General features: G+C 27.9%; 2 protein-coding genes and 3 pseudogenes across 2 annotated transcripts; 4 read left to right on the top strand and 1 right to left on the bottom strand.

Annotated features, from left to right (window-relative positions):
* The first annotated feature begins 22,317 nt into the window (after window positions 1-22,317).
* LOC132933293 (uncharacterized) lies at window positions 22,318-23,448 on the top strand (annotated as a pseudogene).
* A 3,018-nt stretch (window positions 23,449-26,466) lies between these two features.
* On the top strand, window positions 26,467-27,258 carry LOC132934425 (uncharacterized; annotated as a pseudogene).
* A 2,817-nt stretch (window positions 27,259-30,075) lies between these two features.
* LOC132933292 (uncharacterized) lies at window positions 30,076-35,953 on the bottom strand (annotated as a pseudogene).
* Window positions 35,954-38,998: 3,045 nt separating this feature from the next.
* Window positions 38,999-39,592, top strand: LOC132933291 (uncharacterized). Its single transcript, XM_060999600.1, has one exon. The coding sequence runs from the start codon at window positions 38,999-39,001 to the stop codon at window positions 39,590-39,592; it is 594 nt and encodes a 197-aa protein (XP_060855583.1).
* Window positions 39,593-41,305: 1,713 nt separating this feature from the next.
* On the top strand, window positions 41,306-42,781 carry LOC132933290 (uncharacterized). The gene is made up of 2 exons (XM_060999599.1): window positions 41,306-41,362; window positions 41,456-42,781. The coding sequence occupies exons 1-2, from the start codon at window positions 41,306-41,308 to the stop codon at window positions 42,779-42,781; spliced, it is 1,383 nt and encodes a 460-aa protein (XP_060855582.1).
* Window positions 42,782-64,628: the final 21,847 nt, after the last annotated feature.

Genomic DNA, 64,628 nt, shown 5'->3' with positions numbered 1-64,628 from the left:
TCTTTGATTTCCAATAAAATGGCATACCTGCAGGAGTATGATACATTTATTGATGAAAATAGTACAGCCAAAGAACTTTCCGAAGATCATGATCTTGAAGACTTACGTGAAGATTTTTTTGGTTCATTTGAGATTTGGGCATCATCAATAGCTGAGCAATGTAAAATGGAAGTTCAAACAAATGAAGGTGATATTGACAATGCACAATATACTCCAGAAATTGTGCCTCTTATAATTAAGGCCATGAAGTTATATCCTTGTTGGTCAGGTATCATGAGAAAAACATTTGGTTTTGGAGAAGCTTCAGCGTCCAGTGCCCGGATAGAAAGTAATTTCAATCAACTTAAAAATAGAGTTTTTAAAAGTGATAATTTACCATTAAGAATTGATACATTTTTAGACAAGATTATTTCTTATTATAAAGGCGATCACTTACTGATACAAAATAATATTCCGCTTAAAAAAATATATGACACTAACACAATTCCATCAAATCAATCAAGCGATTCTGATAGTAAAAATCAGAATGAAAATTTTGAGTATAAAAAAGTTGATAAAAGTAGTATACATTTGTATGTTCACAGTCTACTTTTTGTGTCACCGGTAATTTGGTAATTTCACACCGTTCAAGGGAGGATGTCCCGCTTGGACACAATAATTTTACCGTGTAAAAATTATGAAGAATTTGTACACTTTTTACACGGTAATTTCACACTGTTCAAGGGGGAATGTCCCCCTTGGAGCACTCAGATTTACCGTGTAACACAAACAGAGATTTTCTACCAAATTTTGTCTTCGTGTAGCAAATTTTTTAGCAAATCTTAAAACTAAAATAATTATTTCAAGTAAAGAACACAAATTATTAAATAATAGTTTTTATTGTTAAAAATTAATTCTTAATTATATTTACAAAAGTTTCCTTACTTCTCTAGTAAAAGGTACATATTCTACAATACGATCATGAATTAATAAACAGTAAGCAGTTACACCTGCAAGCGATTCTGAAGCTTCAATTTCCAATAGAACATCCACTGCCGAGGCAGTAGCTGAATCGTTCTGTTTCGAAGTATCGATGACTATAATTGGAGCGTTTGTCAGAAAAGTAGAAGGACTCAATATCGGGTTACGAATACTTTTTTCATAGTATGATTCTTGAAACGATGTATACATATTATATAATAAAGTGAAATTATTTTTAGTAAAATCTAAATTCAAATTATTGTATGGATAAGCTATCGAGTTCAGAAATACTTTAACGTTTGTTAAATTACAATGGTCAAATATACTACAATCTTTCGATAACATATTTTTGCGTCCTTTTTGCAATCCAATTATGATAAATCGTGGTTTTTCTAATTTTGAAGCAGTTTTCAAATTCCATACAACTTTTTTAGCGGTTCCGAGTTCAGGATATTCAAAAGTCTCAAAAGATCTAAAAGGAATAAACAAACTTTTTTCTTTTTCTATAAGTTTCAATAATTTTAACCTTTCTTCATCGTCAACAGTTATATGTGGAACCATCCAGGCTATTTTATTTAAAACGACTTTACCTTCAGAAGCAGTTACACCAGTTTTTAAACTTAAAGCATTTAAATCGCTATGACTTCGAGTTAATATTAATTCCAATCTAGAATTCACTAATATTCTTTTATAATCTTCAAACAAACCTAACCAATATTTCAATGGAATGCAAGCACTAAATTCACCTTTATCATTTTCTGATTGCGTTGCGTTTTTGAAATTCCAGCCAGCATTTTCATAGCAATTGTAGTTGTCTGGCGTACCGGATAAGTAACCTTTCAACGAGCTAGTGATTCCAAGAACACGCGTGCTATCTACTTCTATCCCATTGATTTCCAACCGTATTTGCTCAAAAAGGTAAGAGTAACCGTTATTAGTTAGTTTCACTTTGGTAGCATCAGTAATTATTCCTTCCAAAAAAATAAATCTTTCGTGTAGATATGGATAGACATCCGTTTGCTGGATCGATATACGTATTTCATCATTATTATTAAATGATGTTGTATACGGTGCGTATGAATGATATTCAATTTTTGTAATTTTAGAATCCGTTTCGTACTGTGAAGTTATATCCAAAATATCACTTTCAGGCATTCTGCTTTAATTGATAACCCAAAGCTTGTAAAATTTTTTTATTCTTCACCGTCAATTTTTTTATTTGATTTGATGTTGCTGGTAGCACTTTAGTCTTATGACTAGTTGTACTGATCCGAAGTAGTGGGTTTATATTGAATTTTAAACCCATCTCAAGATCCGTAACGTTTAATATGTAACACAATTGTCAATGCCTCAGCAAAATTATCAATCGGATTATGATCTTGATCAACTAACTGAACGGTTATCGAATCAATATTTGTTTTATTCAATTTGTAATATATTAAATTTGGTGGTGACTGAATTACTTTCAACCCTGTCCTTTCACTTGGGAAAAACTCATAAATCGAATGACTCTGAAGATGGTTGTTGAATGATCCTTGAGCTATATTACACATTACTTTTATAGAATTAATTGTGTTTAAATTTACAGCTTTTTCCGATCGAAGAATTTCATTGTGTGGCTTATATACTCGTTTTTCAAAACCGAATACAGGTGCTATACTATACGGATGCTCAAAGTGTAGTATCCCATTACATTTTATATACGATCTGAAATCGTTAGGATCAACTGTAATGTCGAATGTTAAATTGGTTAAGTTTTTACTATTATAGTCATCTATTTGCTTCTTAACTCGTTGCTTAATATCTTCAATTTCATAACAACCCTCTTCCAATGTAATAAAACATATCATAGGATCATTATTGTTTTCATTCTCAGCTACTTGTATAGAAAATTTATTATTATTATCATTAATATTTGGAAACGAATTAAATGACTGTAAACATAACAAAGCTATTTGTGAGTCCTCGTAAAGGTTTATAGGTGGAAAATAATTTACAGATAATATGGTAGCATTCCCAGTTAAACTTAAAGTAACTGACTCATACATTACAAAATCTAAGATATAAATTTAATGATGAGATCCGTGACGTTTAATATGCAGAACAACTGTTAACGTTTCGTTAAAATTGTCAATTGGATTATTGTTTTGGTCAACTAACTGAACAGTAATTGAATTAATATCTGTTTTGTTTAATCTGTAATATATAAGGTTTACAGGAGATTGAACAACCTTTGTTCCTCTTCTCCCACTTGGGAAAAACTCATATATCGAATGGCTTTGAAGTTGGTTGTTGAATGACCCATGTGCTATATTACACATTACTTTTATAGAATTAATTGTGTTTAAATTTGCAGCTTTATCCGATCGATGTTCTTCATGAAACGGTCCACAAACTTTCTTTCTATACCCAAAAACAGGTGCTATACTATACGGATGCTCAAAGTTTAGTATTCCATTACATTTTATATACGTTCTAAAATCGACAGGATCAATACGTACACTGAATGTCAGCTTTGTTCCGTAGACTTTATTAACTTGAGATAACTCTTCTACCATATATTTGTTAATATCTTCTATGTCACGGCATTCGACTGGTATAAAAAATTGAATTTTTGCTATTCTATCTGGAGGAATTGATTTTATTCTCAGCCGGTTATTAGTTGGATTTATAATATTTGGAAATGAATTGCACGTTTGCAAAGATAACAAAGCTATTTCTGAATCCTCGTAAACATTTAGGGACGGAAAATAATTCGTTGATAATATAGTTGTATTTCCAGTCAAACTTAATGTAACAGATTCATACATTGTAAAAATTCAAGACATAAATGACCGCAGTTAAATGTATTGAAATCTTGATAGTTAGAATAGTTGTATACTATTTTAAACTCATGAAAATAATGTTGTAATTCAATTGGTGGTGGTAAATCACCAAAGCTATCGAAATAAACAACTTTGTCCTTATTTTTATAAAACGCTACCCAATGACTTCCGTCGCCTGAAGATATATCCAAGTTTAATACACCACATTCAATCGTATGCGGTTTTTTAGGTAAGTTATCACGTGAAAAGACTCCACGGAAATGATTGATTTTCAACTTTCCGACATATTTTATAATATCTTGAGACGAAAGCGGTCTGTTAGGTAGCGTGATCATCAGTTTTTTTTTCTTAACCTATTTTTGTTTGATTTCAAACCACTGCCTTTTTTTCTTTTTGAATTTTGAACAGCATTATACACACTAGCACCTCCAGACATCAAACTACCAAGTGCCGACAATCCTGCAAATATAGGTATTAAGGGAATTACACCTCCTGACTGCCTCGGTGCTAAAATCAGCCTTTTACCACCATTCTTTTTCTTTGAGATTCTTTTTTTTTTCGCTGCTAGTATACAATTTGTTTTTATAGCAAGTTTCCGTTTGCAACCCATACCTATTTTTCTTTTAGCTTTCATTGCGTTTGTTACTGCGTACGCAACTAATTTCTCTTTTCTAGGTGTATCTTTTGCTTTAAATCTCTCCCAAGCACGATTTTCTAGCACTTTATCAGCTTTATGTCTATCGTCTAAATTTTTACTCGTTGCATACACAATATCGTGATCACGACAAGCAGCATCCAATGGGTTTATTCCTTTATCACCACGATCTAGTCTCTTTTTTAATTTTGTACCAGGGCCGCAATACTGATAGCCTGAAACATGGGCTTCGAACGGGAGACTATTTATAAGAGAGTTTACTAATCCTTTTCCAGTCTTGTCTGACTTACACTTGCGAGTTGAACACGCCATCTATAACTGGCTATAAATTTAAAAAATCTAGAGTATTTATATGAAAATAATATGAATTTGATTGAGCAGAAAGATAAATTAGATGTTATAAAGTAGAAGTTCAGGTAGTAAAAAAACCATCAAGACATGGTTCGTTATTACCCGATACTATACGTGCTATAGTAGTTGGCCCCAGTGGTTCAGGAAAAACAAATATAATGTATAATCTGATCACACATGCAAACGGGTTAAGATTTGAAAATATTTATTTATACTCAAAAACCTCTAATCAGGAAAAATATGTTTTATTGAAAAAAATAATAGATGATATAAAGGGTGCCAATTTTTTCATATTTACAAGCGCTGATAAGGTTTTAAAACCAAACTTAACCAAGAAAAATTCCATCATCATTTTTGACGATGTGATATGTGGTCCACAGTCCGTAATTAGAGAATACTTTAGTATGGGTAGACATTCGGGTGCTAGCTCTGTATTTTATTTAGCACAGACATATTCTAAAATAACCAAACAGCTAGTAAGAGATAACGCAAACTTCTTAATAATACTGAAACAAGATGATACAAATTTACGACATATATTCAACGATCATTCATCTACAGATATGGATTTCTCAGAATTTCGCAAAATTTCTCATTTATGTTGGAATCATAGTGATTATGGGTTTATGGTCATCGATAAAACTCGGGAAATGAATGAAGGAAGGTATAGATGTGGTTTTCATACGTTCATTAAAATAAGATAATTTTATATGCTTATACTCATATATAAATATACCGTCACAAAGTAATTATCTGCATAGTGTTATCGGTAGTCACACGATACAGGTATATTACATTTATTATTTACAATGAACAAAGAAAAAGTCTTGTTGGAAAATTTAATAACATCAAAAAAAAATATTAAACGAAAAATAATGGAAATGAAACGCGGTGTTATAGATTCTGAAAACTATTTCCGTGAAGCATTTAAGCCAATAATTGAACCATTGAGTACACATACAAAACAAAATGAAATATGGAACACACAGTCAGGTTCATAAGGAACCAAAAAAAACAACTATAGAAGATATAGAATCTTATTACAATATTTTTAAAACTTCTGGAGTCCATTTAAAAGCAGATGGAAAACCTAGAACCTCGAGGTACCATAAATGGATGACTGTTGTAAAACCGTTGTATGATCGAATGAAAATGGAGGAAAAACAGTTTAACGAAGAAATAGCTAAAATTAATGAGAATACAACTCCTCGAATTAGCTTAAAATCATTTAACAATACTTTACCTTCTACTCCTTTTGGGTTATTTAACGCTAAACGTAGAAAAATAACACAAGAAATTGAACCATTTGATTTTAATCAATCAGCAAGCAGTTTTTCACCTGCAGATCACATGTCTACAGATATGATTAATTTTACTTCATCACCTGATCCTAAGACAGGCAGAGGTTTATATAAAGATGTATTACCTCAAACACAATTAGTTTATTATGACGATCCGAATGAGCTAGTAACTAGATTAAATCTTCTGACATCATCACAAAGTGTTGGTAATACTGGTGTCAATAATGAAATTATATCTATTTTAGAAGAACTGCGTGAGAGAAATATTATAGTATAATGACAACCTTAGAGAGTATAGCTAACGAGCTACATCGACCAGCGAGAAAAATATTTCCTAGACGTAGTGTGGTAACACGGTTTATTGACGACCTCTGGCAAGCTGATTTAATGGATATGCAATCTCATTCTAAAAAAAATTATGGTTTTAAATTCATATTAATTGTTATAGACACATATAGCAAATATGTATTTGTGGAACCGCTGAAAAATAAATCAGGTAAAGAATGTACAAAAGGAATGTTTAATATATTGAAAAAAGCTAAACCAAAATTTTTACAGACAGATAATGGTACAGAATTTTACAATGTCCAATTCCAAGATTTAATGAAAAAAAATAAAATTAAACATTACAGTTCATACAGTGTTATCAAATGTTCAATCGCGGAACGTGTGATTCGAACTCTTAAAAATAATATATATAGACATTTTACTGCAACAGGCACATGGAATTGGTACAATACAATATCAAAAATTACACATAACTATAATAACACAAAACACAGAACAATCAAATGTACACCTAGTGAAGCTCGAATGGATACAAACAGAATTAAATTTAACACATATATAATTTCTGAAACATTGTATAAACCAAAATTTAAAGTTAACGATAAAGTACGAATATCTAAGTATAAACATATATTTACTAAAGGATATACACCAAATTGGACAACGGAAATATTTACAGTTTCAAAAGTTTTACAGACAAATCCAGTTACTTATCAACTAAAGGATGAATCAGGCAGTGTAATTTTAGGTGGTTTTTATGAACAGGAAATTAAATTAACTGATTTTCCAAACACCTTTCTCATTGAACGTATTGTAAAAAAAGTTGGGAATAAAATGTTTGTTAAATGGTTAGGTTTTGATTCAAGTCAAAATTCGTGGATAACATCATCAGATATTTTAAAATAATGTTTTTTTTATGTATAATATTTATTTATTTATTTATTTATTTTTTAATAAAATAAAATATCAGTTTTTTTATTAAGTCGAATTAATTATTTCACATGATCTCCTGATCCTAATTAGTCTGTTTTGAAAACTATATATATATCTACAATCGATAAAAACAAAAAGCGTCATCTAGTGGTAAATAAATCAATGAAAATAATAATACTGCTGTATTTTGTTCCGCTAGATAACGCTTTTAAACTGAGTCATTAAGTCATTAATTTTTAGTTTTCTGACTTCTAACGAATCTTGAAAAATTTTTTATATAACAGTAATGTGATGTTTCATCATTATTGAACAGAAAAAGATCGAAATGTTTTTTTCTTTCAGTATTACAAATATACAAAGGAAAAATATGTTTTTTATCATTTAAACTATAAATATTAATTGATACATCGTTTGTACATTCAAATTTTTTCATCTGACTGATTGGTGTTGGAAAATCAATACATTTAAAATCTAAACCACTTTTTGTTTCTAACATTTTAAAATATTTCTTATTCAAATAAGTTTTATTCGATCGATTATCAAACTTAGATAGTATTGAATATTTAAAACATTTAGCATCGTTATTTTTTACATTTATAATTGCTCTTTTATCTTTTATATATTCAGGTAGATCTAGATACGTTCCTCCTCTGAGAGGATTCACTGTATTAATTCTCAATTGTAATACATCTATAATTTTAAGGGACCACCCAGATCCTTTCGCTAAAAACTGGTCTTGTTCAGATAATAATTTATTGAACATTCCATTTAGTAATTTATTGAAATCGGATGAATTACATGCAAGTGTATTAGAAGTTTTGAAAGCTATGTCCCGAACTTCTTGAGTGAGTATTCTTTCGTATACGCTATCCACATGTAAATTAAATTTTATAGATGATTGTAAACATGATTCTTTTAACTTTAAAATTAATTTATCTCTAACATAGTTAAAAAAAAGCGTGTAGTCTATAAAATTTAAAGTATTCTTAATCAAAAATGTTTTTGAACATTTCTTAAATCTCTCGATTTCAAATAAACCTTCATCAGAATATGACATTCGCTCGTGTTTTGTAACCGTTTTTCTTTTCATTATGAAACTGAAAAAATAGATTAAATAAAAAAAAACATAGGTAAAAGCAATCATAATATTGTAAATTTATTATAACATCAACTTCTTTTTTTTAAATCTTATGCAAGCAATTCAGAATATTGTTTTCAAAATATAATAAAAGTATTAATTCTAAATTATTACAAAGAAAAAAAGAATTGGTTAATATAATAAGAAATTACTCAGATTCTAATTTTCTTAACCGATTGTTTAGTTCTGTTAACCGACACTGAATATCTGCTTTACATTCACTTGAATAGTTTTCGAATCTATTATGTTCATTTATCAATTTATTTTTAAAAAATGAATTTTTCTTCATACTATCATTAATTTTTACAAATACTTTTCGAAATGCTTTCCGTTTCTCGATATAATAGCGTTTATTGTCACGCACCTGCTGTTCTGCTGCTAGAATTCTGCTTTTAATTACGTTTATTTCTGGGTTCATGATTCTGAAAATTACATAGAATTTCAAAAACTAACTAATTGATACGTTTTTTAAATCTAAACCACTTTTCCTAACATTTTTATTAAATTAGTTTTATTTGAAAACATTTATCATACCAGCAGATCTTATATACACAATAATAATTATATGATAAAATAATAAATAATAACAAAAAAAAAAATAATATTTTAATTATTTATTGAAAAACAGAATATTATTCGACATTATCTAATTTACTATATAAATTATTTAGACCTTTTTGAATATTTTTCTCGCATAAATAATTTATATATGTTAAATGTTTAAATTCGTTTATTAAATTCTGTTTTTCTTCAATAAGTCTTTTTCTGGTTTCTTTCAGCACCGCTTTTTGAATTTTTATTTTAATATTTTTAATATTGGAATAGAACATTTTTTCGTCAACATCTTGAGCATGATCATTTTCTTTTTGCTGTTCCAATATTTGAATGATTTGCTCGTGAATTAACGATTTGGCTTCCATGTTTTTTCTTTTTTTTTAAAAAAAAAATCTGGAAAAATTATATAGAATTTGTAAACTATCTGCCAGATAAAAAAAAATAATGCATATTAATGACAATAATTTATTTCCAACATATTTCTATTTTTTATGTTTTTTAACTTTTATATTAAAAATTTGTATGTATTAATCAAAAAAAGAAAATTACATTGAATACCTATATACATAAATATAAACTTATAATATTATTACTAATTATTCATAACAAATTTTTAAAAAAAAATTTTAACCTGATCTAAATCTTTTGCGCTTAGATTCTGCTGTTGTAATAAAATCTAACCTTTTACCGAAACAGTGTTCTCGCTTACGAAAATTCGTAACATATAAATCACTATATTTTTTACATATATCCATTTTTTCTTCTCTTAATAAAACTAATTTTGCGTTTAAATCTTTTATATAAGAAAAATTTGGGTTAGAGTTTGTTCTACTTAAATAAATAATGAATTTCAGGTTTTTAATTTTTTTTTTGAGATCTTTATATTCATATCTTTCTTTAATCTTATTTTCATCAATCATCTTCGTTAAGGTTACAATTTGTTCTCCATAATATTGAATTTGTTCATTACAAAAATCATATGAATGCCAAAAATTCATTATCTGTAATTTTTGACTAAATACATTAGTATAAAATATAAAATATTATATAAATCTAATTATTAAAGCGATTATTTATAAAACAACGAATGTACGTATATACGTATATATAATAATAACTAATTATATTATTCAAAGCTAAATAAAAAAACTTTAAAAATTAGACAATATAGCATTTATATCATAAAAAATAAAATTTTAGTTGCTAGTGAAGCTACGTCACACGATAATAGAAAAAAACGTGATAATTTATATGTTAGTTAATAGTAGATAGGGCGATTGTAACTATCGTAGAGTTCGTACGGTAACATTACGTTGTCACGAAAGCAACTACGTGTTTACTATCAACGTGCGACAGCAGCTTTCGAATAATCTTAACGTAAAAGCAATAAAAAAAAACATTATAGAAAAAATAATTTAAATTTATATATGTGTATAATATACGTTTTAGGATATATTTTATACAGTCATTAAACATTATTGAATATTTTAATATAATAAAAAAAATTTTTTATATTAAAACATTTTACGTAAGATAATATTACACGTGTAATACAACAATCACGTTATCTATAACAAATATTTACAATCAGCTATAGTATTTTAACATTGATAAAAACAAGGTATCGTGCAACAACTACTAGATAACGGTATCTATAGTAATTATCATGAAAGAGATTGACTATTAAAGATTTTTGAGGTTAGGTAATAATTATCAATATTATTGATGCATGATAAGCCCGATGTTCTATCTTATCTATGTAAATCTATGATAGTATGGTACATCAGTTATCTTCTATACTGTAGACGTGGTGTAATTCATTTTAGTATTATTACTCTATGGTGTAATTATAACGTATTATTGTTACTTGATCATAACTTAACAAAAAAAAGAAAACAGCTTATATTATAGTAGTGACTAAAAGTGAGAGTTGAGAAACCGTCTTTCAACTACTTCTATTTTAATGTTTTTATTTTAAATAATCTATGAAAAAAAATCTTTAAGTCTAAACACTCAATACCCATAGTAATATTATAAAACTGTATTATCATTACAACAATAAATTGTTATTATACAGGTGCTATACTATACGGATGCTCAAAGTGTAGTATCCCATTACATTTTATATACGATCTGAAATCGTTAGGATCAACTTTAATGTCGAATGTTAAATTGGTTAAGTTTTTACTATTATAGTCATCTATTTGCTTCTTAACTCGTTGCTTAATATCTTCAATTTCATAACAACCCTCTTCCAATGTAATAAAACATATCATAGGATCATTATTGTTTTCATTCTCAGCTACTTGTATAGAAAATTTATTATTATTATCATTAATATTTGGAAACGAATTAAATGACTGTAAACATAACAAAGCTATTTCTGAGTCCTCGTAAAGGTTTATAGGCGGAAAATAATTTACAGATAATATGGTAGCATTCCCAGTTAAACTTAAAGTAACTGACTCATACATTACAAAATCTAAGATATAAATTTAATGATGAGATCCGTGACGTTTAATATGCAGAACAACTGTTAACGTTTCGTTAAAATTGTCAATTGGATTATTGTTTTGGTCAACTAACTGAACAGTAATTGAATTAATATCTGTTTTGTTTAATCTGTAATATATAAGGTTTACCGGAGATTGAACAACCTTTGTTCCTCTTCTCCCACTTGGGAAAAACTCATATATCGAATGGTTTTGAAGTTGGTTGTTGAATGACCCATGTGCTATATTACACATTACTTTTATAGAATTAATTGTGTTTAAATTTGCAGCTTTATCCGATCGATGTTCTTCATGAAACGGTCCACAAACTTTCTTTCTATACCCAAAAACAGGTGCTATACTATACGGATGCTCAAAGTTTAGTATTCCATTACATTTTATATACGTTCTAAAATCGACAGGATCAATACGTACACTGAATGTCAGCTTTGTTCCGTAGACTTTATTAACTTGAGATAACTCTTCTACCATATATTTGTTAATATCTTTTATGTCACGGCATTCGACTGGTACAAAAAATTGAATTTTTGCTATTCTATCTGGAGGAATTGATTTTATTCTCAGCCGGTTATTAGTTGGATTTATAATATTTGGAAATGAATTGCACGTTTGCAAAGATAACAAAGCTATTTCTGAATCCTCGTAAACGTTTAGAGATGGAAAATAATTTACCGACAATACAGTTGAATTTCCAGTTAGATTTAATGTAATAGATTCATGCATTGCAAGAATTCAAGACATAAATGACCACAGTTAAATGTATTGAAGTCTTGATAGTTGGAATAGTTGTATACTATTTTGAACTGTCTGAAATAATGTTGTAATTCAATTGGTGGTGGTAAATCACTAAAGCTATCAAAATATACAACTTTGTCCTTATTTTTATAAAACGCTACCCAATGGCTTCCGTCGCCTGAAGATGTATCCAAGTTTAATATACCACATTCAATCGTATGTGGTTTTTTAGGTAAGTTATCACGTGAAAAGACACCACGGAAATGATTGATTTTCAACTTTCCGATATATTTTATAATATCTTGAGACGAAAGCGGTCTATCAGGTAGCGTGATCATCAGTTTTTTTTCCTTAACCTATTCTTGTTTGATTTCAAACCACTGCCTTTTTTTCTTTTTGAATTTTGAACCGCATTATACACACTAGCACCTCCAGACATCAAACTACCAAGTGCTGACAATCCTGCAAATATAGGTATTAAGGGAATTGCACCTCCTGATTGTCTCGGTACTAAAATCAACCTTTTACCACCATTCTTTTTTTTTGAGATTCTTTTTTTTTTCGCTGCTAGTATACAATTTGTTTTTATAGCACGTTTCCGTTTGCAACACATACCTATTTTTCTTTTAGCTTTCATTGCGTTTGTTACTGCGTACGCAACTAATTTCTCTTTTCTAGGTGTATCTTTTGCTTTAAATCTTTCCCAAGCTCGATTTTCTAACACTTTATCAGCTTTATGTCTATCGTCTAAATTTTTACTTGTTGCATACACAATATCGTGGTCACGACAAGCAGCATCCAATGGGTTTATTCCTTTATCACCACGATCTAGTCTCTTTTTTAATTTCGTACCAGGACCACAATACTGATATCCTGAAATATGAGCTTCGAACGGGAGACTATTTATATAGGGAGTTTACAAATCCTTTACCAGTCTTGTTTGAATTGTACTTACGAGTTGAACACGCCATCTATAACTGGTTATAAATTTAAAAAATCTAGAGTATTTATACGAAAATAATATGAATTTGATTGAACAGAAAGATAAATTAGATGTAATAAATGTAGATGTTCAGGTAGTAAAAAAACCATCAAGACATGGTTCGTTATTACCTGATACTATACGTGCTATACTAGTTAGTCCCAGTGGCTCAGGAAAAACAAATATAATGTATAATCTGATCACACATGCAAACGGGTTAAGATTTGAAAATATTTATTTATACTCAAAAACCTCTAATCAGGAAAAATATGTTTTATTGAAAAAAATAATAGATGATATAAAGGGTGCTAATTTTTTCATATTTACAAGCGCTGATAAGGTTATAAAACCAAACTTAACCCAAGAAAAATTCCATCATCATTTTTGACGATGTGATATGTGGTCCACAGTCCGTAATTAGAGAATACTTTAGTATGGGTAGACATTCGGGTGCTAGCTCTGTATTTTATTTAGCACAGACATATTCTAAAATAACCAAACAGCTAGTAAGAGATAACGCAAACTTCTTAATAATACTGAAACAAGATGATACAAATTTACGACATATATTCAACGATCATTCATCTACAGATATGGATTTCTCAGAATTTCGTAAAATTTCTCATTTATGTTGGAATCATAGTGATTATGGGTTTATGGTCATCGATAAAACTCGGGAAATGAATGAAGGAAGGTATAGATGTGGGTTTCATACGTTCATTAAAATAAAATAATTTTATATATTTATACCTATATAAATATACCGTCACACAGTTATTATCTACATAGTGTTATCGACAGTCATACGATACAGGTATAGTACTTTTATTATTTACAATGAACAAACAAAAAGTTTTATTGGAAAATTTAATAACATCAAAAAAAAATATTAAACGAAAAATAATGGAAATGAAACGTGGTGTTATAGATTCTGAAAACTATTTCCGTGAGGCATTTAAACCAATAATTGAACCATTGAGTACACATGCAAAACAAAATGAAATATGTAACACACAGTCAACTGTACTAGAAAATAAATCAGAAACCTCATGCACTAGTGAAGATGATGATGATAACGAATTAAATTCACCATTTGAAAATTTTTTAAATAACCGTCCTAAATCAATACGTTATGATAAATCCTATGGTATGCATTATGATAAAAATAGTGATTCATATAAAATAGGAAAACATTCTGTAACTTTTAGTCACGGTAAATTACTGCTGCTTAATAAATATTATAAATTCACACCAGGTTTATGGTCTTTATTATGTGAGAAGGAACCAAAAAAAACAACTATAGAAGATATAGAATCTTATAACAATATTTTGAAAACTTCTGGAGTCCATTTAAAAGCAGATGGAAAACCTAGAACCTCAAGGTATCATAAATGGGTGACTGTTGTAAAACCGTTGTATGATCGAATGAAAATGGAGGAAAAACAGTTTAATGAAGAAATAGATAAAATTAATGAGAATACAACTCCACGAATTAACTTAAAATCATTTAACAATACTTTACCTTCTAGTCCTTTTGGCTTATTAAACCCTAAACGTAGAAAAATAACACAAGAAAATGATCCATTTGATTTTAATCAATCAGCAAGCAGTTTTTCACCTTCAGATCGTATGTCTACAGATATGATTAATTTTACTTCATCACCTGATCCTAAGACAGGTAGTGGTTTATATAAAGATGTCTTACCTTAAACCCAATTAGTTTATTATGACGATCCGAATGAGCTAGTAACTAGATTAAATCTTTTGACATCATCGCAAAGTGTTGGTAATACTGGTGTTAATAACGAAATCATATCTATTTTAGAAGAACTGCGTGAGAGAAATATTATAGCATAATGACGACCTTAGAGGGTATAGCTAATGAGCTACATCGACCAGCGAGAAAAATATTTCCTAGACGTAGTGTGGTTACACGGTTTATTGACGACCTATGGCAAGCTGATTTAATGGATATGCAATCTCATTCTAAAAAAAATTACGGTTTTAAATTTATATTAGTTGTTATAGATACATATAGCAAATATGTATTTGTGGAACCGCTGAAAAATAAATCAGCAAAAGAATGTACAAAAGGAATGGTTAATATATTGAAAAAAGCTAATCCGAAATTTTTACAGACAGATAATGGTACAGAATTTTACAATACTCAATTTCAAGATTTAATGAAAAAATATAAAATTAAACATTACAGTTCATACAGTGTTATTAAATGTTCAATCGCAGAACGTGTGATACAAACACTTAAAAATAATATATATAAACATTTCACTGCAACAGGTACATGGAATTGGTATAATACAATATCAAAAATTATACATAATTATAATAATACAAAACATAGAACAATCAAATGCACACCTAATGAAGCTCGAATGGATACAAACAGAATTAAATTTAGTACATATAAAAATGTACAAACATTGTATAAACAAAAATTTAAAGTTAGCGATAAAGTACGAATATCTAAGTATAAACATATATTTAGTAAAGGATATACCCCGAATTGGACAACGGAAATATTTACAGTTTCAAAAGTTTTACAGACAAATCCAGTAACTTATCAACTAAAGGATGAATCAAACAATATAATCTTAGGTGGTTTTTATGAACAGGAAATTAAATTAACTAATTTTCCAAACACCTTTCTTATTGAACGTATTGTGAAAAAAGTTGGGAATAAAATGTTTGTTAAATGGTTGGGTTTTGATTCAAGTCAAAATTCGTGGATAACATCATCAGATATTTTTAAATAATAATTTTTTATGTATAACATGTAATACTTTTATAATAAATGCCAGAAAAAAGTTGAAATAATTATTTGTTTTCAGTTTGTAATTTTTTTAAAAACAAAAAAAAAAAAAATTTACTTCACTACCGTTTGATAGCGCTTTCTGTTTATACCGATTGGAGATTTATCAAGTCTTTTTTTTCTTTAATTATATAATTTATCTAGTTTGTAGTGACCATAAGCCAAAGTATTTATCCCGTCGTCATTTATATAACGTTTATCGTCATTAGCGCTTAGAACAAGTTTGTTCATTGTTTTCGATTGAACAACATGTTTGTTTGATTGGATAAAATTCATGACCCTGTGAGTTAATTTATCCTTAACAGATAAATGGTTTATAAAAGCGTGTAGTATATCCTTATAATTTTCGAATTGCATATGTTTTTTAATAATATATTTCTTTACGCCTTTTGCTTTTTTTTCCTCAGTACCGTCTACAGTTTTGTACGCATATAATTTCGGTCTTAATGAAACGAATTCTTTAAGTATAATTCCTTTCAATTCATCCTTGAAAAAGCCTGGCTGACTTTTATGTAATTCGCTAAAACAATAATGGTCTTTGGGATAGTTAGATGTATCAAAATATGGTAATAAATCATTTTTTAAATCATTGAAAAAATTTGTAGTTTGAATAGCGTATATCAAGGAATCAGTATCCGAATATAAAGAACTAATTTTAGTACCATACCTTTTCTTCATGACATTATAGTGAAAATCGTACATAAATGTTTTCGAAACGTCTAAAATTGCAAATCCCACATAAATTGCCTTATCGAATTTAATAGTTTCCTTATGTTGGTGAATAGCCATGAGATTCTTAGAGTATATGGTTCTGTCTTTAAAACTAGTTTTTACCATTAGTTTGTTCGCTTTTTTTTCTGATGAAACCAGTTTTATAGAAGTTCTTGCTCGAACATTCTCCATACATTTACCAAAAACACTATTAATTAACAACTTCCAGAAATTTTTTTCAAACTCATTTTTTGCTTCTGCCCTCATTTTTGTACAAAACTCAATATACGATGCCATCCATTTTTTTTGTGAAAAGCGGATAGCTCGATGAATTTTTACTAATTTAAGGCCGTGAGAAATCGCTTGTTTTAAATTTTTGTAATGTACAATATAGTTTTTTTTTCGGTGATAGAGTAGTTAACAATTTCTCAACTTTCGAATTTGGTGGGCATTCGTTAAACGGTAAAAACGGAAAATCATTATGGGTTTTATGTAAATGTTTAGGGTACTCGATATCAACTTCTAATATATATCCTACTTCAGAATCTTCAGAAATTTTAGTTACATCTATGTCGAGATCATCAACCCATTCAAAATCTTTAAAAGGTAGTTCTGTCAACATAGACTTTCCATATAAATTTACACAGTCGAGATATGTAATCCAAGTAATCGGTTCATTCGAATTATAGTCCAATCCTTCAATATTTGGTATGTTTGCTTTAGCATATCTTTTAGTTGATTGACAAATACCTCCTCGGATTGATTTTTCGAAGTAGAGTAACATATTATAATCCTTTAACCTCTCTAATTTAACCTTTGTATACTTAAGCATACAATCAAAAGCAAATCCAGCGGCAGTCATATAATGAGCAGGATCTATTCTGAGAGTAGATAAACATATGTCTCTAAAATTTTCGAACACGTCAGCTAGTATGGTAACATCAGTTTTTAAATAAAGATCGCTATATTCACCCTAAGTCTTTACGTCAAATGTATTCCATACATTTTTTGCATGTCTATAATCTTCATCACTAATTTGTTCATCTGTTAACGAGTTATAAAATTCAAGCTTTGATGGTAAAAAAGCATTGTCTAATTTACTCCAACTATCGACATATTCGTAAGGGAAGACTCCTTTCCGTGTAACTAAATCTAATGATTTGATTGAAAATATTTTTAGGGTTTCTCTAAACCTCAACTTATCTTCAGATAAATTGGCTGCAAGTTTACTTAGCGACTCACTCATAAAACGGAATGTATCGACAAATTTAATACTAAATCTAGGTGCGATTTCCTTGCTAAAGGATATATACTTTTCCGATGAATTAGGAATAATATGAATATCTTTATCATCGCAACCTAGTTCCCGAATTATGAAGTGACTATCATAAGATAAATTATGAAAGAATATTGGAACGAACGATGGACTAGTTATTTCGAAATTACATTGAAGACAGAGACATTGCCTATATTTGCCAGTAAAATGACAGTGATCTCGAACTTTAACCAAATTATTGTTTTTAAAATGTTTTGAACATTTTTGACAGAACTTGGTTCTTTGAAAACGTTGTTCCTCTTTATCAGTTAATTTGTCCATCGGTGTATTAATTTGATAAATGTTATTAATTTCATTTCCAATATCGATCATATTTTTCATAAATTTTTTTGCAGCTTTCTCACCTCTATAAATAATTACTTTCGTCGGAATTTCAAACTGTTTTACCAGCTCTTTCGATATAATACTATAGTCAACTTTTACATAAAACCCATAACTCATAATTTCATGTAAATGTGTAACATGAGTTTTCTGATTTTTTTTGTTTTTTACGTCTATTAATGAATTTATTAGGTTGTTTAGGAGTTAATATACATTCGAAATCTGCATAAATGACAAATGGAATCCTCTGCGTTTTTTTATAACCTTTGAAATAGATGAAATCATCATCCCCCTCTTCAAACATTATAGGCCTCCCCAACGGATTCTTTCCACAATTGCGTCGATGTTCATTTAATCCTTCTACACCCCAAAGCTTACTTTTGCACGGTTGAGTACCAAAAGTTGTGAAACATCTCTTACAAATAATTAGCTTCGAACAATTTTTCGTTTTCTGACTTCTGATTAATCTTGAAAAATTATGAATATAACAATAATGTGATGTTTCATCATTATTATACAAAAATAGGTCAAAATGATCATTTCTTTCGGTATTACATACATACAAGGGAAAAATAGTTTTTTTGTCATTCAAACTATAAATATTTATTGAAATATTGTTTATACGTTCAAATTTAGGTATCTGACTGATTGGTGTTGGAAAATCAACACATTTAAAATTTAAACTACTTTTTAACTCTAACATCTTAAAATATTTTTCATGAAAATTAGTTTTATTAGAGCAATTATCAAACTTGGATAATAATGCATATTTAAAACATTTATTATCACTATTTTTCACATTAATAATCACTCTTTTATCTTTAATATGCTTAGGTAAATCAATATATGTTCCTCCTTTAAGAGGATTCACTATATTGATTCTCAACTGTAATGTTTCTATTACCTTAAGCGTCCATCCAGAACCTTTCTGTGTAAAATCTGTCTCTTCCCGCAACAATTTATTGAACATATCGTTTAGTATTTTTTTAAAATTAGATGAATTACATGCAAGAACATTAAAAGTTTTGAATGCAATATCCTGTACTTCTTGTGTAATAATTCTTTCGTAAACACTATCCACGACTAAATTAAATTTTATAGATGTATTTTTACACGATTCTTTTAACTTAAAAATTAATTTCTCTGAAATATAGTTAAAAAAAAGCGTGTAATCTATAAAATCCAATGTATTTTTAATGATAAAAGTTTTCGAGCATTTTTTAAATCGTTCAATTTCGAATAATTCTTTATCAGTAGAAATTGTCCGCTGGTATTTTCTCACCGTTTGTCTTTTCATGATGAAACTGTAATAGAATATATAAAAAAAAAAAAAAATATAATAATGTAGAAAGATCATTTTATTTAAAATATCATTCAAATAAATTAATACATTTAGAATATATTTACAAGACATAAAAAATAAAAAAAGCTGTTTTGAAGTGAAAAAATAATGAATGAAAACAAGAAAATTATGAATTACTATTAACCATTGTTCATATAATTGTACTGTTCATATAATATAGATAATTCTTTTCGAATATTTTTTTCACGTTTCTTATCTGTATGTAGCAAATGTAAATCATCATTTGCAATCTTTTTTTTTTCATTCATTATTTTTTTTTGTTTTAAACCCGCTTTTTTTATTTTTATATCAATAATTTTAATTTTTTTTTTAAATTCTACTGCTGCCTCATCCATTGCTTGATCAATTTGCTCGGCCTTTCGGATAACATCGTTAATTTCATCCATAATAAATGATTTTGATTCCATTTTTTATTTTTTATTTTTTTTTTTTTTATTCTGAAAATGTCATAGTTTTTTTTTATACACTAACTGATAGTAATAAAAAAAATAAAATAGTGTATATTAATTAGTGAATGATACTTATAATAATAGACTAGCTTATGTATTCACACATATGTATAAATATTATCAACAAATTAAAATAAATTATATTTATACATCATCTATAAACATTAGTTTGTGATTATTATGTCAAGTTTACTTCAATTAATAAATAAAACATTTTTTTGTATGGTTGGTATATTTAGCTTATTTACAATTAAATAATTGAACAAAAAACTTTTAGTTTAGAATGTTTATTTATTTACATGTGTCTATCATCAAATTATTTTTTAAACATAAACATAATAAATACAATACTTTATATTAAAAAAATATAATCTTATTTTGTTTTTAACAGATTGTACCCAATTCCTGTAACTGATAATTAAGATTTTGTATCTGCATATTAAAATTATTTATACATTGCCAATAGTCGGTACATCTAGAACGATAAAATATAAGGATCTTTTCTTTCTCTTCTTTAAAAAAAAGCAATTTTTCTTTTAATACACATGTATGTATATAATATTCGTTAATATAAGTTACATTGAGAGAAGGAGAAGGACTTATTCTAGTTAAAAACAATTGATATTTTATATTTTTAATATTTTTTTTATTCTGTTTAAGTCTCCATCTTCTCATGAAATGGTCTTTTTCATCCGTTTCTGTATAACTTTCAATCATTTGTTTATAATAGTCTATTTCGTTTAAAATATCATTGTGAGAATTCATTATCTAAAATGGTTAAAAAAATGTTAGAACTAATATATATAAAGAAATATGTTAAAAAAAAAATCTGATAATTAGAAACTGGTTCCTATATCAACTAGCATTGCGTATAATTTAAAGTTAGCTGATAATCAAGTTTTATATCATGTTATTCAATAAATATAATCATTTACATACTGTATACGGAATACAAACTTGTTTTTAAACGTATCCCTACTTTTTAGCATTTTTTAATCATTAAATATACATTATGGTAGTTAAAATGACTATAATATATCAGTCAGCATAGTGAATAATTTAATTTAAGCTAATATGTCTATATTTTATATATTATAATAATCAAGTTTTTATATTATGTTATTCATATAATTATAATCATATACATACTGTATACACTTGTTTTTTTTTCAACTTATTTCAACTTTCTAACATTTTTTTAACCATTTAATATACAACATGATAAACATAGATATTTTAATTAATCAACCTTTTAAATTTAAAAAAAAAAAATTAATTATAAAAACCTTGTACATTTAATATTAAAATTACTAATAAAACTATTGAATAACGGTTCATTATAACCACTTATAACCACTTCCCTAAACGCTTATGTTATGTTATGTTTTTTGCTATCGTGTATTATTTTTTCGTTTAAAAACTAGTAAAGATGTGGAGTTTTAGATTCGATAAGATGATTTTTTTTTTAAAAAAATATATAAATAATGAAATAAATAGGTACTTACATTAAATATAAATGCCGGTGTTGGACTGGTAAACTATGTAGGTTTGAAGTATTTTCCAATGTTGAGTGATGAATCCTTATTGATGATGTCGATGCTGGACTGGTAAACTTGGTAGGATTGAAGTATTTTCAATATTCGATGGTGAATGACTGCCGCTTGTTGTTGCTGGTAGAGAACACAAGCTGGACTGATATCGTTTGACTATCAAATGCTGCGTTATATAGTCGAGAATCATCTCCTACTTTCCTAGTTATCGTTTAAAACTTACATTCTATTCGAAGAAATCGTATGACCTGTTCATGTAATATTAATTTTAAAAACAACTAAGTTTAGTAATAGTAATTATAATATATAATGTATGTATTGGTGTTGACCGTAGTCCGGAATATTCATTTAAAAATAGCTAGGTCAAATTTTAGGGCGTTGTCCGAATAAAAACTAGTATCGATAGGAGGTCGTATAAGACCGTTGGCGGAATAAAACTGGGCGTTGTCCGAATAAAAACTAGTATCGATAGGAGGTCGTATAAGACCGTTGGCGGAATAAAACTGATATTTAATAAGAGGACAAATTAAGGGCGTTGGCTGGTTTAATGAACATTGCTATGAATATTCCACATTTCAAAGTATCTATGGTAGTGGAAACATTACAGTATATAAGGCTAGCGTATTAACAGCAATATTACAGTCAACATTCAGCAACTAGAACTTCTTCATCATCTATAACAATTCAGCTTCAAGATGTCTTACAGAACTTCGATCATCGATTCCGGATCAGAGGTTAGTAATTGAATCACTTTAATAACTAAAGCAAATTGGAGGTCAGTCGTAAAACTACTCAACGCTATGGTTATAATAAATTCGTGGTTGATTATAACTTTATTTTAAATATAATATTAAAATTAAATAATAATTAGAGTGTGACTGTAACGTTGCTCAATATTGTTTTAGAGATCGGCTGTAAGCCACTCATACATTTATAGTTATTCACCTTAGTTTATGTTTTATAGAACGAATTTGAGTCCCTGGACACAAAAATGAAGCCTTCTACTTCAAAGCAGGTCAAAACATCGTTAAAAAGAGGGGCTGAAAAAACAGTAGACAAAAAAAACAAAAAAAACAGATGAAAACAGTAAGATAAATAATAATTTATCATATTAATACTTTATCTAATATTCTAAGGTTATGAATTATGGCATGAATTTATTTATTTGTTTTTTTTTTTTAGAGTTCATCATACAGAGAAATTCTCGAAGAGAAATTGCGGGCGGAAGAATTTGATGAAGAGATTTTTAATTCTGTCACTTTTCGTCAGGGAGATGGTTTGGCTACCATCAAAAGCCAATTTAATCCAGACGAAAAGCCGACGGATTATTGGACGATAACACATTACAAGTGTGCGAATATACACAACGTCCCAACAAAGGAAAGGTAAAGACTAGACTTTGGTTTATTTTTTAATTAAAAAACTATTGCTAAATGAAAAAATCATTAGTTTTTATTCACTGCTAAACTGATTGAATAATTAATTTATGTTGCAGGTGGCGACACTCTGAGGTATCTGTCAAGGTGACGACATCGGACAAGTCAAAAGATCAGACTCTCAATACAAGTTTAAACGAGACCATGCAGGTTATATTTGATGTAATTTTGAAAGACCCTGAACGTCGTACAATAAGAAATAAATTAGCCGCATGAAAAAAAAAAAATGTAGTATAAAAATATTTTTATTTATTTAATAAAAAAAACAATACATAAATATAAATGAATTTGTATCATATCATACTATTAAGTCCTGTAAAATCATGTCAGACATTACATTAAAATGAAATTGTAAAATCTCATACAAAAATGAAGTGTCATCGTTTTGTAGATGAGAATAATAACTAAAATCATAGTTCTGTATATACTGGTTTGTGAATTCGTTTCTCTGGCAACTGATGGGCAAACCACGGACATCGTTTTTAATCAGTTCGTAAGCTGCATCGAATGTTGCTTGAAAACTCGGTAGACGTTTCTGTTTTTCTGCGATATAAAGGTCGACACAATGTTGAAGTTGTTTTAGTCTGCAGAAATCTATATGCGAGAGTGTAATATAATCATCATTTATATGCAAGGTTATTGAACTCTGCTTCACATTAATTGAATATGTAAAGTTCTCAGTAATTTTTACACGTCTACACCTGGTATGTAAGTTGTTAGTAATTGGATTGTAATTAGATTCAGACATGAGCGTACACCATTGCTCTAAATTTAATGTAATAATTTTTTTCGTTAACTTACACTCTAATAACACAATAATTGAAATTTGTTTGCTGATTAATAGTCCAACCGTAACACTCTTCTTACCAAATGGACGTATGTCAAATACCGATTTTGACACAATTACCGGTAGACCCATAACAAATTAAAGTTCTTTTCTTTTTAATAATTAAAAAACCTTTAAACTATAAACGTAATTATTTTTTTTAAAAATTTGATGTAATATAACCGATGAGGGATATACTTTGAACTGAAAGCGTTTTTACTTTGCAAGCGTATTATATACTAAACTTGATAGATAAAAAAAAAAAAAAAAATGCAAAAAATGTGAACGTATAGCATAGTCGTCTACTGCATGTAGTAGAGGGGAGAATTACATATACTTACCTGTTACCTGAAAACATTTAAATTATTGCTATACGCGCTAACCCACTAGGCTATACGTTCACGAGATATTAAATCAAATATTAACACATATAAGTTGTTTTAAAAAATCAACATTTATTTTCATTTACTATAACATAATATAATAAAAAAACATGATTAACAAACGGTATCGTATGACCCAGTTTCACAATTACAAATATGTTCGGTTTTACAATATTTACTTAATATGTTTTGAACATATTGATTACCTTTCATTAATAACACATATAAACACCTTGGGCTGAATCTGCAATGTTCAATCCATGGATCGTCCAGCCTTTCCCAGTTATGAAGAATAAGTCCGCAACAAAAGCATTCTACAACATCATCCACTCCTGAATATTTTAAGCCACATTCAGACAATGTATATTTATTTTGAAAAGTATTTTTTGGGAATAATTTGAATGTTTTAAATCTTGATGAAAACGAAGAAAATTCTGGATGAACTGCAGCCGGATTATTTCGTATACGATAAACTAATGATTGAAAATCATTTGAACATTTTTGAAAGTTCATTTTTGAAAAAAATTTATAAATTGTAAAACAATTTAATGAAATTTTAAGAAAATAAAGTAAAATGAGACACAACTTGAGTAAACGGCGGATCATTGACGACTGAATATAAAAAACGATTAGCTTATAACTCAAAAGTATATAAATTAAAAAAAAATATAGACATTCATTAATTAGATAAATTACAGTGAAACCAACCTAAATGAAAAAAAATGTGAATATATAGTAATATTTAGTAATTATAATTTCAGTTTTATAATAAGGCTTGTGTTCTGTATTTTAAATAATTATTCCATTTTAGTAATAAGGTTTGTTGAGAAAAAAACCATTTAGCATGTACACTGTAAATATTTGGACAAAACTGACTTTGAGTAATACTCTTCATAATTTTTACACGGTAAAATTATTGTGTCCAAGGGGGACATCCTCCCTTGAACGGTGTGAAATTACCGTGTAAAAAGTGTACAAATTCTTCATAATTTTTACACGGTAAAATTATTGTGTCCAAGGGGGACATCCTCGCTTGAACGGTGTGAAATTACCGTGGTGACACAAAAAGTAGACTGTGAACATACAAATGTATACTACTGATAAAATTCACATAGATACAGTGACACTTGATAAAAATTCAAATACATTTTTAGAATGTAATACAGAAACTAATGCTGAAGAACAATGGCAAAAGAAAGGGATGTCAACAACATTTAAAAATAATCGATATAAAAAATCTTACCTTAATCCACAAGCAGGATTTGAGAACCTCGATCTCAACAAAAAAGGATCAGAAAAACAAATTGTATTTTTAAAAAATGGAAATAAATTTAACAACAGTAAAAATCATAATGAAAATGCTGATGCGGAGTACGAAAAAATTGATACAATTCACATAGATACAGTGACACTTGATAAAAATTCAAATACATACATTTGTAATTATACAGTTACTAACAATTTAGATGAAAAGTTAAATGAAAGTCAACAAATCAATGAAGAAGTATCAGGTATCCTACATCCATGTTTAGCGTGTAGTAATGGTAATTTTCCTACAGGAGCCCATCGTTGTGTACAATGTACCAAGCCAGTTAATTCATTTGGCTGTTCGGTAAAAAATATAGATAGTGATGAGGGATATGGTGAGACACGGATTTGTTTGACCTGTGTAGAATGTAACACAGAAACAAATGCAGAAGAACAATGGCAAAAAAAAAAGGGAAGTCAACAACATTTAAAAATAGTCGATCTAAAAAATCTTACCTTAATCCACAAGCAGGATTTGAGAACCTCGATCTCAACAAAAAAGGATCAGAAAAACAAATTGTATTTTTAAAAAATGGAAATACTTTTAACAACAAGCCTCAGACAATAAAAAACATAGGAAAAGTTATATTGAGAAATACTTGTTCTGTTGATTCTATATTAACATCATTGGCCTATGCAGCTGCAGACAGTAGTAACTATCTTTCATTCTTGGTAAAACATGAAAAATCTGATAGAACAGCAAAATTTATTACTAGAATGTTAAGTAAAAAAAATGTAAAAATAACTAGTTTGTATAAAGAACGAATAGAATTATTGGCACTGCATTACCCATATAATGATGAAGAGCATACTCTAGTAGGTAATATACAACTAATTGATGTTATGGGAACATTAAAATCTACAACAAATTGCCATCATATACAAACGTGAATTGTTGTAAAAATATGTTATGTCCTAATTATATGACTGTACAAAAATACCCAGTTATTTCGTTATGTGCTTTTGATGATTACATAAATGTACAAGAAGAAATTGAAAAATACTTTTCAACTGAAGAAATAGACTGTATTGAATGTCCGTCAAGAAGGAAAAATACATTCAATGCAAAATCCCATATATTGATTGAGCTTATGTCACTTCCAAAAGGTAAAATAAATTACCTTCATACTTTACAATTATTATATATTACCAAAATTCTTAAATAAAAATTGATTGACTAACTTGTATTTTGTAGAACTTGAAGAATCGACAAGTTATGCAGACATTACAGAAATCTGTAATGTTCCACAAAATTATGCAAAACCAGTTTTATGGGACTTGGAGGAAATACCGAAAATATTAATAATAAGAACCAAAGAATACTATTTAAGAAGTGCAATCGTATTTGTAAGTGGGGATCGCTCTGGTCTAAGAGTATCCACTGGACATTATAAGTCAATAGTATGGCGAGACAATGAGCGGTGGGAAGTGTATGATGACCTTAAAGAAACAGCTAAAAATCCCCATGGAAAAAAACAAAATGTAGAATTTTTAATATACACAATATAAAGTTTTTTATGAATATTATTTATTTTTTTATAACTTTATTACCTACTTAAAATATTGTAGCACAAATTTGATATCAAAAAGAGGGTAAGTAAGTGGATGTCGCTCTGCTGTATAGTAGTTTACAAGTGAGTTACTGTAATGGATGGTATTAAATTTGAATTCAATGATATAACATCATTGTATACGAAAAACGATTCTGATCGGAGACGAGCTTTCAGTCTTGGATATTTTATAGAATATTAATTAAATTATTTATTTTTTAAATGTAGGTACCTATAATAGAAATTCATTATGTTACGTGGAACCTTGTTTCAAATTTTCAATCCTTAGCTATAAAAGTTAATCATTTTATAAATTTTTAACTAAAGAATTTGTAAATTTTCAATTAAAAAAATTTTGTCAACATTTGAACTTTAAATGGCTATAAAAAAAAAAAGTGCCTTAATATTTTTATCTTATGGGGAACCTCATATTAAATTTTCAAGTTTTTTGAATAAAATTTTATTGACCTTTATAGAATAAAAAACTAAAGAAACGGAAAATTTCAAACGTCTATAAATAACTTAAAAATTGTTGAAATATTTTGAAAATTTTATCAAGTATAGGAATTGATAAAATAAATATTTGGTGTATACTCGTATTTCAAGTTTCTACAATATTATTCGTTTTTATTTAACAACAAAATAAGAATATCGGTACAACAGAAATTGAGTGAATATCTAATATTGTAATTCAAATGCTCATAAAAATTTAATTTGACTTTCCGGTAGACATTTTTTTTTTATAAAAGTAGACAAACTCGTGAAGAATCTTGTATAGAATTTTCAAACCTTAGATTTGAAAAGAAAATTTTTTATGAATTTCTAACTCAAAATAAATTGCAAATTTTCGTGATTTTTACATATTTTATAGAAATTCTAACTTTCAATGCTTATTAAAAAAAAATTGTGACTATGTATTTTTAATATTTTTTAACTACTTTTCCAAAAATATATTAGAAGTCTTGTATCAAATTTTGAAGCTTTTTTATCCTACGAATAAAATTTTATCGTCATTTATAAAATAAAAACTAAAAAATATTGAAAATTTCAAATGTCTATGAATAACTTGAAAACATTTGAAAATTTTATTTACGTATAGAAACTGCCAGTATAAACATTCTGTGAAAATTTCATGTTTCTACGGTAATTAGTTTTAGAGTTACACTAATATCTAAAATCGATTTTTTCACAATTTGATTTTGCGTAAAAAATCCCGTTTTTTGTTAATTTTTTTTTGGTTTTTCACGGTGCTTTTGAAAAATATTGGGAATTTAAAAAAAATGAGCTCCCCATTGCACCAACTAGATTCACTCTCGAACCGGAAAAGCTAATGAAGTTAAAAATCGAAGCATTATTTCGACAAGTTCTCGTGTACACACACAAAAAAAAAAAAAACATAGTAAAATCAATACATTCTTCGCTCCGCTCAGAATCTAAAAGACAGAACTAGATTAAAATTGACAATAGTGTTAATAGCATAAGAGGTAAGACGGAAATTAAGAAGATAATAATTATCTGGAGAGCAATAAACAAAAGGAAAAATATAAAATAAACAGTTCTGTGCTTAAGTAGAGAATGATATTCAAGAGAAAAGAAAAAGCCAAAGTTTAAAAAATAAGTTCTAGAATCTACCTACTACCTAGTAAGATAAAATTATAATAACTATAGAATTATAAATTAATCAACAACAACTATTTCTACCTACAAGGTTGTGCAGTATCTTAGATACAATATTGATACAAGATACTCGATAACACCCGTTAGATGAAATAGTATTTTTTTTTTTTTTTTTGTGGGGGGGGGCTAATCTTAGATAGTTACCACAGCACAAAGTGTACAAAATAAAGTACATAATACTGTTCGGTTCAAAGTTGAAATTCGTGAAAATTAACTGATCCGGGTGCTGGGGTAACGTTACCGCAGCACCCGTAAGATGAATATGTAAATAGAATTTTGATTTGCTAACTTCAAAAATTGATTTGCTATTATTTGCTAACTGTTTGCTAACTAACGGCGTTTGTTTGGAAACAATCGGACAAAGTGGGTGGGCTGGAATTTTTTTTTCTAAAATCGGCCAAAAATAGAATTTTGATTTGCTAACTTCAAAAATTGATTTGCTATTATTTGCTAACTGTTTGCTAACTAACGGCGTTTGTTTGGAAACAATCGGACAAAGTGGGTGGGCTGGAATTTTTTTTTCTAAAATCGGCCAAAAATAGAATCTTGATTTGCTAACTTCAAAAATTGATTTGCTATTATTTGCTAACTGTTTGCTAACTAAAGGCGTTTGTTTGGAGACGATCGGACAAAGTGGGTGGGCTGGAATTTTTTTTTCTAAAATCTGCCAAAAATAGAATTTTGATTTGCTAACTTCAAAAATTGATTTGCTATTATTTGCTAACTGTTTGCTAACTACCGGCGTTTGTTTGGAGACGATCGGACAAAGTGGGTGGGCTGGAATTTTTTTTTCTAAAATCGGCCAAAAATAGAATTTTGATTTGCTAACTTCATAAATTGAATATTTTTTCGTTTGTGTCAACACTGAAATAAGTTTAAGAATTGTATGTGTCAGGTTGGACTACCATCGAATACAAATGAACATATAAGGCCAGTCATTAACTGTTTTGTCAAAGATAAGACCAATATTTATATTATCTTATGATATGTTTTTGTATTAATATAATAATATATCATACTATTTTTTATAAATGCAATAAAGTTTAATTTATTAATATATTTAATATAACACAGAATATAATATTATCATTTTGATGTTTTACCAAACCTTAAGAGAGTTGGTAAAACTTACACTACATATTGGATAACGTTTGGGATCTATTTGGTAAGCAATCAGCACATACAATTCTATGCCCACACGGAATTAACGCATGTGTCCTTAAAGCGTCTGTGCATATTATGCACTTTGTATCCTGATCTCTTAAGGAAGGTAGAATATTTGGAACACGGAAAAATGGAATATTTTCCATTTCCAACTGCCTATTCCTTACTTCCAGTTCCATCAAATAAATCATATCAGGATCTGTGTCTTCTTGAATTATGAAATCTTCCTCATTATCTGAAAAATAAATTAAAATGTATGAAACAACTACATTTCCTTTGAAACTTGAGACGAATTATAAATATTTTAAGAGTAGGTTAGATACAACAAATATTGGTACTTGTCTAATATGCTATCTGCCGTAAATATTTTATCTACCATAATCTTATGATAGTTTAGTACCCATCAAACGTGCGGTAGATAGCATATTGGACGAGTACCCAAGTATTAATATAAATGTCATATGAATACTATTTAAAATACATTTGTTCAAATATTTATTCTTTGTATTATAATATCAATACAATGTTGATAATGTTGAGGCAAACACTCAGAAACATTTGAAACCCTAACTGACTATAATACATTATTGAGATAATAAAATTATTGTAAGATGAATCAAACAAATTATAACAGTGATTCATTCAATAATTTAGTTAGGTAAGTTAATATGTAGGTAATTGGTAAATTATTGACATGATCCTCTCCATAAACTACTTCTGTTAGATTTATTTCCTTATTAGACTCGTTAAGATATTTGTCTAAATAAATTACATAAAAGAAATTTTTATTTCAATAAAAAAGAGTCAATACATTATGATCTAACCAAAAATATTAATATAACCATTAATCATGCTCTACTAAATTGTTGACATCATCATCTTAAATCAATTAAAACGCTTAGTATATAAAAAGATTTATGTTAACAGTAATATTTAAAATGTCATTCAATTCAATCAAATTAATAATTACAAATGATAAATAATTTTATTTGCTCACCAATGTTATCACGAGGCTCTTCCTCCTTTTCATCTTCAATCAAGTCATCTAAAATCAAACAATAATTACTAATTAATACAAAACGTTATACATATTAAACATAGCTTAGGGTATTTAAAAACATTTATGTTAACAGTAATATTTAAAATGTCATTCAATTCAATCAAATCAATAATTACAAACGATAAATAATTTTATTTTCTCACCAATGTTATCACTAGGCTCTTCCTCCCTTTCATCTTCGAACAAGTCATTTATTGCCAACAAACGCATTTGCTCTTTATATGTTGCAACGCTGTAAGAACAGCGCAAGAGAAATGTTTTTATGTTTATTGTTTGTTGACGGAGTTGGCGACTTGCTGATTTAATTCGTTTGTCATTTGCTAAATATTTTGACCTAGGGCCACGTGATATCATCAATCCATTATTTATTTGGTCAAGCTTAACCGAATAATTTTCATTTATTTTGCATATATTAGCTAACACAAAACAATTTTTATGAAATACTGACCAAATAATACTTAATACTTATTATTTATTTTGGTTTATTTTACCTAAAAATGACCAAATATTTGGATGAGAAACTTGAAATATTTATCTCAATTTGCTATGAAACCCCTCGATGTTGTTATTTGTTCTGAATTTTTTTTTATAGACCGAAAGTAGTTTAACGCCAACATTTTGTATCTAATGTCTGCTCCAAAGTAAATTTGATTAATACAACAATATATTTTAAATTTAATTGTAAATATACCTTTCATAATAGTTGAAGAGTCGTTGCATGTTAATATTATGTCTAGCTGCATAACGTTTAACCACATCAAAGCCTTCTTCAATTTTCCCAGCTGGTAATAATGGAAGAACCATAATCATTTTTAAGGTTTTTGATGCGAATTCATTAGTATTTATTAAGTTTAAATAACCTAATTTTCGCATTTTTCGCCACACAGCCTAAAATTGTAATTTAAATTTTTTTTAAATTGTAATTTACATAGTATCAGAATAAGAGTATAAATATCATGAGTATCACTACATACCTGGTTACTATGAAACCAGCACCCATGGGCTGTGGCTGATGGGAAATGCCTAATCAACATTTCCCTTAATGCAGTTTCGAAGTCAGTTAAAATTATACTAGGCCTAAACTCAGGCAGTAAATTTACTTTTACAAAGTGTAAAACGGCATCATAAGCCTGGGAAGTCTTGCGTTCCATCAGAGCATATACTTTAGGAATACTCTAAAATATAAAAAGTGAGAAATTATGATATTGATAACTTTAAAAAAAGTCTGAAAGAATTTAACTTAATGCAATATTATAATACTGAAATCTTATTTGAAGAGCTTGGTGCAAAAACATTAAAATATCAGCCCATCAAGTAACTTATCTGCCGCAGCTGGAGGCTGTGTCATGTTATTTCTATGATTTTGTGTTAATTTGTTATTGTAGATAACACAATGTTATAACTTATTTGTGAAAATATGAAATAGAATACAACAATGGCTAATTATTTAAGTGAAAGGAGAATATTTTAGATGATAATGGGATTGTCTGTTCTTAGGCCTTAGTCTTAGAATTAATAGGTGTGGGTCCCTGAAATAGTCGCCCTGAACAAATTCAATATAATATGGAGTTGCTTGGTTGTTGCAGGCAGCCCTTCAATTATGTTAGTAATAGTTTTTGTAATACTTAATTGATTAATATTAATTATGTTAATGGACCTCTCAATATCAGTACCTATAACAATATGATGGTATCAAAATGATATTTATAGTGTATGTACCTTAATAACGTCTTGAATATAGTTGTTTAATAGGTATCTTTTTAATGCAGTATATAAATTCTAAACAATGTTTGAATATAATCAAGTATAATGGAGATACTATAAATAAATAATATTCAAAAAGTCTTTTATGACTGTTACCTCACTGACCTCAATTAATTAATGTTCATTGCTAAGTAAGTTGTAAATTAATTATAAATCTTAATAATTTTATGCATTAATTTTCTAGAATTATTCAGTTTGGTATTGTCAAACTTAGTTAGATTTATTAATTTATAAATGCCTATAAGGCTCAAGTACAGTATAGGTAAATAAGACTAAACTATATTAATTATTATATTAAATATTAATTAATTGTTTGTTCTTTATTTAGTTTATTTATAATATAATGAAATGTTCAATTATGTAATTTATAAGTTTGTTTTATTTTATATAGTAATTGTATATATATAAAATATTATAACTTACATGATTATTCACCATCGCGTGCATTATTAGTAGTTGGTAACACTTTGGTTTTGAAGGAACGACTCGAAATGTAGCATCAACATGGATTTCAGTTACTTCCATATCCAGAGTTTTGAGTATTAAGGTTTTGGAAGCAAAAACTATGGAACAATTACCTGACGTATCTTCAACACAACCTAGAGAAAAAAAATATTTAAATGATAAAATCAACTATTTTATCAAAGTTGGTTATGTTGCATTTATAATGTACATTGATGCCTGTAGTATAGATAAAATATCTATGTTAAATAATTAATACCTTTATATATTACTTCACCACAACTTTGGTATCTATTAAGGAGCCCTGATCGGAATTGCTCAGCTAACTCGCTCAGTGTTCCTGGGACAGTTGGCAATGATCGTCTCCTAGACCACCGCATGGAACTTTCGGCTGATTTCCAAGTATACATGGCAGCAGATTCAGGATTTCTAATGATAAACCCCATTTTAATTAATAATAATAATCAAAGAGTTTATTAAAATATTAATAAACTTTTTACTGTCAATGACTAATTTCATAGAAAGGCCATTGATGCATATGTGTGCTTTACTCGTTGATATTAAAATCTGATATTCTGACAAAAACAATTTACTTGGTCTGGCAGTGTACAATAGTGTTTAACAATGATATATAAATATATATATATATTCAACTTACCGTCTAGCTTCATCCTCGTAAATGGTGTTCAACATAGTTACTTCATCAATACTGCGTTGTTTCAGAGTTTTCTTAAAAGTATTCATGGCGATAATACTTGGGTCAGGTCTATGAGTATGGCCTTTTAGCAAAACCTAAGATACAAACACACAGAATAATTACAGTATCAGCAATTTTTATAATAAGCACAGCTCTTAACAACGAAAACGTCAGATATATCAATGGACGGAAATCGTTGTAAAATAAACACATAAGGCCGGATCTTTCCGAAGTCAGGTTTTACCCGGCTTATCGGATTTCCAGTTACCACTGTATGTTTATAAATATGTACTACGTACATATTATATTATAAATTGTAATTTTAGAACATTAATTATTGAAACTGGTGGTTTAAAATGAAAACTTTTGTTGTAACGGTTGGTCAGTTTAGCTCCATGTCCCCGGGCCCCGGCCCCAATTGCAGTGTTTATATTAAAAATAATATATTGAAACATAATTTAACTATAGTGATAAATCAATCCGATACAACGCTTGTGAAGAGTTCGTTGTCCTCATTATAGTTATTGTAGTTCTAATTTTTATGATTTTGTTTACCTACATATTATTTGAATGAAAAATAACAGTTTTAACTATTTTTTTGTAATTTAAAATTGTTTTTCTTAGGGCCAAGGGACTTTTCCCTATTATGCTTTTTATTATTTAAAAAGCGTATTTCAAAAAGTTAATAGTTAATATAATATAAAAAAATTAATTAAACTTAAATGAAATAAATATTTATGTTTATTGAAATCTATCAATTGTATTTAAATAAATATGCAAAAAAAAATAATATCAAGAATAAATAAAATATTTTCTAATTTAAAACTAACGGACTAAATTTGTCCAGACCTCGCCCCCAATTTCAAAAATGTGCATTAAAACATAACTGTAATTTTGTGAGCTGTTTGTAAAGCGTTTTAAAAACAAAAAAAATTGAATTAAATAATCTAATATGAATAAAAAAGTAAAAATTGGTAAAAAAAATGTTAAATTTAAAAATCTAAATTGATAAAAAAAATGGGGTACTAAGGTACTAAGGAAATTCACCATTTCTACTACAAATAATTTTACAAATTACACTATATTAAAATATATACCTACTAATATTATTGGTAATTTAAATATCGTCTTAAAAAACCTAAGACGGACATATAATATTTAACTATAAAGATCTTATGCACAAAAAATAATAATAAATATTGGTGAGAACGGTAATAATTAACTAGTAATTAAAAGTATAGGTATACGTGTATAAAATATGTATATTATATTATAAAGGTATATATAAATACGATGAAATAATAATTTATAAATGTTTTTTAAACTTAATGAAATATTTTGATTTATTTACCAGTTATAGAGTTGTAGATTGACGACGTTGAATAAAATGCGGTTGAAACAAATTCAAAAATTAAAAACTATGCATGAAATTATAGCAAATTTAAAGCATAAGTGAATTAAAATTAAAAAAATAATTGATGTTGTGTTGAACTGTCCACAACGAAGTCGCACACGGGAATGAAAATAATAATTAACTCCATCCTCAGGCTAATATCACACTAAAATAAAATATTATTCTTTATCTTTAAACAATAAATGTAATATTTATGGCCTACTCATACCCCTTAAAACTGATATATAATATCTGGTCCAGGTTTTTATGGTCCAAATTATTACGGTCCAGAATATTACTGTCCAATTTTGTCCGGTCCAGTTTTGTCCGGTCCAGAATTTTACAGATTTCAAATTTTTAATTTCCAGATTTTTACTGTCCAGATTTTTACGGTCCAGATATCTACTTTCCCGGTTATAAATTCCAGATTTTAACATTCCAGGTTGTTGCAGGTCACCATAACGGCCCGTACAATTTTACTTTCCGGATTTTTACAGTCCGGGAATATATGGTTTACAACTTTCCGGATTTTTACGGTCCGTGATATTACAGTCCGAATATTTACATTCCGGAATTGTACGGTCCGTTCAATTATTTTCCGGGATTTTACATGCGTCCGGTGAGGCAACCAAATGTTTTATATGTAGGAACATCCCTTTATATTGAATAAACTGCAACCGGTGTCCGGCACCCCATGTGCTATTTAACAATAGCATACCACATCCGTACATTTTGAAATTGGAATTTCGATATAATAGTGGGGACAAGTGGCTTGAAACCCTGAAGCATTTAACAGCTATAGCAAACGTATCTCTGTCTTGTATCGACTCCACGTGCGTTTGGTGCTCCCTAGTCCTTAGTTTTGATATTTAATGAAAAGTGTATTGAAGTTCGCAATTTTTAATCTCACGTTTTAAAAATGGCTTCTTGTACACACAATGATATTCATAGCCAAAGTAAACAAGTGATTTTTCGCGTGTATACTTTTTTCAAAAAACTGTCTGCTATGGAAAATTTATCGGCAGAGTTTTTTTAAAAAAACTCAGCTCATTACTGCAGAAGCGTGTGGAGTCAGCGAACGAACTGTTCAAAAAATTTTCGCTGAATCAAAAAAATTTGAAAATGAAAACGTCACGTGTGCAAAAACTTTATTCAAATCGCCGAGAAAAACATATTATAGGAAAAAGAATATTACTGATATCGATGATTTCAACGCCGATGTAGTCCGAAGATGTGTCCATGAATTTTACGATAAAGGTAACTAACTCATTTTTGTAATATTTAAATTTTTATTTACTTTCTCTCTAATAAGTCAATAAATTACAACTATTAACTATAGCTTATTTGAAAATTTTTTTTTAATATACGCATCAAGATTTTTTCAATACGAATATTCCAAGTTTCATAAAGATTGGATTGATCCATTTTAGATTCTGAGCGAAGCGATGAATGTATTGATTTTACAATGATCTGTGTTTTTTTTTTATTTTATTTTTTATTTTTTTAATTTTTTAATTTTTTTTTGTGTCTGTCATTACCTTTTAGGACATTACTAACCACTGTGTGACGGGGAGTTATAAGACCAGTCCCTCGGGGGTTTTTACACCTTTTAGGACAGTAAAAGTGCTTGGATTTTCTCCAATAGTAACTTTTCTGATAGGAAAGTGAATCTAGTTGGTACTTTGGGGGGTCAAAAGTTCTTAGTAGTTTTCAAACGCAACGTGAAAAACAAAAGAAAAATTAAGGAAAAACGGGCATTTTAACGCAAAATCTGTTTTCGAGAAAATCGATTTTGGTTTTTGGTGCTACTCCAAAACAAATGACCGTAGGTACATGAAATTTTGACTGACTGTTTATATTAGCATTTTCTATACACAATAAAATTTTGAAAATAATTTGACTCTTTTTGAGCTGTTTACAGACATTGTCAGTTTTCAATTATTTTAGTTTTTTTTTCTATAAAATAAATATTAATAAAATTTTATTTGTTGGGTAAAAAAGCTTGACAATTTAATAGAAGGCTCCTAGGTTATTGTTTCAAAGGCAGGTGAAAAAAATTAAAAATCCTTAGTCACAGTTTTTATATATAAGCATTTAAAGTTCAAACTTTGACAAAATACGGAAAAATCACGAAAATTAGCAAATTATTTTGAGTTGAGAATTCATAAAAATTTTTCTTTTTAAATCCTTAATCAAAAAAAAAATGTCTACAAGAAAGTAAATTAAATTTTTATGAGCGTTTGAAATTCATATTTTTACAACATTTGATATTCACTCGATATCTCATGCTACGATTTTCTTATTTTGTCTTAATTAAAAAACGTATGACTGTAGATACTTGAAAATTTCACTGAATGTTTGTATTAGCATTTTCTATACACGATTAAATTTTGAAAATAATTTTACTCTTTTTGAGCTGTTTACGGACATTGTCAGTTTTCAATTCTTTTAGTTTTTTTTTCTATAAATATCAATAAAATGTTATTTGTTGGGTAAATTAGCATGAACATTTAATATGAGGTTCCTGATATATCGTTGTAGTAATAGCAGTTGAAAAATTTTTTTGAAAAGATTTTTAATTTTTTTCATCTGCCTTTGAAACAATAACCTATGAGCCTTCTATTAAATTTTCAAGCTTTTTTACCCAACAAATAAAATTGTATTGATATTTATAGAAAAAAAAAAAAAAAAAAAAAAAACTGACAATGTCTGTAAACAGCTCAAAAAGACTCAAATTATTTTCAAAATTTTATTGTGTATAGAAAATGCTAATATAAACATTCAGTCAAAATGTCATGTACCTACGGTCATTTGTTTTAGAGTAGCACCAAAAACCAAAATCGATTTTCTCGAAAACAGATTTTGCGTTAAAATGCCCGTTTTCCTTAATTTTTCTTTTGTTTTTCACGTCGCGTTTGAAAACTACTGAGTAATTTTTACTTTTGACCCCCAAAGTACCAACTAGATTCACTTTCCTATCAGAAAAGTTACTATTGAAGAAAATCCAAGCACTTTTAATGTCCTAAAAGGTGATGACAGACACAAAAAAAAAAATAAAAAAATAAATTAAAAAATTAAAAAAAAAACTAAAAAAAAAACACACATCATTGTAAAATCAATACATTCATCGCTTCGCTCAGAATCTAAAATATAAATATGTTTAATATAATAATATTATGTATGTATATTTATTAATATGTTTTAATTATAATGTTGTAAAAAGCTATGGTATTGATTAACACTCTGTATTTTACAATTTAAATAAAAATGAAATAATAAATAAAAATTATCATTGTAGGTGAATATCCAACTTCTGGAAAGATATGTGAAGCTTTGAAGACAATAATTAATTTTGAAGGATCTAAAACATAAAAAGAATTCTGCAATCCTTACACTTTAAATATAAAAAGTGTAGCAAAGGTCGGAAATTTTTAATGGAACGGAACGATATTGTGGCGCTTCGAAACACATTTTTAAGGAAAATGTGTACTCTACGTTCGAGCGGTGACACTAGACCTGTTATTTATCTAGATGAAACTTGGGTGAATCAAAACCACTCGAGAAGTCATATTTGGCAAAATGAATTGGATCGTGAAGGATTTAGAGTGCCTATTGGTAAGGGTGATCGCCTTATAGTATGCCATGCTGGAGCAGTTAAATTTGGTTTCATTTCTGGCCCTAAATTAATTTTTAGAAGTAAAAATGACGGCGATTACCATTCACAAATGAATAGTCAAATATTCCATGATTGGTTTATAAATATGTTACAATTGTTAGAAGAGCCATGTGTCGTCGTTATGGATAATGCTCCATATCATAGCGTTTTAGTGGAGAATGTACCAAAATCAAGTACGAAAAAGGCCGATGTTCAAAAATGGCTGACAGAAAAAGGTATCGAGTTTTCCCTGTGTGAAACTTTGGCTGAGCTCAGAGAGAAGATCAAAATGGCAAGACCACGAGAGAAACGCTACCAGTTAGACGAGACGGCATTTCAAATGGGACATGAAGTAGTTCGACTTCCACCTTATCACTGTCAATATAACCCGATAGAGTTGATTTGGGCTCAAGTGAAATGAGAGGTGGCTTCCAAAAACACCACATTCAAAATAGCCGATGTTGAAAGACTTATGCACGAAGCCATAGATGCTGTCACTCAAAGTAATTGGGAAAGATGTGTAAGACATGCAGAAAAACTTCAAGAGGAAGATTATGCAAAAGAAGGTTTCAGAGATCATATAATGGAACCTATAATTATGACAATTGACTCCGACGACAGCAGCTGTAGTAGCGACGAAGAAAACGACGATTAACAATTTTTTATAATAATTTTTTTTTTATTTATTTGATTTTTTTATATTATTAATTATAGAATAGCAGTTTTCAAATTTATGTACGGTAATTTTTTTTTAATTGAGTACAATTATATACATTTTATAAAAAAAATATACGCATTGTACAATATACATATATGTGTGTACACGATTAATTTCAAAATTTAGCGGGAAATAGTTTACCAACCACCGACGCAAAATTGCCACGAGGCGCGCAGTGGTCACCCGCACGTTTTCGTCGACCGTACTGTATATTACTACAATAAGATAAGTATAATATTAATTCAACATACATTTCTTGGAATCTATTAAGTTCAAAAAATTGTTCGCGACCCACCAAAAATTGACTGACGACCCACCAGTGGGTCGCGACCCACACTTTGAGAAACGCTGGTATAGACGCATTAGATTCCCAACCAGGGTGCCGCGAAATTATTTGAAATATTTTTTTAGAAAACACAATTTCATTAAAAATATAGCATTGCGAGTAATAAAACGGACTATAATAATATAAAACCTATCGTGTTTCTTATATTTTGTAGAAATATTACGATGTTCGATCTATTTTAAAGTCCATATACCAGTTTCATTGCAATCGCTTCGATGTCTTGTGCTTTTATCTTATCTTAATTTTTGTAAAACATGTATCGACAATAGTAATTTAATAATATAGGTATACTAACAATTTCAGTACAATCAGTCTGGTTTTAGTCATCATTGCGAAACATATATATTTCAGTCGTGTCTAGATATTTTATAATTTTATATAATTAAATTTTAGTTAAAATAATGGATAAATGTATTGTTAAAAAACGAAAATTAAATGAAGACGAAATTTCAACTAACCATAATATTGAATCAACATCTGGTGAATCAAATCAAGGTAGTTCTAGTTTTACTGGTTTAAATAAAATACGTTTATATAATATTAGTTATTTAGGTATGGGATTTACTTGGTATGGAAATGCAATTTGTCCTCAACCAGAATGCATTGTATGTGGAGTGAAATTATCCAACGCAGTTATGGTTCCAAGTAAATTGAATCGTCATTTATTAAAAAAACATCATCATTTAGCTAATAAAAATATTGACTACTTCAAACAAGTATTAAGTTCACAAAATAAAGAATCAGTTATTTTTGAGAAAAAGGTTACTATTCCTAATAAAGCACTTGAAGCTATACTCTATTCCACCTAAGAGTGAACCACTCGGCCGACCAAAACTCGTTTTGTTCGCGCATCCCCACCACAAGACGGGCGCCGCCGCGAACGTTGGTGGAGGCCGTCACGAAACTGCAGCTGCCTACGTAGTGAGCTGTATTAACACACTACCACTTGTTTGATTCCACTCGCGCGCACACGTTCACTTTTGTATTTACCACCGTCATTTATTTGTTTAGCTATCATTTTCCGTAGTGATTTTTCTTTTTGTTCATATATTTTTTATTAAATATTTACCATGGACCAAGAACAAGCTGTAGGCAAGTCTCCAGTAAAAAAAAATCCATCAGGAAAAGTAAGAAAATTTCTTTCAATGAATGTTAAAATGAATGATTTTTTTTTATTTAATATGCTGGTTTTATCATAATAATTTTTATTACAATTTCAGCGAGTAGATTCTGGCAAGAGACAAATTATAATCAATGCGTACAAGTCAAAAATGAATTCCGATCCAACAAAGTCTTTAAGAATTATCCGGCAAGAACTTTCTAAAGAATTGGGCATTGGAGCAATGACAATTTCGACCACAATTACAGAATACAACAACACTAAAAAAGTAATATCTCCTTGCAAAAAACGTGTTAAGACATCCTTCCGCGATACATTTGAAGAGTTTGAGAGAAATGTGGTTCGTAGGCATATCCATAGTTTCTGGTTCAAACGTGAAATTCCTACGGTCGACAAAATATTTCAAGCAGTTTCCGATGACGACTCTTTACCTATTATTTCGAGGACAAATCATTTTAGGCTTTTGAAAGAAATGGATTTTAAGTATAGCAAACGTAGTCGAAACAGTGCACTGACTGAAAAAACCGAAATTGTGTGTTGGCGTAGACGGTTTCTTGAACAATTGCGTGAATACCGAAATGAGGGTCGACATTTATATTACCTGGACGAGACCTGGGTTAATGCTGGTGAATGTACCAGCAAAACATGGATCGATACTACAGTTAAATCACCCCGAGACGCATTCCTACAAGGCCTGTCAACTGGTGCCGTAAATCCTTCAGGAAAAGGTAAACGCCTTATTGTCCTGAATATCGGTTCGGAAGATGACTTTGTCCCCGGCGCATTGTTGTGCTTCGAATCGAAAAAGAACACTAGAGATTACCATGACGAAATTAATGGGGAGACATTTTACGAATGGATGGAGGGTGTACTGCCTCGTTTAAAAGATAACTGTGTGATAATCATGGACAATGCGTCATATCATTCTGTGAAGCTAGATAAAGCACCTACGTCGCAAACCAGGAAAGGTGATATTATGAAATGGTTGGAGGATAAAGGTGAGGTTATAGACAGACCTATGTGTATACCACAACTTTTTGAAATTGTGAAAAGGATCAAGCCACAGCACCAGAAATACGTAATTGACGAATTGGCAAAAAAAAATAACCGTAATATACTAAGACTACCTCCATACCACTGTGAGCTCAATCCAATAGAGTTGGCTTGGTCATCCGTTAAAAATTACGTACGGATGAACAATAAGACCTATAAATTACACGATGTAAAAAATTTATTAATTGAGGGCGTCGAACGCGTGGATGCAGGCATGTGGAAGAATTTTATTAGTCACACGAAGAAAGAAGAGGATAAATTTTGGGAAATCGACTTCGTCATAGATGACGTATTGTCTGCAGAGTTGGAGTCAGTAACTTTGACAATCGGAGATACATCATCAGACGACTCCCTCGGCACTGAATCTGACTAATTTTTTTTATTTGTATTATATTATATTGACTTGCGTATTCTTAAAAAACGTGTATTTGTATTATATTAGATTGACGTGTGTATTTTTAAAATTTTTTTTTTTTTGTATTATATTGACTTGCGTATTCTTAAAAAAATTGTATTTGTATTATATCTATTATATTAAATTTATTGTTTAAGCAATAAAACAATTTAATTTATAATATTTTATGATTATGTGTTTGTATATAATACAGTTTGATTTATGATGAAAATTCAAAATACGTGTTATACAGTAATGAATCGCGAAAACAGCTATGTTTTTATGATTCTCTGTATGCACGGCGGTCGATCACTAACGACGACCGGCGAAGACTGTCGACCAATGACAGAACGCCTAGCCGTCACCAGGGGGGTCAGACAATGATCGGCGGCTCAGTCTGCGTGCGCGAAAGCGGTTCACTCTTAGGTGGAATAGAGTATGATTGGATAAATGACCCATTTGATAAAAATATATGTTAAGCTGAATTTAGCCTTGAAGGAGAAGAAGAGCTCGCTGAAGTACGAAACAATCGAACTCTTTTATTAAAATACAAAAAATGTTTCATTAAATGAATTTTGGATTCAGGTTGAAAAAATTCACGCTGAAATTGGCAAAAAAGCGCTAAAAATATTACTGCAGTTTTCGACATCATATTTATGTGAACAAGGATTTTCCACTCTTGTTAACATAAAATCAAATAAACGAATGAAAATGGAGTTCATTGAAGAAGAAATGTGAGTATGTCATTCAACTATTCGACCACAAATAAAAGATTTGTGAAAAAAAAAACAAGCCCAAGTGTCACATTAGTTCCAATAATAAGGTTAGGTTCCCTAATTTTAAATTAATATTGTAAATTAAATAATAAATAAAAATAAATAAAAATTAAAAATAAAAATAAATACAATGTAATAATTTGATTATAAAATGTAATATGTATATAGTATGCACCTACACCTTACTACTTTTGATTATAATTATGCACTAATAAATAGATTTTTAGAAAATGTCCAAGGGTGCCACGAGTCAAAAAAGGTTGGGAACCTCTGTATTAGAGCGCTTTCAGACGAGACACTTTGTGGCCGGCCACTAGAATCGCGCTACAAGACACAAAAAGTGTTTCATGTGTACGCGTCTTTCACACGAGACACTTGTCGTACACGAGTATCTGATTAAATACAATTATTTTATAATTGTTATTTATTTTTCACTCAACCATGGAAGTAGAAGAAGCTCTACTACTAGCTCTATTTATTAAAAGAAAACATAATAAAAATAATAAACGTAAAAGCCTCCATTGGGTGCATCCTATTGTTGGGGATAGATTAGAAAAAGGTAATTTTCATATCCTATTTCACGATCTTCTTAAATACGAGTCTAAATTTTTAATTATTTTCGCATGTCGAGTAAATCTTTTTTTGAACTATATAATTTAATAAAAAATGACACGAAAAAAGAAGACACAAATATGAGATATCTGTTAGGCTGCAAATAGGCCTCTACCAATTTCATAGGAATTGCCTTTAAATCGTGTGAGATACATCCCCTTGCCCAAATGTGATGCAGATTTTCTATTAAACTTACCAGACATCTTCACAATATTAGAAATACGACCAGTCAGAGCTCTTAAAGCTGAAAGTCCGGCAAAAATTGGTACGAGGGGTAACAAACCGCCTTTTTTGGTACTGTTATTATTCTGGGAACTTTGGTTTTCTTAGTTTTAAAAACCTTTTTCGCCGCAGCTACATATTTTTTGGTTAATTTCAATAAGTTCACCTTTAGTTTTATTCATTTTATTTTTTACTGCTCTGACCCCAGCTTTAAAACAACAATCACCACCTCCGATTTTACGTTTTACTTTCATGGCGTTAGCCACTCCCCAAGCAACGGCTTTTTCTTTTAAACTAGAGTTCTTTGACTTGACCCTATCCCAAGCTCGATTTTCTAATATAAAGTCTGCTGCGTTTCGATCCGTGACAGAGTTACTACGATCGTATGCAGGCCGAGTCCAAAGGGTTGATTCCTATATCACCACGATCCAAGCGCTTTTAAATTTGTGCCTGGACCACAGTATTGATAATCTACAAAAAGGATAATAAACAATAAAAAAAAAATTTGTTTTATGATTGTTGTTATTATTATTATTATTATTAGTGTTACTACCAGGTACGTGAAGCTCTAATGGTAATTTGTTTATTAGTCTGTTGATAAGTCCGTCACCCTTATTCTTGTTGCTCCTTCGAACCGATGACATCGTGTAGTGATTACATTAGCAGCATTATATAGATATTTATATGAAAAATGAAATTTATTGAACAAAAATTAAAACTTACGGTCGAAAACGTGGATCCGCCTACTACAACGAATCAAAAGTTTAGACATTGTCCGCTTCTACCTAATTCGATAAGAGTGCTTATCGCTGGACCTTCGGGTGGAAAAACTAATTTAATTTTTGCTTTATTAACAAATATCAATGGATTACGATTTCATAACGTTTACATATATTCAAAACATTGGATCGGTCTAAGTATAAAATGTTGAGTGATATCATAAAAAGTATTAAAGGGGTCCAATTATTTACGTTTTCTGAAAACGATAAAGTAATACCTCCCGAAAAAGCTTTACCGAACTCTGTATTTGTATTCGATGATATTATATGTGAGAACCAAAGAGTTTCTTAAAGTTATTTTGCCCGTTCTCGCCACAACCTAACGCCGTGTCCTACATGAATCCGGCGAGTGCGGCAAACGCATTGCGGTGCGTGCGATGCAGCGACCAAAATAAACAAACCTGTGGTAACATGTCCGCGTTTCCAATGTACCGCCGCAGTCGCTGCATATGCGTGCGTCCGAATTCGTTCGTACGCACCGGACAATTTGAAAAACAAATCATTTTGTTTTTGTCGTCGCACAAAGCTGCGTTCAGTGAGTTCGCTGTTTGTACTATTTATTTTTTAATATGGAAAGTTGTGAACTCTTGAAATCTGAAGTGCAAAAGCGAAGTGCGTTATGGAACAAGTGCTACAAAAAGTACAGGGATAGACTAGTTTGTGATAAGTGTAGTAAACCCAAAAGCCATTATATTATTTTAAATAAAATAAGTAAAATAATAAATTATACATAGTATAATTTAGGAGTAGAAACGTAGGTATTTAATATAATCCTAAATAACAGGAAACATAGAGCAAAGGTGAAAACAACAAGTTGTTTTACCTAGTCACAAAATAGTGCAATTCAACAATATTAGGGATGTATTAATACCCACAGCTATAATACGATATTAAACAATATCACGTAGAATAAATTATACATTTAGTATAATTTATAATGGGTAATGTAGGTAATAATATGCAATGTAAAATAGGCCTAAATAACAGGAAGCGTGGATCAGAGGTGAAAACAACAAGTTGTTTTACCTAGTCCCATCATAATGCAATTTGACATTACTAGGGAAGTAATATTAGAATATAGATATCACGCCACCAATACGTCATTGTTAGAACCCGCATAAATACGGGTAGAGCACCTACTATTACTTAGAAGATAGTCAGCCCTCGTCGTAGGTCTATCAAGCTTACGACAGTGCTTATAGTTATTTTGTAATTCAAACTTGTAATAATAAAGTGTTATGTAATTGTCATATTTTAAAAGTATAAAAAAGTGTTATTAATTATTTACCTATCTTTCTCAACCACGACTCAAGACGACAACGAACGTGCTACGACGTTTAAATAATTATTGTATTAGTGTTCAACGTGTCCTTCACGGCGATCACTACATAAGAAATGGAGTATAGTGGCTAAAAAACTAATTTGGATAGTGAGTGTAAAATAAATAAATACATTTTAAGATTGAATATTTAAAATATGAATTATATCTAATTATATATAAAAATGAATGTTTGTCTGTCTGTCCTTGCAAACGGGTGGACCGATTGCAATGAAATGTGGTACAGAGATTATTTATATATAATTATCATATATTATAAATATTTTGTATTAATGGTTGAGATATTACTTAATTTTATTTCTATTATTATATTTCTACTGTTTATATACTATTATGTAAATTAAATGTAAATGTAAATTTTATACATTTTTGCATATAATTATGATTTTTACAATATTTATATAATTGACATATTTTTATTATTTGTTTTACTCATTAATAGAGTTAAGTTTTTTGTTAAACACCATTTTCTTCTTCGTTTTATTTAATAATAATATTACTAACATTAATAAGTGAATTTACTACGTTCGCAATATTTATAACATTATCACAGTGAACTGCTTAATGATTGAGATTTTATTACTATTACTATTATTATTTCTATATAATTAGATGTTATTACTATTTATGGTATGCTGACAAATAGATCCCGCGTCATCGAGATCCCGGTAACCATTCTGATAAGAATTGATGTCCAGTCCGAGTCATTCAGATTCCGAGACAAAATGATCCCGCGTCATTTAGATCCACTGACATTTATAGAACCCTGCTTGTTTGATACATCTAGATCCATTTATTACTGGCGGCATTTTTAAAATTCAAGAGAATTAATAATGCCTTTACAGTTTACTCCCCTTGCAACTTCATTGAATAACAACTTATAACATGGTCAGTGTCAATAATATAGTTTTTTCGTTTGTATACTTACCACCTAGGTACCCACATCACCCTTAAATTCGCTGCCTATTTAATCAAATCTGATGCATAGGTATACAAAATCATTGACTATATTACTTTTTTTCTTTTTTTTTTTGTTATTTATTTATATGTTATACATAATGAAACCTACTATAGGTACCTACCTTAATTACATTTTTGAAAGAATATACACTTTTTTGTTACGTACTTATTTAGCAGTTCACATTATGATGACCACTTTTAATTTTCATTGTAATGATGAGGTGCAAGTGTCCCAGTCACTAGATGGGTCCTAGTCCCTAGGGCCTAGACTCCGCACTGCACAAATTTAACTAGGTATATCGTAATTATCAATATAAATTTATAAAAAATACCGTACACTATTTTAGATATAAATTTAAAATACAGTACAAAACCACACGTTCACACATTTCTTAAATGTCGTTGTATCCAAAAATTGCAAACCTGCTTTGTAATTAGGTACTTTACTACTTTCCTACCTAATTTAAAATTTATATTTATCCAAAATTAAATAATTAAGATAAATATATATAAATAAAATTAATTTTCCGTTTTTTGGCTGGGATCGGTGCATGAAGTTTTTAAATATTTTTTAAAAATTATTACGATCCCAAATAATTTGGACAAGGCATTCGCATTTAAATAATTTATAATTATATATTACTTACATTTTTTTTCCTGATAATACATAGATCGACCTCATATTATACATATTTTGTAATCCAAATTTTTCGATTTAAACTTAGATTTTGTTGTTATTCATTGGGACTCAAAAATATTATCAGATATAACTGGCAAATCAAATGTAGACCGCCTTCCAGTTGTTGCGACAGCACCAGGTTTAGAGCAACTACTTGGAGTTCCTGGGCTTTCTAGTGGTACAGGATTAGAAATCTCGTCTGCTGTATACGATAATTTACAGGACTGGGCATTATTAGACAAAATACAGGCCGTTGTAGTAGATACAACGGCTTCAAATACTGGGAGGTTAAACGGTGCTTGTGTACTGCTAGAACAAAAACTAAATAGAAATATTTTATTACTTGCTTGCCAACACCATATGTATGAAGTTGTTTTACAAGGTGTTTTTCTCGAGACAAAATTATGCGTTATGTCAGGGCTAGATGTACCCATTTTCAAAAAGTTTCAAAAGAACTGGAGTAATATTAATAAAAACAACTTTTCCACGTGGTTAACAGATAGTTATGTTCATGAAAAATTGGGAGATATTGCATTGAATATTTTGGATTTTGCTGAAAAAAAAATCAAAGAAGATTTTCCGCGTAATGATTATAGGGAATTTTCGGAGCTAATCATTATTTTCTTGGGAGGTACTCCTCTAAATGGTATAAAATTTCGTCAGCCTGGTGCTTATCATTATGCCAGATGGATGGCGAAAGCGATTTATTGTTTCAAAATTTACATGTTCAGACAACAGGTACAATTAAATAACAGAGAAGAAACTGCCCTTAAAGATATTTGTTGTTTTGTTACCACGTGTTACGCACAGAATTGGTTTACCTGTATGGACCCTATTGAAGCTCCTTTAAACAATATATTATTTTTAAGAAAATTGGTATCTTATAAAAATATAAACATGTCAATTGCAAATATAGCTATAAAGAAATTGTGTAACCATTTATGGTACCTAAATGAAGAATTTGTCATGTTTTCAATATTTGATGAGAGAATTTTAGTTGAAGACAAACGAAAAATAGTAAAAATTATGATGAAGAATTAGAAGTTCCGAAAAGAATATTTTTGAAGCCCGGAGAAGTACCAGAGTTTATTAATCGAGAAATTCCTATTGAGTTATTTACTACAAATTCTCTAAAATGTTTTTCCCGTTTCAAAATTTCCAAAGAATTCTTAAAAATAGATCCAGTAGAATATAACAAAATACCGTTTACCTCCAAGTGAGTTTACCTCCATGGGTCCACATACATCACTGTGAATTAACTGACCTGGTTTTGTAGTTTTAGTATTACTCAGTGTGAACGGCTCTCTGTGTTGTTTGCCATAAACGCATGCTTCACAGAAAAACTTTTTTTTGTTTCTGTAAATTGAATCCGCATATGTTTCAAGTAGTTTCGAACATGTTGAACATTCTGATGACTTAGAATTTTATGCCACTGTAGTAATGTGAGATTTTTAACTGCAATATTTGCTTGATCAGCCTGTTGTAATGATCCTGTTCTCAGAACCATTGAAAACATTTTATTCTTACGAACTCCTATAGCAACTATAAGATTGTTTTTTTTAAATATACATCCGTCACTGTCTGTCACCATTTTTATACCTTTGTCAAGGCATGCTCCACACGAAAACAAATTTACCTTAAGATCAGGTACGTGTAAAACGTTCGACAAATGACTGTCAACCCATTTATCACCGATTTTTGCTTGAACATTTATATTACCTTTAGCAATAGCCATAATATATTTACCATCACCAATACGTACTGGTAATTGAGTTTCAAATAATTCATAGTTAGTGAACCATTCTTTTCGACTGGTCATGTGATCACTTGCACCTGAATCCACATACCATTTTTCTGACTCACTGATTTCGATGTCCTTTGATTGTACTGCAGCCAACTCATTTCCTGAGTTTGATTCGCTCTTATTTCTTTCTTTTTGTTCTTTTAAGAAAATCCGGCATTCACGCTTCCAATGCCCTGGTTTTTTGCAATGATTACACTTGCCTGGTTTTTTATTATTGTTCCGTTGGTTTCCAGAATTACCAATTTTTGTATGTTTTTCTTTATTCGTTCCGTACGATTTCTTTGCTGAAAATGCACTACCTGCAGTATCTCTCTGAACATCATGTCCTTGAGGTTGCCTTGATTCTTCCACCTAGATGTCAAGTTTGTTAAAGTTTTATTCTCACTCGACATTGAATCCCAAGCACTATAAAAATGTTTATAAGTGTCTGGTAACGTCATTAGAATATTTGTCATCACCATTGAATCAGATATTGGTTCTCCCGATTGTGCCAATTGCTTACTTAAATTTTCTAGTTTTGATATGTGACCAGCCTCTACGGGGTCCATAACATAACTATAGAATTTTTATAATTTTTAGAATTATTTTTTAATAGAATTGTTCTATATAAAATAAAAATCTAAATGAAAAAAAATGTATTTAAAACTTATATATTTAAACGCATTAAATATCAAATATTTTTCTAATCTTTTTGATTTTGATTTCTAAATAGTGTATTGAGATGGTTTACAAAATCATTTCTATCTATATTTATTTTATGATGTCTCCAAGCTAATGTATCAATACAATTTTCCAAAATAAATCTTTTATCATCATAAACACTTAAAGCTTTTTTGTTTTGTTCTACAGTAAAAATATCATGTTTCTTAGTTCTAAATACATTTTGTTTAATATATTTTGATTTTTTTGTTAGTAAACAATTTTCAAAATCATTAAAACATATTTTATTTTCTACAACATTTTTTTTAACACCTTTAGCTTTTTTAATTTCTTTTTCAGTATCTAAGATTCGATGTGAATATAATTTGGATCTTAAACCTATAAATTCAGTCATAATTTTTCCATTCAATTCGTCTTTGAATTTGCCTAAGACTTTTTTGTTAACTCAAGGTAAACCATAAATATTATCTTTTGGATAATCTGAAGTGTCAAAATGATCTAACATAATTTTCATGTCTTGATAAAAATCATTAGTTTTTATTTCTAATATAAGTGAATCTGTATCTGTATATAACAATCTAACTCTATTTCCATATTTTTTCTTTATAATATTATAATAAAATTCATACATTAACATTTTAGATAAATCTAAAATACACATTCCTAAATATATTGGTTGTTTGAAAGTTATTTCACATCTTTTCATATGTACTGCAGCTAAATTTTCTGTAAAAATTGTTCTTCGATCAAAATTTGGTTTTGCAATTAATTTTTCTAGTTGGACTGCATTAGAACATAATCTTATATCAACATGATTTCGAACATTCATCATAGTACGTCCATAAACACTGTTGTTCATTAATTTGAAATATTCTTTTTCAAACTCATTCTTAGCTTCTGATCTGAGATTAGTATTAAAATTAATATACACTTTCAACCAAGGAGATTGACTAAATTCTAAAACTCTGTAAATTTTCTCTATTTTTAAACCTAAATTAATATATAATTTTAGTGTTTCATAATGTATTATATATTTTTTCTTGTCATACAAAGTTGTTAATAATTTTGGGAGTTTTTTGTCATCAAAACGTCTTTCCGGTGCTAAAGGGAAATCTGAATGTAGATCATGAAGTTCTTTAGGGTAAGTTAAATCGACTTCTAAAATATAACCTTTACATGATTCATCAGAAATATTCATTACATTAAAATCATTCAGATTATCAACCCATTTGAAATCTCCAGTAGGTAAATATTTACTCATCGCCCACCCATAAAGATTATTTGCATCCAAGTATTCTAAAAATATTGATTCCTCTTTTTTTTTAAATATATCTCCCATGTATTTATTGTTTGCTTTTGAATACCTTTGACTACATTGAGATAAACCACCTCTTATTCCATTTTCAAACATCAACAATTGATCGACATCTGTTAATAAATCTAATTTTACTTTTGTCATTCTTAACATACTATTCCACGCAAATCCTGGTGTTGTAAAATACCACATAGGATCTAATTTATAATTTTTTAAAGAAATATCTCTAAAATTTTCTATTATATCTGTTAACAATAAAACATCAATCATATTATATAAACTTGTGAATTCACGCATATTTTGTATATTAAACACTTTCCAAATTTTTTGTGAGTTTTCATATTCCTTTTTAGTTATATTTTTATCAGTGAGAGAACTATAAAATTTTTCAATAGGAGGTAAACATGTTTCATTAAATTTTTCTTTACTATCCATATACTCATAGGGATAAGCTAACTTTCTAGTAACTAAATCTAAATGTTTTTCAGGAAAATATTTACTAAGTTCTTTAAATTTAATTTCGAATCATTTCTTAAATTATTTGTTAATTTGTCTAAAGAACTAGGTAAAAATTTGAATGAATCTATAAATCTTAATTCTGTAGATAATTTTATGTCTTTACCATTCCTAGTTACTACACGTGATATCACTTTTGAAAAAGAAATATATTTTTCCTCATTATTTGCGAGCAATTTTATTTTTTCAGTATCGTTCCCAAATTCTTTTATAAATAGATGGGCATCATAACCCGAAAGATTATGAAAAACAATTGGAATAAAACGAGGATTTTGGTAATTAAGATTACATATAGAATGTGCTGCTCCTCTATATTCTCCAGTTAAGTTGTCATGATCCCGAAATTTTCTCATATTTTTATTTTTATTTTCTATTTCGTTTTTAAGTTTATCTTCATACAATTTAAATTTTTTAACATCAACAGTATTTTTATAAGATTCAATATCGTCTTTAATTATTTTAAGTTTATCTTCATACAATTTAAATTTTTTAACATCATCAGTATTTTTATAATATTCAATAGTGTCTTTAATTATTTTAAGTTTATCTTCATACAATTTAAAATTTTTAACATCATCAGTATTTTTATAATATTCAATAGTGTCTTTAATTATTTTAAATTTTTTCTCCAACATTGGAGGTAAATCTGATAAATATCTTTCACAAATATGACATTTATTAGATTTATTATAATTATTTAATTGTTCTACATTCAATGATTTCATAGGAACTATTTAATCATATATTTCAGAAATAAGTATTTCTTCATTTTTCCTACATTCATAAAATTCTTTAGCTACGTTTGGACCAGAATATTTTACAGGTGGTTTATAATCACCATTACTATATTTAATATAATAACAAAAATTATTAGGTATATGTTTCTGATAACATTTTGTAAAAGACTCTGTATCATTTGGTTGACAAGTATATATTGGTTGAAGTGTACATTCAAAGTCAGCATAAATCACAAAAGGGACTCTTAATGAATGATTATAATTTTCAAATTCTAAAGTTTTATTATAGGGTTCTGGTAGAATTATTTTAGCTGCTTTATTATTAGTACAATAATGTTTATGTTCATTTAACATATTTTCTGTACCAAAACTATTTAAACACATTTTACAGTAAAATCTTTTTTTAGTATTTTTAGTGTTTTGTCTTCCTACTAGTTTCCCTAAATCTTTAATCCAACAATAATGTCCTTTATTATCCTTATCATCCACTGTCAAATATAATAAATCTATATGATTAGTTTTTTCGATTTCATTCATTTCTAAAGGTACAATTACTTTGTTATCTAAACAAAACATATTAATAGAAATATCTTTTGTTCTTTTAACAAATTTCGGAACGTCTGTGATTTTTACTGGAAATTCAATATCTTTAAATTCTTTATCAAATTCATGTTCCCATTTTTTATATTTAGTTACTCTTTCTCCATGTTCTTCAACAGGATGTAAGGCAGAGAGTATTGCCCAAAGAAAACATTTATCATCTTTATTTTTAACATTTATAATAGCTTTTTTATTTCCAATGTTTTTAGGTAATGGAATTTATGAAGAACCCTTAAAAGGAACATATTTATTTATATTTATTCCCAAACTTAAAATTTCATGAAGTCTCCATTGAGATTTTTTTATTATAAAATCTTCTTCTTCTTTTACAATTTTAATTTTTGTATTGTATAAAAATCATTTAAGTTAGAATTTTTTGTTAAAATTTTATTTGGTGTTTTAAAACTTTTTTCCTCATATTCCATATTTTCTTTATTAGTACCTCTCTTATATATAGCATACAACCAAATATTTACTTTTAAATTTGTTTGTTTTATTTTTTTTATTTTTAATTCTTGTTTAAGTCGTTCTATTACTGGATTATCTAAACGATTTAAAAATGTTTGTATATCTTTAATACCCATATTATTTTTAATAATATAAGTTTTTAATCTACTTTGAAATGCTGTTTCTTCATTTTTTAAAATAGGTCGAATCGTGTTGTTTATTTCAAATATTTCTTCATAAAAATTAAAAACTCTATGTGATTTAGGTATTATCTCTCTTGATATTCTTGGTCTTATACCATTATTTTGAAGACGAATAGACTGTAAATGTTTAGACCAACTGTTGTATTTAACTGTTAGCTTACAAATATCACAAGTTTTATCTGTTTTTGGTATTCTCTCTTCTTTTGTTCTTACATTTTTTGTTGTTGTACCTCTGTATGTTCCTCTAAATCGAGGTATAATTGTTTGATCTGGATCATTGTTTTGATGACGAATAGATTTCAAATGTCTAGACCAATTTTTGTAACTAACTGTTAAGTTACATTTTTCACAAGTTTTGTTAACCATTTTATTATTGTTAACATTTCTTTTAACTAAAGGTTCAATTTTATTTATATATTCCATTTATTATATAGAATATTATTTTTTTTTACATTCAATATTTTAATAAAAATAATTTTTATTAAAAATAACATTTAAATAACTAAAGGTTCAATTTTATTTATATATTCCATTTATTATATAGAATATTATTTTTTTTTACATTCAATATTTTAATAAAAATAATTTTTATTAAAAATAACATTTAAATAATATTAAGATCCCATACTAAATTCACATATTTTAATATTTCCTAAATCTTGAATAAACTTAATATCAACTAGAAAAAGGTGAGTATAATCACCTGTTGTAATAATTTGCTCATTAGCTATTTTACAAAGTTCTAACCAAGTTGGTGAATGTAATAGTTTAGAAACATAAGGCTTTCCATTTCCAAAATCAACATCTCCTTGACTAATAATGAAAATATTTCCATTAATTGGAATTTTATTTAGATTATATTCAACATTCTCAGAATTTTCATAGTATTCAAAAGCACAAAATTTCACATAACATTTATTTTTTGTTATACTTCTTTTTATATTATTTCGCATTAATTTCAAATAATTAAAATTTTTTAGTCTATATTGATTAATTGATATACCCTTGTATGTTTTATTAAATCTAAAAGGTAAAACTGTTTGATCTATATCATTTTTTTGATGATTATAAGATTTTAAATGAGTAGACCAACTGCTGTATTTAACTGTTAAATTACATTTATCGCAAGTTTTAGCAGGATATATTTTTTTATTATTGTTATCATTTTCTTTAACTAAAGATTCAATTTTATTTAATACATCCATTTTATTATTGATATCAATTTCTTTAACTAAAGGTTCAATTTTATTTAATCCATCCATTCTTTATTATATAAAATTTATTTTTTTTTACATTCAATTTTTTAATAGAATAATTTCTATTAAAAAATATCATTTAAAATTTTGTTTTTTGTAACTCTTGGTTATAAAAACTCCCTATAATCTCTTCATTGTTTAAATCTATAATTTTATAAGTAATAGGATTTGTGTATAAAATTTCAGTAACTATAAATATTTCTTTTGTCCAATTATTACTATATTTATTACCAAATGTTTTTTTAGAAGCTGTTATTCTTACTCTATCACCTACACTAAATTTAATTTTTGGTTTAGGTTTGTTTTTTGTAGAAAATAATTTATGAAAAACATCATCTTCGTTAGATTTATTTACTTCACAAGGTCTCATACCAATAGATCGATGTATGTCTTTGAAATTATATTCATATATTAAACTTTTTAAAATTTTAATCCATTTTTTAGAATTTGTAACTTTAAAATGTAATCTCATTTTACTGTTTAATGTTCTGTTAAATCTTTCAATAATTGACGATTTTTCTTCATTTTGGGTGTGGTACATTTTAATTCCATATTCTTGCAAAACTTTTTTAAAATGTTTATTTTCAAATTCCAAACCTTTATCTGCGTGGAGTAATTTTGGTGCTTGATGATTTTGTGATATAGCTTGTTTTATTATTTTTTGAAATGTTTCTGAAACATTAATTCCATCTTTCTTTTTGAGTTCTAAAGCCCAAGAAAATTTTGAAAACGTATCTATAACAGTTATTATATAAGAATAACCCTCATTTTCATCAGAATAATTTCTCATTATAACTAAATCAGCAGCCCATAAATCATCAATACCTTTAGTAATTATTCTTCGTTTAGGAAATTTTTTTCTAACTGGTTTATGAAGTTCTTTAGCTAATATAATTTTATCTGTGTCATTTAATTTTTTATTGGAAATATTATGTCCAATTGTAGGATTATTTATAAATTTACTTTTATTTGTGTTACATTTAAAACATATTGATGAAATTCTCCATCTACCATTAACTGTTTGAATTTTATTTGCATTAATATTTTTTGTTTGAATTTTACATTTAAGACAATATATAGTTTCGTTCATTTTTTATATTTATATTGAAAAAAATTTTTTAAATAGAAAATTTTTAAAAAAATTATTGAAAATAAAAAAAATTTATATTTTCTAATATAAATAAGAAATGGAAATTTGAAAACTTTAAAGATCCTTTAAATAAAATGAACAATGGATATACATTTATAAAATTTAATGATTTGGAACAAGGAAAACCATACAAAGTAATTAAGTTCATAATGATTGATACAAAGTTTGGAAAAAGAATAAGTGTTGTATTAAACGATGAATATATGTTAAATTTATCAGAAATTTATACAAATGAATTTACAGAAAACAAAATAACATTGTATAATACATGTTCGGAAACAAAATTGAATCTTATTTATAATTGTGAAAAAATTTTAAAGAATGGGAAAACAAGACATGATTTTGATTTTAAATAAAAAAATAAATTTACTTTTATAAATGGTATTTATAAAAGTTAAAAAGAGTTGTATTCATTTAAACAAACCTATTCACAATAATGATAGTGATCATTTTTTAGGTCTCTATTCATTAGTTTTGAAAGGCAACAATTTTATTAATATTGAATCAGAGTGTTGTATAACAATTAAACAGAATATAATAGATATAAAAACAGGTAGATATAGTATTGAACAATTGAAAAAAGAAATAGAACCACTTATTATATCATTCTCTGATGAAACTAATAGAATTACAATTAAATCTCCTTGTTATTATAATTTAGATGAAAAATTAAAAAAATATTTAGGTTTCGAAAACAGTGAATTTGATTTTTCAATGGTTAGTAGTAAACCAATAATTTATCATCCTAATTCTAATGAAAATTATATAAATATAGAACAAGATTGTAGATTTAGATTAGGTAGAAATGGTGAAATACCAATGGACACAATTTTTAAAGGAATATACACAATAAATGAAATTGAAAATTTATTGAATTGTTACGATTTTCCTAAAATAACTCTTGAATTAATTGATGGTTTTATAAATATTTCAGCCTCAATCGGTCTATGTTTTGATGAATATTTATCAAAATGTTTAGGTATTGATTATATTGGAGATTTTATAACAAATGCAATCCCTATAAATAAAAGATGGCCTGCTTCATTCGAAGTAGCACCAGATATTTTTTATAAAATAATAGGTACAAAGAAAGTAATGATTTATACACAAGGTTTTATAAAAAATATTAAAGGTATTATTTCTACTAAAAATAGTAAAACTGAATTAAATGGAAATTATTCAATTGAGCATTTAAATATCTTATTCAATTCGATTATGAAGTTGGAAAATAATGATAATTACATTAAAATAACAACAAAAGATTATTTTTCATTTGATAAAGATTTAAATTTAAGTTTAGGAGGGATTGATACAATATATACACATTATGGAGAAAATTCATCATTAAATAATAACAACAAAATATTAGAAGTACATTGTAATATAATTGAAGAATCTATTACACATGACATTGATGAGCTATCTCATTATGATGAAGTTTTATTTTTATTTCAATATAATTCTAATAGTGCTTTGATTAAACCTCATAAAATGATATATAGACCAGTGAGTAAAAATCGGTTTCAAAAAATAGAAATTTATATTTTAGATTTGAAAGGTAATATTGTTAATTTTGATGAAGAATTTATTGGTGTTCTTGATCTAATCAAAAAATAAATATGAAAAACTTTTTTTCAAGATAAAATATCTTGAAAAATTATTGTATGGAACGATTTTTTTTTAAAACTTTCATCAACTATTCCTCTTTCAATATCAAACGTATACACTGACCTAGAAATTAAACAAATATAACAAATTGTTTTATCAGGTAAATTTTGACTGAAATCTACGTTTAAAATTACTGTACAGTTGGAGATCGCAATTTGACTTTGGTGTCTACTCATGTTAACAATAAAAAATGGTCTCTTTCTAAACATTTTTTTATCTAAATACATTAATGGATTTTCTTCATGTGATTTATAATAGGTTTTTTTATAACTCATATGATCTTCATATGCTTGACAAAATTTCATATCATTAAAATCAAGATTTTGCAATTCATTAGGATATTTTTTTCCATTAACTTTAAAAGAATAATTTACAACATTACAATCATCAAAAAAAGCAGCATTACTATCTTGATTGTTTAATCTGTTTTTTTGAAAAAAAACAACACCAAACAATGGATGTTCATTTCGATAATTAGGTGATAAATCGCATCTTATATTTTTTCCAGTAAGATTTCTGAATTCAATACATTGCCATTTTTTAAAAGCTAAAATAAATGGATTCTTAATTAATTCATCAACTATTTGAATTTTTGTTATTTCATCATATTCTATTGTTTGCATTTGAACTTTTAATTCTAAAATATTAACTTTACCACGTTTAGCTTTAACATTTTTTGACTCTGCTGTAGCTTCAGTGTTTGTTTCTAGAACCAATGCATCATCATCAGTGTTTCTTGTAAAAGTTATTTCAAATCTAGCATTGTAAAGAGGATTTTTTATATCTTTCATTGATCCTAAACCTAAGTGTGATAAAGGAATGATGAGTTCGACACTTCCTCCCCCTTCAGATGTAGATTGAAATCCTGAATTTTGTGTAGGACCATTTCCATCAACAGCATAACTCATATAACCTTTTACTGTACTTAGTCTTCCAGTATTCTCACTTTCATCTATAATTTTATTATTTAATTTAATTGTAACTTTTTGAAACGGAAATGCTCCACCATTATCAGATAACATAACATTAGATTTTGTGGGATAATTAGTACCATCTTCTTGTACATATTCAAGTAATAAATAAAGTTTTGAATTTTTAATATTCAGAAATTTATCTTTACCATCTACTATAATTATTGTATTTCGGTTTGGTTTATTTAATTCTGTTGTGATTTGAGGTATATAACTTTCATATTGGCTATTTATTATATAATTATCATATTTATTTAAAATATTTTCCATTTTCTTATTTATATTACCAAATATATATTTTTTTTTAAATAAATGGATAAAGTAAAAGTAAAATTTTTTATTGAAGATGAAAATAAGAAAAAATCTTTATTTGAATTACCTTCACGTGTTTTAATTATAGGACCATCTGTGGTTGTGGTAAAACAACCTTGTTGTATAATCTGATTATAAATTATTGGATTCCTTATTTAAATCTATATATTTTTACAAAAAATATTGAGCAACCCGTCTATAAAAAAATAAAAAAAATATTTGATGTTATACCTTCTATAAACACACATTTTTCTAATGATGAAATAATATCTGTAGATGATTGTGAACCAAATAGTTTAGTGATTTTTGATGATTTTCTAAAAGAAAAACAAGACATGATAATTGAATATTTTATAAGATCAAGATCAAAGAATATTAGTGTTATTTATTTAACACAAAGTTATACTTCAGTAGATATAAAAACAATAAGAAATAATTTGAATGTTTTAATTGTTTTTAATCAATCAAATTATAATATTGAAAAAATATGGTCCGATTTGATTAGTGAAGATGTAGCTTTAGAAAAATTTAAAGAAATTAATAGAACTTATTGTAAAAAATATGATAAAAAAACTAAAATAAAATCATATGATTTCATAACAATAGACTTGATAAAAAAATTAATCTATGACAATAAAGGTAATAAGATTTTATATATCGATGCATGATTATGTTTTATTTTTATTTTGTTTAATAAATGGATATTAAACAAATTCAAAAAGAATTAAAAAAAAAAATTAAAAAAAATGTTACATTTGAAGATCAAACACAAAACAATTCCAAGGTAGGAAATAGTTTAAAAAACACATCAGATGTAAAGATTCAGACAATAATTAATACTAAAAAAAAATTACAAAATAGGTTTAAAGATAAATTTTTTAAACCTAATGAAAAAGAGACTGTTATTATAAAAAAAGATGATGAAGATGAAGATAATATTAAAAAAGAAAAAAACCAACATAAATCTACAGATGTAAATAAAATAATTAATATTCAAAAAAATTTACAGGATAGATTTAGAAATACAATTGTAAAACAAAAACATGTAATTGAAGAACAACAAAAAAAGTATGGACCAATAATAAACGCATTAACAAATGTTAATACAACAATGAATGCAGTTAAAGATGTTGCTATTAAAACTGAAGGAGACATTCAAAAATTAAATAAACCCTATTATTATCAACCTAGAAATCCAGAATTAAAAAGATTAACAAGTTCAGAAGAGACTTTTGGAACTCCAAAATATTCTAGTCAAAAATCAACAAGTAATTCTCCATTACCTAAAAATGTTATAAACTTAGGTGCTATTGCGACAAGATATTTACCAACTGTAAAAGATACTAATTCTTTTGGAATATATTATAATAAAGAAGATGATATTCATATGATTGGAAAAGATAAAATAAATTTTGAAAATGATAATATAATTTTAAATGGAAAACATATACAGGAACTCTAGGTTTGTGGAGATTATTAACTCATGTAGATACTACCAATCCGAAATTTTATACAGATGATGATTTTAATATTTATAAAAATATATTAATTGAAACTAATTCTATATATCAAAACAATGATCCTTCAACGAAAAGAGCTAAATCAAGTCGTGGTGAAAAATATAATGATATGATTAAAAACATTTGGAGAGAAATGAATGGAATTAAAACGAATGAAAATAATGAAGAAACTATGGATAATAAAAAGAAAGAAAATACTGATAATAAAAAAAATAATAAAAAAATTAATAAAAAGAAAGAAAATAATGAAGATAATGAAATTAATGAAAAGAAAGAAAATAATAAAATGTTAGCTGAAGATAATCAAATAGGGGAGGGTTTAAAGAAATACACAGAAAATCGTATTGAATATCGTTATATTAGTAATGTAAACCAAGTTATAGATAATTTACAGTTTATTTCTGCAGAGGAAAGAGCTGGAAATAATAATTTTAAAAACGAAAAACTTGGTATTCTTCATTTGTTTAAAATAATTATGGAAAACCATATTGATACTCCTGAAGGTATTGAATATTTACTAAAATATGTAACTTGTTTACCAAAGGAAGTGAAAATATCAAAAGAAAAAATAACTAAACGTATACATTATATATCAATTGAAGAAAGTACAGGAAATAATATTTACCATGATGAAAAACTTGATATTCTTAATATATGTATTAGAGAAATGGAAAAATTAATTGATACACCTATTATTGGTGCAGATCATTTATCATCATATGTTTCATGTTTACCAAAGAAAATTATTACAGGTTCAGGAATTGTTAATTTTCTTTTGAATTGTTCAAGTTTACCTCAAATACATTGGCCTGGTTATAATTATTTAGGACCGGGAACAAAGTTAGAAAAAAATAAAAAACCTATAAACAAATTAGATGAAGCTGCGAGAGAACATGATTATTTTTATAAAAATAATAAAGATACTAAAACAAGACATATTGCTGATAAAATTTTAGAACAAAAAGCAATGGAAAGATTTTATGATCCTCATAGTTCTATAGGTGAAAAAACTGCAGCCATTTTTACAGCAAATGTAATGAATGTTAAAAGACGATTTGGAATGAATTTAATTTAATTTATTTTTTTTTGTATTATAAAATGAATCTAAATTTAAATAAAAAACAATTTAATAAAATATTGGAAGCTCATAAAAATAATAAAGATGTATCAATTCTAATTGAAAATAATCAAATTGATAGTGGAAAAAATAAATTTATTCTTGAGCCAGAACAAATAAGAAAATTAAAAAACGCTAAAAAAAATAATACCAGATCAAGATTAGAACTTAAACATGTTCAAATTAAAAAAGGTGGATTTTTACCATTAGCTATTGCTGTGATTGAAGGCGTAAGTGCTTTGGCTGCAGGTGCAAGTGCTGTTTATACAGCAATAACTGATGCTAAACATAAAAAAAAAATGGAAGAAGAAACAATTCGACATAATAAAGAGATGGAAAAAATTAGATCACAAGGTTCTGGTTTGAAAAAAAAAAAAAAATATTGAAAAAAAAATTTAAAAAATGAATAAATTTGAAATAAAAACATTTAGAAATAATATTGAAAAATTTGAAGGTATTTATACACGGTTTTGGATTAAAGAAAATAATATAAAAATTGACCCATTGAGTAATATAGATATAAATTACTTTGGAAATAAAATAAAAAATTATAGAGGGTGTTTTTATGTTAAATGAATTACCTACAACACCATGGGAAAATGAATGTGGAGTATTTAATTTAAATGATTCTACTCAAAATGGTTCTCATTGGGTTGCATGGAAAAAAATAAACAATACATTTAAAATATATTTTGAACCATTTGGTCATATAGTTGGTGAGCCACCAAAAGAACTTTTAAAATATTTGGGTAAAGATAATCTTTTTTGTACTGTTTCCCAATTTCAATACTATAATGATCCACCTATATGTGGTCATTTATGTTTAGAATTTATTGAAAATTATAAAAAGTTTATTTAAATATCATAATTTTTTTTTAATAGAAATATTTCTATTAAAAAATAACGAGTTAACGAGTCGTTGATGTACTCATATGTATGTTTTAATAATTCGATGTTAAAAAAAATATATTTATATTATAATAAATAATAGAAATGGTAAATAAAAAATTGGAATTACTTTTAAAGTTGATTGAACAACAACATAAAATATTACATATCATTAATATGATTAATGAATACAATAACACTGACAGCGACAATGATAGTGATGATAATGATAGTGATGATGATGTTAAGAATTTTAAACGACTAGAAAGAATTAAATTTAAAAACATAAATAATAATTATTTTTTAAACATATAATACTTACGAAGTATTATATATTCAGGTATCGAGTTAAATAATCAATTAAAATCATTTAACTTCCATTTAATTAATAATTGTTGTTTCGAAACTATTTTAAGTTTTATTAAAAACTTATATTATAATGAAATTAAACTTTCACTAAACAAACTACGTAAATTAATACAAGAGGAATTACATGATTCGAATAATAATAATAATAATAATAATATATAGCTAGACTGATTATTTTTTAACATCCTGTTGTGGAATGTTATCTGCTGACTACTATACAATGTGATGTATACAGTGTGAAGTATACAGCGTGGTATAATTATACTAGTTTAATTTTATTTAAATAGTGTTACATAGTATACATTACATGCCTAAGCATTGTGGCGCAGTGGGTTAAGGCGTGTGTTTTGAGACTGAACATATTAGGTTCGAATCTGACTGCAGCAGATTTGTTCCTACTCTGTTCTCGTAGTGGGATTTGAAATTAGGTGGGGGGCATTATAAAGCCGGCAATTGTAGCGCTTCGGGCGATTGGTGATTTACATGCGAATGTAGGTTGTCACGTGGTGCGGCCTACGTTGTCACCTTGATTTGTATCTACCTCAGTCTTGTTCCAAGGCTGACGTATATAATGTCCACCTCTGACTTTAAATTCTACAAATAAATACATGTCTAACCCACCACGTCACAGTGCTTAGGTAAAAAAAAAATATCTCTGTTGTACAGACAACCAGTTAAAAAAAAATAAAATAAAAAAATAAAAAAAGTGAGAGGTGGCCACCGTTCTGGATGTCTGTACAACGCAGATATTTTGCAAATTTTTTGCATTTTTTTAAGAGTTAAATATTACAAGTCCTATATTTCATTTATTATTTGGTATTTTCAAGTCGGATCAACACAGATATGTTTTATATGCTTATCTACACTACATATTAAAAGTTTACCCCCCGCTTCATATTTTTCATTTAAGTATAACTCCGTTGCTA

The sequence above is a fragment of the Metopolophium dirhodum genome, chromosome 1, assembly GCF_019925205.1.
Source record: "Metopolophium dirhodum isolate CAU chromosome 1, ASM1992520v1, whole genome shotgun sequence".
NCBI classification, from domain to species: Eukaryota; Metazoa; Arthropoda; class Insecta; order Hemiptera; family Aphididae; genus Metopolophium; species Metopolophium dirhodum.
Note: the sequence above shows the minus strand (reverse complement) of the source record. Positions and strands in the feature narration are given on the sequence as shown.

Bases quoted from the DNA above. Each gene is read 5' to 3' on its own strand.
- LOC132933291 (XM_060999600.1), top strand. From the start codon at position 38,999: ATGTGTACTCTACGTTCGAGCGGTGACACTAGACCTGTTATTTATCTA.
- LOC132933290 (XM_060999599.1), top strand. From the start codon at position 41,306: ATGGACCAAGAACAAGCTGTAGGCAAGTCTCCAGTAAAAAAAAATCCA. The intron at 41,363-41,455 runs GTAAGAAAATTT...TTACAATTTCAG, and splicing joins AAAAAAATCCATCAGGAAAA to CGAGTAGATTCTGGCAAGAG.